We start from the raw sequence: 70,762 nt of genomic DNA on the forward strand, positions 1-70,762 counted from the left end.
ATATGCTTAAACAAATGTTATGTAAATAATGTGAAAGTATTGAGATAATAATTTTCAAAACTTTCAAAGGGGGGAAATATTATAGATCTGCTAATAAGTTAGAATTAATTGACTTTATTTGATTTTATAAAATCATTTGGAAAAAGAAATATATTTTAATGAAACTTGTACTTGCACAGCAAAAGCTGCTATGAAATCCTCTGTACAACCCTGTACCAAGGCCAGAAGAATGGGCTAGAATCATTGTTTAAAACTTAGGTAACAAATTTGGGATTTTACAGATTTCTTTGTATTTGACTAGTCTTCTGTACGTAGAAAGTGTATTGAAATGTCAGAATATAGAATTAATGGGAACTGGGGAGAGTCGACTGGAACAACTCGTAGCTACCTGCCAAGAAATCGTGAACTTTAGTAAAAGGTAATTCCGGCAGGGGGAGATTGCGACCACCGACCCAAATACCACCTACCCAAATTGTACCCCAGACCCATTTCTGGACCTTTCTAACCTTTACTGCGCAGAATCGGATATGGGAGGAGGGTATCTTAATGATTTCGGGAAATATTATGATTATGTATGAATACTTAATGAATATGTATGAATAAGTTCTATATAGGGTGCATGATTTTGAAACTTGGCGTGCGTTGATCGTGAGAGGACTCACTCATGCACCCGGCTGTCAATAAAGAAGTGTCTGCTTATCTGCATCACACTGGTGTTGATAAGTTCTTCATTCCGAGATTTTGGTAACAGTTTAACCCCAGCCAGCAACCAAGCACCACGCAGCCGCTCACTCTCCCACTTGGAGGGGTGGGAAGGAGAATCAGAAAGGAATGTAAAACTCAAGGGTTGAGAGAACAATTTAATAATTTAAACAGAATAAAAAAGTAAGAACAATAATAATAATAATAGTTATAATGGAAAGGTGGGGAAAAGGATAAAATCCAAAGGGAAAGGGAGAAAGGAAAACAAGTGATGCACAATACAGCTGCTCACCACCTGCTGACCAATGCCCAACCAGTCCCCGAGCAGCTATCAGCGGACCCTGCCCAACTCCCCCCAGTATATCAATACTGAGCATGATGTTCTGTGGTATGGAATATCCCTTTAGCTAGTTCAGGTCAGCTGTTCTGGCTCTGCTCCCTCCCAGCTTCTTGTATACCTGCTCACGGGCAGAGCATGGAAAACTGAAAAATGTTCCTGATTTAGAGTAAGCACTACTTAGCAACAACTAAAACATCAGTGTGTTATCAACATTATTCTCATACTAAATCCAAAACACAGCACTGTACCAGCTACTAAGAAAATTAACTCTATCCTAGCCAAAATCAGGACAAAGGGGCTCTACAGAAATGTTTTTCTCTTGCGTAATAGCACACATCTGGCTTGCTCTAGGCATGACAGTAAAGTCCTTTCATGGACAGAACAAGTCATTGTGTAATGTGACATGTTGAGTCTTCTGATACAGAGTTTTACTGCAAATGATTGTACCATTACAGTAATGAGCAATTGATTTCATAAGACTTTTTTTAATAGATGAGACCAGAAAAGGCCACGTTGTAGCTATCTGAATTCTGCACCTCCCTGGGTGAATGAATCATTTGGTCATAATGCAGGACAGTGTGGTGGGAGATCTGGCTGTGTGAGTGCACTAAGCAGCTTTCAAACCTATTTGGCGAGCCAGACAGAACTCTCCAGCAAGCTGGGTGTAGGTCACAGGCTGCTAGGTGGATAGCCTTGTGATAGATAAGCTAATGGTCCCTTTTGTCCTTCATTTATAATCTGAATCAACTGCTTTTCGAAAATAGTTATCTACTCAATTCTGCACATAAGCATGGCTTCTGAATTTTTGGGTTTACATCTGCAGTTTATTAATTCCTTCATTTCTTCAGACAAGATGGGTTTTTTTTAAAGAAGGGAAATGTATGATTCACACTTTTCTATGATTAGTTTGGTATTCATTTTTGTCTGTTTGCTACTTCACAGCTCTCCCTGGGAGAGGCAACCAACACTCAGTCTGGCTGGATGTTCTCTGCCTTCTTCAACACTGCCATGAGAAGCTCAGAACTGGAGGAGAACATCTATGCTTTAATATTATTCCCAAACTCATCTGCATGTCGTGTTCAGAAGGCTTATCAGGTTGTCTTAATTAATACAGATTTCTCCAGAGTGTCATTGAGGTGATTCTGGAAAAAGAAAAAAAACATAGGAAATTTTTAGTCATAGAAATGGCTAATAAAGATTAAACTAGAGATATGGATAAAAATAATTTGAATGTTTGGTTAACATTTTTTTCCCTAATATAAATAAAATGCACTATAAACCAGCTTATTTTGAGACTTACAACTACATTGTATTGTTTTGTAACATAACTCTCAGAAGTCCTAGAGGTAGGAGGAAATCCTGGAGGAAAAGGAGAACCTGAAAAGTTTGGAATTAATTTTTGCTTGGTATCCAGTCAGTCAGCAAAATAGAAATTATAAAGGTGTGCTAGTCCACCCAGCACCCAAACTTGTGCAACTTTGTATTAAAGGCAATATCTCTTATTCTTAGACTTTTTCTTTGATTTTGCACACTGGGTAACAAAGTCACTTTTGAGACAAGGTAGTGCTCAGCTGTTTTCTTCAGCTGTGGGGACTTGAAGCTACAGGAGCAGGGCTGGGCACCATGGAAAGGAACGCTTAGACTTGCTGAGTAGTATTTCAGTGCAGTTTTTGACAACCCTTAAGAATAATCATTTCAAGTACCACTCAATTTAAATTATAAAAGAAAAACAACACAGCGTGCATGCACCGCATATAAGAATGATTATGTAATGGAAGGAGGTTGGTTCAGTGAGGGGAGCTGAAGAGAATCATGTGTATTGATTCATGCTGGTAAGGGCTGGGGTTGTAAGCACTCCCAGGCCTCCCCACTAGTCAGGCTTCCAAAATATTTTGGCAGATCACATTAGTCACTTGCACAAAATACTTTCCAATATAACTTGCACAATATAACTTTCCAAAGCACATCTAGAAGAAGAAACATGCATTTTCCTTCAGCAATCAGAACGTACCCATGTATTTGTTTGTTTTGATCTCACAGTTGTGCAATTTGGTATACTAATACAGAACTTGTTTAGCATAACTTGCTTAGCATTAGTAGCTAAATTTGCTGAAGCTTTAGGCTGCAAGCTGTGAACTTTCACCTAGTCAGCAAAAGAAGGCCCCAGAGCTGGTTTAAGCTGGAAGATAAGGAAGCTACATTCATTAACAGAAGCTGCAACCTTAGAAAAAAAAAAATAGCCCGCCTAGAGACAATGAAAAGACCCAACGAAGAACAGGGAGACCCCAGACCCTAATATTACTACTGATCCAAACTGTCACGAGGGGCAGGGAATTTAGATTGTAAGGGTATAATTGCCTCTTTGTTCAAGGTCCCTCTTCAGAGGCACCCAGCTCAAGCTGTAGTGCTATTAATAAAAAGGACTTTATAGAAGAATCTCTTTTCAGCTTATTGATTCAGCAGAAACCCTGTTATGATTGCTGGCATGTGTAATTTCCATAACACAGCAAGGGCTGTCAAACATTGCTAGCACTTTGTTACAACGGTAATTTGCAGACTTACTGATTCATTCATGAAAGCGGTGAACACACAGACTTGAGGTCTGGGAAAACGGACGGTGTTTCAACTTATCCTAATAGTAAATTTAATTGTATTTTTCTTTCATATTCAGAAAGCAGCCGTACCCCTCCCAGGGGCGGAACAGCCAAAGTCACCTCCCCACCACACCGCCCTCCGGCGGAGCGTCAGGCGGCACCCAGAATGCACCGAGAAGTCGAACCACGCCCCGCGCCACCTGCGCACCCTGTCATGTGAAAGGTGACTCTGCCATCATTTCCGCCGCGTAGTGCAGGCCGGGAATGCGAGTCGCGATTGGCCGGCGCCTGCCTCGTTTTTCAGCGTGCTGGGGAGCAGGAAGCGGTAACGACAGAAGGAGCGCGGTAGGGTGAGGGGCTCCTTACGGTGAGTACCTAGCAGAACCGTCTCCCCACTCGGCGGAGTGGCGTGCCGCTGGGGCGCGACCTGGCCGGGAATTGAAAAGGGATCGATTTAATGCGCGCTTTGATGACGTAACAACGACTAACGAGGCGGTGGTGCCGCTAAACGCGTGGCTCGGGCCGGTACCGGTCTGGTCCTCTCCTCGGAGGCGCCCCTGTAGGATACCCGCGCCTGCTGGCGGTCGCCCGCGCCGCTCTCAGAGCGCCTGTTCCCAGCTGGTATTCGGCGTTGGCTAGGCCTTCCGCCTTCTCCTGCTTCTGGGACTCGGTGGACGCTCATTGGTTCCTCTGCCTAGGGTGGGCTATGATGCCGCCTTACGATTGGTGGGGATCGCGCTGACTGCCATCAGCACCTGCTAATGGGGCTCTGGCTGGAGTGCGGGAGGCTGCGGCTAACCATGGGGTGCGCGGGCTGAAGTTCGGAGGTGGCGCGTGCGGCTGCAAGGGCCTTCGGCGGGCCTCGCCTCCAAGAGTTCTGCAGAGCCTCGGGCCGGCGGGAACTGCAAGAAATATCGATGCCATGTCGTGGTGCTGTATCGCAGTCGCTATGGGCAGCGTGAGGCCTCTCCTGTCCCTTGGCAGTGCGACGCTCGCGTGTGCCCTGCTTGGCTCGGTAGGGTGTAGGTGCCTAGGTCGCCTCTGCCTCAGCGGTAGGCCTCGGTCTGTGGCTGAGAGGGGACCGAGGGCCTGGCTCGCATCCATGCTTTGCGGTTGTTATTTTTGAAAAAAAAAGAAATGTATAGTGGAGTTCACAAGAAGTTCTCGTTTCTGTGTTATCGTGAAGCAACCACTGCTGTTACCCACCAAGTACCCTTCATTCTCTTTTCTGGAGATGGCAGTGGCTTGGCCAGTGTGCAGTCTGCTGATCCATGTTGTCTGAATTGCCATAACTCTGCTTTGCCTGCCTGTGTTTGTGTATGATCCATATAGGCAAAGAAAACAAATGTCTAGTGCCTAAAATAAGAGGAGTTCCTGCTGAAGTCCAGGATTATGGAAATAATGAGGTGGCTTCATTGAGGTAGATTTATATGAACAGATCTGTAAATTGCATGCATATCATGTGAGATGCATCTAGTGTCAGAAGTTGATGAGGTTAAGTCAGTGGTCAACTGAGTCTCCCAAGAAAATGCAAGTAAATAACTGAATTAATCCAGTTTCCATCACTCATCTATGAGCCTGCATGTAAGCATCAACTTGGATTGCTTCCGTCTGCCTGCCTTGGCTTCTTGTTTTTTCTCTGAGGACTCTTGCTCCAAAGTAGGTATTGAACATATGCTGTTCTGTTGGGCTTTCTTCTGCAATGTCACTGAGTTTAAAATGAGAATACTCAATGCTGCAGCTGTATTTAGATATGTGATAAATTCATGTGTTTTTATTAGCTTTGTGTTAATTTAGGACACTAAATTACTTATCGTTAGTTGTTTTCTTATTCTTACTTTTCAGTGTTCTGAAAAATACTTGAACTTTAAAATTTCTTAGATTGGGGGGGTGGTTAGAAGATCTTCCTATAAACATGCAATTTGGAAATTTGGATAGGTGGAAATCTTGATTTCGGAGTCAAAATTTTGTTTGGTTTAACTTTTAGGGAATTATGCTTTTAGCTGCAAGTCATCTATACTTGTACAATGTGTCAAAAATGGGCAAGAAGAATTAAATGATGAAGTAAGTGGCTGATAACTTCCCATGTGAGACTTTATGTGGAATACCAGATAACAGAAGAAAGCCTGGAGCTGTTGATCATCTGTCTTAGACCCATTGTTACAGATGAGGTGAAGTGAAGGCAGCAGCGTTCTCTTCCTTCAACCTCACCTTCCCCCTTGTGCCCTCACAAGATCCTAATGTGTATTTCAGCATCTGCTTGGGAAAGTAGTGATAGCAGATAGAACTAGACTTCCATAAGCAGTTGCTTCTGCTCATCTTTTTCATACTTTTGGCAAAATGACTTCTCCATTGGACAGTTTATCTGAGATGCAAGAAAGAGTGTGTTTTGTGGTAAAAATAGGAAATCCACAATTCCCTTTATTTGATGTTAGTCAGTCATAAGAAAACTTTGCTTTTAGCGTAACCAGGTAGTGCTGCTCCTCTACTTCTATTGAACCTCATATACCAGTATGTGTGTTTGTTGGGAGCGAGGTAGAATTTATGCAGCTGCACGGGAGAGTTAGCAAGCATGGTCGCATCAGCTCAGATGTGGTTAGTACACGTAAGGAACAGGTTTGTGCTCGGGACTTTCCAATTCTAGTTGCACACAAAATCTGCACCAGAAGTTAGGGACCACCTGTTATCTAGTTTCTCCTAGCACTCTGAAGATAATTCCCCAGAATTTTCTGTCTCTTTTGTTTGCAAACAAAAACCTTCAGAGTTGTGTGCCCAAGCTCAAAATGAATGTTTGGTTTGATACTAACTGCTCACCTGACTTTCTTCCTTCTGTTCATACTAAGTATAACAATAATGGAATTTGAGACATACCTTCACTCATTCAAGCCTAATCACTGTCTTCTCTCAGAAACAATGCTCTTTAAAGTGAGTTACTGTGAAATGAAACAAAGTTTCTATGTTAACGTGACTTTGAAATGTCTCTGCTTTTTCTGTGGCATTCTCAGCATGAGAGTCATGTGAATGTGGGAGTTGAAGATGAGTGCTGCTGCACAGAACTGAAGTCATTTTGCTTGGAGTTAATTTGTGAAATGGTTTAATTGAAGCGCTTGGCCTCTCTCCAGAGATTCTGCTGCATAAGCAGCAGACTAACATCTGTGTCTAATCCACAGGCACAGAATTCTGCTAAACCTCTTCAGGTTTGAGAACCTCTGCAACTCCTACCCCCAGCTATGTTTGCTGTATAAGTGAGGAAGGGCCATCAGGTTACAAGCCTACATGTCTCTTTCAAAAGGTTGGCAAAGAATATTTCACCTTGCAGGGGGAGAAGCATAAGAATGCTGGGTGAATAAGAAGCTCTTTGCTCTTGAGCATGACAACGCATTAAATCCCTGGCAACTCCTATGTAGTCAGAAGCTGAAAAGTGCTGCTTTATTACATCCTTATTTAAAGGAAGTAAACATCTTCTGTTCACTAGATACAAAATGTGACTTAAGTATGAAAATTTTCAGAACCGTTCTTCCACCAAATGGATTGGTAGAATTGCAAGAAGTAACTTTAAAGATTCTGATGTTATGCTGCTGAGATGTTGTAGAATAGCTAGCTATGGAGATACTAAATCCCTGCAGTACTTGCTTTGAGGGAGGTGGGCCCTTGTTGAATCTGTAGAATAAAGAAATGCACTTACCCACTTTGTTTTTTCATGTGTATAAATAAGGCCATACTCTAATTCATTAACCTTAATGTTTCCTACCTGTCAGGTAAACCTGTTACCAAGGCAGTTTGGTGGTTTTTTTCAGGGACTAAAAAACCAGTAAAGTGCTAGTTAGTTCATGTTTGTATACTAACCTGACTGTGCATAGTATTTACTGAGTGGCGCGGTATTTTTACTGTCCTACCACATCTTTTGCAGGCTAGTCCTTTTGCCACGGAAGCTGAAGAAATGATGGAATGTATCCAGGAATTCCCTGAACACTATAAAGTTATTTTGGATAGACTGAATGAACAACGTGAGCAGGACCAGTTTACAGATATAACTCTGATTGTTGATGGTATGTACAGGCCTGAGAACCAGTTGGTATACAGAGAATTTTGATAAGCTGTGCTAGGAAGCTGTTTGGTTTGTCACAGGTCAACTGGGCTGCTAACAAATTCTTGGTTCTATATTGGTGTGCAAATTGCTTGCAGAGTTTCATTTAAAATCTTGGGCTGAACAATCTCTCCAGCAGTGATTAATAATTTTGCTTCTGCTTTTCCAAACAAGGGGCTAAATATTTTCAGATAGAAGCCCACTTTGAAACTGCTGTACTACATTTAATGTATTGTCTAAGGATTTCCAAAACACTGTAAAAATATCTTTTCCTAACTTGAGCTGACTGTTTGGATTCGGAGAACTTATACATATATTGATATTTTTTAAAAAAATTAATATTAAACACAACCCAGAAAAACGAACAAGCAAAAAACCAGCATAAAATAGGATTGCCTTCTTGCTTCTCTGGTATCTGCCTACTCTTTTAATATATAGTTAAAATAGGGTAGAACAACTCTCTTTTTTTCTATGTGTTCTAAAGATACTAGTATTGGTTTCAAAGGAAGATGAAGATATAAATGCTTATTATCTCATTAGAAAAGGAGGTGTCTGATAGATCACCTAAGACTGCTTCTTATCCCAAACGTGTCTTAGAATGGATGAGCACTTCAAGAAAGATAGGCAGTGTCCACTAGGACAGAACTAGCTAAAGGAGTACCACTTGATCCTTAAAACGATAGCAAGAACTCACTTAAAGGAAAAGGGTCCTACAGAGCCTAGATTAGAAAAAAGTAAGCAAATGAAGAAAAAAATTACTCTTCTGGAATCACCATAGTTTCACTGGCATTTGCATAAAATCCTGAATGTTTGTTCCTTCTCTAGTATTACCAAATCCACATGTTGAGCTCAAAACTGTTTTCTTGTGTAGCTGTGTAGTTCTAATCCATGTTGCTTCTCTTACCTCTGTCCATGGAGCCTTATGAATGTTCATGCCTGCACCAGGGAGAAGGCAACACAGTGATGGGGAATACACAGCCTGGAAAACAGGAGGAACAGAGCAGAACTATTCTGCAGGGGTCTTTATGCTGGCAGAAGTGATGATAAAATACATCCGTATGTAAGAGCAGTAAAAACAAAGGAGAGCCTGGATAAAACCTGAGAGCTGAGCCCAAGACATACAGGAGAAAGTTTGCACAGGAACTTCCCATAACCTAAATATCTGAAAAGAGAAATGCTCTGGAGTGAGTCCTCCAGTTGACTGAGTTGCCTCTGCAACTTCAGCAAAGGTCTGTGATGTCAGCAAGGGTCTGCATGAGATAGGACAGGCTAGCTGCAGTAGTATCCCATGTTACAAGGAGACATACTAAGTGACTATATGCTGCTGGAATAGATTTGTAGACTGTGTGGTCTCTGTTTTGCATCTGCACTTATTTGGCACTATGAGTGAGGAAAGATGTTATCCTAAACCAGAATTTTTGTCTCTCTTTGTAGGTCACCATTTCAAAGCCCATAAGGCTGTTCTTGCTGCCTGTAGCCAGTTCTTCTACAAATTCTTCCAAGATTTCACTCAGGAGCCCTTGGTGGAGATTGAAGGTAGTCCAATTCATGCAAATAAAAACCTTCAGAGTTGTGTGCCCAAGCTCAAAATGAATGTAGTATCCTTGGTATGGGCTTAAATGCGTGCTTAGTCATATCGATTAGCTTTCTAGATCTCAGCTCTTGGGTTGTTCTGAGGTAGTATTGTGGTTTAACCCTGGCTGGCAACTAAGCACCATGCTAGCCAGGCTTGCTCATTCCCCTCCAGTAGGATGGGGGGGGAAGAGTGGGGGAAGAGTCAGAAGGGTAAAAGTGAGAAACAAACTCATGGATTGAGATAACAATTTAATAATTAAAAAATAATATATTTTTTAAATGGTAAGGAAAAGAGAAAAAATAAGAGAAGAAAATAAAACTCAAGAAAGACAAGTGACACAAATGAAAACAATTGCTTGCCACTAACTGACTGATGCCCAGCTAGTCACCGAGCAGTGGTCCCTCTGCCTGCCCCCCCCCAGTTCTATTGATGTGTCCCCTCCTAACTTCTTGCGCACCCCCAGCCTGCTCACTGATAGGGTGGTGTTAGGAGCAGAAAAGGCCTTGACTCTATAAGCACCTCTCAGCAGTAACTAAAACATCCCTGTGTTATCAGCACTGTTTTCAGCACAAAGCCAAAGCATAGCCCCATACTAGTTACTATGAAGAAATTTAACTCTGTCCCAGCCAAAACCAGTACAGATAACTATTGCCACTAGAAAAAACTTCCCCTGAAGAAAAATTAAAAAGATACCTTGGCTGGGGTGCAGGAACAGGATAGATATAGAACAATGCTTGCCTGGTAGGCAAGGAGTAATTTCTTAGAGCAATACTTCAGCTTCTAGTAACTTGCTGCTCAGAGGTCTTTTGAGAGAGCTATCATATTTTTATGTTTAAATTTATACATTTTTATTATTCTATACAAACAGCTTTTTGTCTATCTTATCCTTCCTTTTATCTTTGTCATGGCATGACTTTAGTTATTCCAGATTCACATGCTTCTGACTTCTTATTCCAACGTGAGGCTTTCAAGGGCGGCATCTTCATGAAACTGGCTGTCAAAGTACTGTAAGCAAAATGGTGAGCAGGCAAGTGTGCAAAACTGAGGAATTGCTGAAAGAGGCTGTTTGTCTTGCTTGTAAACAGGTGTAAGTAACATGGCATTTCGTCACCTAATTGAGTTCACCTATACAGCAAAACTAATGGTCCAAGGTGAGGAAGAAGCAAATGATGTTTGGAAAGCAGCTGAGTATCTACAGATGTTAGAAGCAATCAAAGCACTTGAAATCAGGTAAACACATAAGCCTATTTTTTTTCCCACCACTGAAATGTTGAGTCTTAAGAATCCTTTTATGAGAACTGGCTGCCAGTGTTTTGGAGTGCTGTTCTTTATCCTGGAACCTCCTAAACTTGTGTGGGACCATATACTCTACTGTAAAATATGGGTCAGAATTATAAAGGCTAAAAAATGAATGTCATGTTCTTTGGGCTGAAACTTGATGACAAGTGATATAGCTGGTAAATGTTGCAGACATTGTAGGGCTATGAGTTGGTGGTAATTAATACCAGGTCTCTGTGGTATCTGACTGCCCACACCTGATTGAGAGCTGGATGTACAGTGATGATGTCTCTCAGGTAATTAGACCATATTAACAAGCTTGTGCTGGTGTTCTGATTTCATGTAGCTTTCTGCTTTTGAGAGAATAGGCAGTGATTTTAAAACTTCTTGGTGCAAAATTAATCTCTCAAACTTTTTGAACAAATGTAATTTTTATAATCTGTTTTATATGGGATCAGTACTTAATCAAACATTGCTGTGGCACCTTTTATCCAGTATGAGGAACTGTACTCCATTACCGAACTCCAACTTGAAAAAAGCAGGTGCCATTCCCATCATGCTGTTTTCCTTCCCCTTCCTTCCCTTTCACAAAGTGCTGTCATGTTCTCATTCCTTCTGTATGCTGCACCATTCTTCTGTCATGAAGCAGAGGGAAGGGCAATAAATACCTCCTGACATTACAGTTAGCCTTGCTTTCTCTTCTAGACCTGCTGGAAGGTTTTTGCATTCAGGCTAAGGAAAGACTGTTGCTGCTTCTTTATCTCCCCATAGACATGCTAGCTAAGGAGAGTGGCATTGGCCTCGAGTTTCTCTAGTAGCTAAACAAACAAAACCTCCATTGCATGGTACACTGGGAACTTGGTTTTCAACATTAGCGTTGATTTTTATTTTTTTTTAATCAATTTCTGTGGATTGGTAGCAGAGCTGAATAAGTGTGTGTGTGTATATATATATATTTTTAATAGGAAAGATGGGATTGTGCATTTCTAGTCTTACCCTCCCACCCCACCAACACCTTTTTTTTTGACATTATTAAGATTAAGCATGGTAACACCAAAAGAACTTTTTTTTTTCATTCAGGAAAAAAGCAGACCTTTGCTGTATTCTTAAGAAAATTAAGACATTTGAAACTGAAAAAGTATGTTCTAATTGGTATCACTTTGAATCTGTGTACACTGGTAAAGCTGTTGAACCAGGACTCAGATCAGTCAATCAAACTTAACTGTCCAGCCTTCAATTATTTCCCACTATTGTATAATGTTATGCAATTTGTTGGTTATGCATCACTAGTAAATGCTGTAATTCTTATGTTACAAGGAAACAAATGTTTTGCTTAACAAGCACACATGTAAGCCAGTCTATTCTTAAAGTTATTACCATTGTTCATAGGTTTTGAAAAAAATAGTGAGGGTTTTTTTGGTTAGAAAACCAAATTTGAGTACCATTGTCAGTCTGGTTTTCCCCTCCACAGTAAGAGGGGGAAGAATTGCAGTACAGTGCCTCTGTCTGAGCTTTAACTGAAAGGTGTAAGCTTCAGAAAGTTCAGCTAAAGTAGAGATTATTATAGAACCATTTGTGTAAGGTATCAGAGTTGCACATCACATAATCTAGACTAAAAAGAAAACAACCAGCTGTTATTCCTTGAAGTACAGTGTTGTATGTGTGTACCCCATTCAAAGTTTCACACCTGAGCCACACAATGTGCTCAAGGACGGTAGCCGCCTCTTTGCTGAGCGGATTATTATTTTGGTACGTGATTCTAGAGCTACTTGCAGTAATGTGCAATGTAACTGTCACCTACTAGACATCAGGAATCTAGGCTAGGTGAAACTTACAGTTTAGCTGCTCTGTCTTCCTGTATCTGAATATAGTAAGGTGCAATTTAATAAGCTGTATCCTGCATTAGATCAGTAGCCATACATCTCTGCCATATGACATACAGATAGTGGAGAAAAACCTTATCTCTCCTATTACTAGAAAACTTGAAAGTAATAGGGAACAGGTTACATAAAAGGATTCATAAGGCTGCAAAGGAAGGTAAAAGCACAAATTACTTTTGTCAGTCTGATTTGAGGGGAAGATAGCCAGTCATTTTTGAAACCAATAATCAGTAGTAAAACCTCCAGCATGTAAGGATCGTGGATAGTCATGAGGGTGTGACTTGAAAGCATTGGCCCACTCAGCTCTGTCTGTGTTTGAGATGGCATGCTGTCCCTGACATCTTGGAGGAAGGGGGTTGTGTGTTTATGGTGCAAGGAGAAGAGGAATGGAGCTGGGGGTTGTGTTTAAGCCCAGAAAATTAAACTAGAATATTCTTTCCACATCCTGGTGGCTTTTTTTTACCTCTGCTGTTAGCTGTGTGCTTTCCTGAAGTACAAGATGTTATAATAATCATTGTGTGAAGTCACAGCTGCAGTGTTTTCTAATAAACTGTAAGTGCAGCAGGCAGTTGCATGCACTCCAGAGCTTAAGAGGTGAATAGCATAGGAAGGACTTGAATCTTATTTCTGAGTAGGCAGGCCAAAGAACTTCCTTTGGGGAAGTTTTCAAGTACAGAATTTCACAAGTTTCTTAGATAAACCTATGTCATTATGTTGGAAGAAGGGTTCGCCGGAGTCAAGAAGACGCTCAATATGAGTTATGCATCTTGCTCAACTTTATTAGTTTCTAATACTACTTATATAGAACCGATACACATGCATATTCGTAAAGCAGAAATATAATTGGTTAGTAGTCTCTAAACGCGCGCGGTTCTCACACCCCTAATAATCATGACTAAAATAAGCATTCTATCCATGTAGCTAATTGTGTTGCTGTGCTTCAGCCTTGTAGTTTGTTACTCCCTATTTTCCCATACCGCTCCCTATCTTTCTTGGCCCTGCACCTGCTTTTCCAGCAGCTGTAGCTTGTTACAGCCACAGCCTGTTGGCACAACATAATTACTTGGTCTCAGGATTCAAGAATAGCTCAAGGCTACCTTTCTTGTTAACTTCAGCACAGCAACTTCAGTACAATTCTGATTACAGGCCTATTCTAATACCAGGCCTGCATTGTGCAGATCTTCAGAGATTCTAAGGCCGCACTTCTGCAGCCATTCTTCTACATTATTAGGCTAACTGGCCTCTCTTCTTGATAAGTGTCATGTATTGTTCAAGCGGAGCTATTTAAAACACTTTAGTAACCCTATGTCAAAGGCTCTGCAGCTTTAACCATGCTATTCTACAGCTCTAAGGGGTATAGGTTAAGGACAAATTAACTTCTGAAATGCATGCAGGTTATGTCGTTGTTAATCATTCAGCTTTGAGAAATAGCGAGTGTTTAATGCAGAAGCTCAGTAGCAGGTAGGAATTGTTATGTAAGTGCTTATGGATCTTAACTTTATGCAAATGCTTTGCAGGAACAAAGAAAATTCATCACCCTTGGAATCAAATCAAATGCAAGGTAAAAATAAACCCAAAAAGAGGAAGATAGCTGAAACCTCTAATGTTATCACAGAAACACTGCCATCTGCAGAATCAGAGCCTGTTGAAATTGAGGTTGAGATTGCTGAGGGGACAATTGAAGTGGAAGATGACAGCATTGAAACACTTGAATTAGCTTCTGCAGAGCAACGTATAAAGTACATACAGACAACGGGTACATCGGATGAATCTGCCTTGGCTCTTTTGGCAGATATCACCAGTAAGTATCGTCAGGGAGAGACAAAATGCCAGATCCAAGGAGAAGGTGATAGTGCAACTGATCCCTCGTGCAAACAGGTAGAAGGTATTGAAATTGTGGAACTTCAGCTGTCACATGTGAAGAATTTATTCCACTGTGAGAAATGTAACCGTTCATTTAAATTGTTATACCATTTTAAGGAACACATGAAAACACACTCTACTGAGAGTTACAAGTGTGACACGTGCAATAAAAGGTACCTACGAGAGAGTGCTTTGAAACAGCACCTCACCTGTTACCACATTGATGAAGGTGGTGCCAGCAAGAAGCAAAGACCTGGCAAAAAAATACATATATGCCAGTACTGTGATAAGCAGTTTGACCACTTTGGACATTTTAAAGAACACCTCCGGAAGCACACAGGTAAGAGCACTGCTACGGCCCTGTATTTGTGGCTTTGGCTCTAGCATTTTGGGGTTTTGCATGTTTGGGGGAAATAGAGAATATGTTGAAGAAAACACGTGAGTCCGGAGTGCTAGAAATACTTGGCTTCTAGTTATAACTAAAATGTTCTTTTGGTTTTGGGTTTTGTTTTGTTGGGGGTTTTTTGTTTCTATTTATATAAAATTTGAGGGATTGATGTGGTTAAAAATAGGTACCCAAAACCAGCTAAAAAGTGCTAATGAAGCTTCTCTCTCAAGTCTATTAAATCTTAAAGATTTTTTTTCAAAATCACTTCTTAAAGCACGTGTTCTTCTTCAAAAGTACCAAACTGAGGAGATACTCTCTTATTTTCCTTTTCTTATTTATTATGTTAGTAAATGTTTCTGTTGAAATATCATCCGAACTGTGAGCTTCTTGATGGAATAAACCATTTAAAGGGTTTCTTTAACTAACAGAACTTCTGAGCAAATGCTTATTAATGCATTAGGCATAAAATACTTCCCTAACAACTCTCTCTTGTACCACCTTGTTTGAAAGTTTCATCCTTGCTCTTGACATCTCACGTACGATTTCATTTTCTTTGTTAATTAACGCAGCAAAACATTTCTAGTGACTATAGTAGACTTTATAATAGTTATATATATAATATTATAATAGTTACTGTAAAATCTTCCTCTCTGAAATCTGGATAGCATCTTTTGGGTACAAAATTACTTGTGCTCCTTCTTCTGTATAATATGGGAGGTTAAGATGTTATTTTTTAATCTCGCTGAAAAGTCTGTACTATCTGAATAGGTACTGAGCATCATATATAGATAGCTCTCTGAATGTAAAATATATGTTGTCCTGACCTTTCAAATGCTTTTGTTTAATATGTCAGTCATGAGTCATCAGTAAGAATTTAATGGAGGGTAGCAGTCCTATTTCTTTCATGGCTTGTTGTTGCTAAAGCCTTTAAATTAGAATTTCTTTGTATCTGTGTATGAGACTGCTGGGTATTGATATATGATACTCTAGCCTACTCCCAATAGTCCCTTAAAAGTTGCATTTTATAAAAAGTCTTTGATAAATCTTTATCCCCTATGAAGTAGGGAGTGTTTCTCCATTATGACCAAGCCAAATACAAGCTACTTAACAAGTCCTTTCAGAGAAAAGTTTGTGGTGGATTTAACAGAGGTAACCCAAATATCAGTGTGGTGGTTGCTGTTGTAATGAAGGATTTTAGGGATGAAGCAACTTTTAGCGTATCACAGGAGATGCAGAGTACTTTTGAAATATTTTTTGATACAAGTATAACATATGGAATCTAATTAGTTTCAGTTCAGCATTTTGAAAGCCTTAAGCTTAAAATTCAACTAGATACTGCTGTTTAACTGTGGTCTCCTAAGGTCAGTGGAAAAACTCCCATTGAGCCAAAGGCTTTTGAAGTTCTTAATTCTGTATAGCACTGGTTGAATACAAAAAATTAAAAGGCATGGGAGAAAATGGCCTACAAAGTATTTGATACTGTTGCTGCTTAATTGCACCAGCAGCAATAACATGAAAGTAGCAATTGGAGCAGAAATAGATACCTTATCAGGGTTAGTAATTCTTCTTGATGTTGGAATTTGACATTACCAATGGCTATTATCTTTGTCTCAATAAAAGAAAGGAAGGAGAAATATGGCGTTTTTCTCATGCATGTGTACAGTGCCTTAAGCAGTTTCTGAATCTCGGGGGAAAAAAAACCTCAAAATTGTCTTGTATGTCATGTAATAGAAACATATTAATATAGTCATCTCCAGAACTTACAGAGAGGGAAGCTTTTTGGCCTGATCTAATGATTTTTATTTTTTTTCCCTTAATGAGAATGAATGAAACTTAGCAATCATAAGTAATTCATAAGACAGAAATTCTGCAAGGCTGCATTGATAATAATGTATATCTGCTGAGTTCAATAGCTCTAACTTGTCTTATACAAGAAAAGCAATTTTTTCATACAGAAATCAATCTTAGAATTAAGCTAGATCTAATCCTAATATTTTGCAAAGTTTATATCCCCTAGCAGACACTGAATAGCTTTGTTTCCCTCTGACTTTATTGGGAGTTTTGACTGCTGAATATTTCTCAAAGTTAGGCCTTCCTGATTATATTTTTCTTTTTATGGAGAATGTGTGTGTGCTTATGTGAGCAAAGGTGGAATGAAGGAGTTGTGATGCATTCCAAGCAGCTAAATTAATCTGACCTTGTCTGAAAACCCTGTAACTGAAGTAATTTGTACACAGATTATACAAACTTCTTGGGAAAAATTATTCAAGGTCTTTGCCATTCTTCATAAATCTAAAATACATTTTACAGGTGGTGTACTTCGAACTGCAAATAACATCTTCAATTAGAGTGAATAAACCGACTCTATTTACATACCTTGAATAAATGATCCCAAGAAGTTAATTTGATAAATGCCTGCCTTTGTGGTGGTGATGGGGGAAACCAACCAAAACCCCCCAACTAGGCTTACTATTTCTTTCTAAACCCAATCTAAATAATGATATGGCAGCTTTATGGTTATGGTTTAATTTCCTGGTATTTTTTACATATTAGGTAAATAAAAGTCACTGTGGTGTTATGAATGTCTTTGGGTTAAAAGAAAATCCACCACTTATTTTGGGCAGTCTCCTTCCTGTGGCTGTAGGATTATAAAGGACCAGTGCAATATTGGACTGTCTTAGGTCAGAATTTCTGTCCTGTGAGTTAGTTAAGACTGGCAAGTGAAATCTCACCTGTTCTCACAAATGGAAAAAAGATAATTATAAAGGAGGGTTCCGGCCTGATTAACAAAAATCTCACTTAGATGAGACTGAACTTGTAGTTGGATGACACCTTGGGGAAGAGAAGCAAGTTGTCACCTTTAGCAGAGTTGTTTATCCCCCAGTTCGCCAGTGTTTCTTAAGCTGGAGGCAGGCTGACATGCTCTCTGTATTTTCCATTGCTGCTGTGACCAGCGCAGCTGAGGTAGCAGCATTGATTTACACTGTGCAGGAAGTCACACAATGTCTTTTGGCCTTTGGATATCACCACTGTTGTCTTTGAATTGTCACTTTCAGATACTTTTGGCAGAATGCATTGAAGATTATTGAAGAATTTGAGTAAGACTAAAATAAATCTGTCCTTGACTGGGTGGTGCCTTGCTCCAAGTAACTCTTTAAATGTGACCAGATTGTAGGGTAGGTGAAGATCTGTGGTGTTTTGTTCTGTAGTATCCTCTTGGCTGACCAATATATTTGGTTGCTCATGCAAAATCTATGATTTTTGATCTGTAAGACTGGTGGCAGTTCAGCATCCTCTGTGTTACCTGTACTACAGTCTCAAAAAACAGCCTTTTATAACCATCAAGGGGAATATTCCCACCATTTAACACTTTTCTGTGGCCTTTAGGTATATAAGTGAGAATTATAGGCTACTTGGGTATTTCTTTTGAAAAGTTAGTTAGGCACTTCTGAATATCTTTTTATTTCTGAAAATACAGGTTTATTGGCTTTCCATCTCAGTAGTCAATAACTACTGCGCTTCTGAAAATGCATGCTTTTAAACTTAATCATCTAGAATAGATTATTACATTTTCACTGAAATGTCTCGGCCTCTTTTAGAGTTCATTAAGCAGTTTGTTTCAGTAATGTTTGTATCAGTACCTCCACAGATTAATTATCAGACTTTCAGAAGAAACACACTGTTCCTAATTTTTTTTAACGTTAATTTCCTTGAATTTCATTGTGTTTGTGTATGATAAAATTAGTAAACAGACACCAGTTCTTTGTTACTACTTGATGATGGTAATAACAATGTACAACTTTGGATGAAAGTTTCGGTTTTTGTTTTCTGTGTTTTAATACTGATGCATTGTTACTTCATGGTCATTCTGTGCCAGCTTCTTTTTCTGGAGCTCAGTTTCAGCTCTCAAGCATAAGCTATTATTCTTGAAAATAAAACTTTGTATTATTTATATATGACTTCTTTAATGTGTCAGTATACACAAATTCTGAGTCTTTAACTGTTAATATTATCAGGTAAAAAGAGAGAAATAGCTGCTATTTTTTTAAGATATTTCATCAGAATAATAATTAACTTACATAAAAACCTAAGTATACCTTAAATAGCACTGGGAATTATGTTGGGGTGGGTTTTTTTGTGGATGGGTTTTTTGTTGTTGTGTTATTTTTTAAATAAATGAGAGCTATGACTTGATAGGGTTTTGCCTTTTATTTATATTTTAAAAGTTTATCTAGAACATCTTTCACTTCTGCAGAATAATCTGGTTAAACATGCTGTAAAGACATGGCCATCAACCTACACAAAAGGGAGAGGGGAAGAAGGGAGAACTGACCAATAACTGGCTGGTTTTATACACTTACAAATCCCTGCGTCTGTCTTAACAGGTGAAAAGCCATTTGAATGTCCAAACTGCCATGAACGTTTTGCTAGGAATAGCACGCTCAAATGTCACCTGACGGCTTGTCAGTCTGGAGCTGGAGCTAAAAAGGGAAGAAAGAAGCTGTATGAATGTCAGGTGGGCAATAGAAGTAGCAGAATCTGAGGCTAGATAACCTTCCTGTCCTGAGGGAGTGTGGAAGTACTGAGCAGGAAAGGCAACAAGAGTGGGCTTATGTCTCCAAGAACTACTTTTAGTAAAATAAATTATAAAGATTGCATTCAACCACAACATGAGGGTAAATTCTTATATCTAAGTAGTTCTATTTAAAATATGGAACTACTGATGCGGAGCTTCATAATACTTTGTTAATCAGAGAGATTCTTGTGAGTAGGTAAGTGTTCACCTGCATCTTGCTGATCTTTCTGCTTCCTTTTTAAGGTTCTTGATGCACTGACCTAGACCTTTCCTGCTTGTGAGCATGCTTCACTAAAGTCCAAAATATAAAGTACTATTTTGTTTCCTATTGTATTATTCCATTTAATACCAATATATTGACTTTGTTTGGAAAGTCATTACAGATTGTCATCATAAGTTGGAATGTTTTAAGCAAATATAAATGCTGTAAATGGATAGCTATGGTATTTGGTCGCTGTACGTAGCTGACATTTGAAAAGCTGTTCAGAAGGATGTTACTTAACTTTTAAAAGTTGATTTTGAAAAGCTATAAAATATGAGAGCTGAGGTTGGTTGTAGCATTGTTATTTGCTATTTTGCTGCTCCACTGCTGTGACAGTCTCAACCCCCCTGTTAAGGCTCACAGAATGGCTGTGGTTTGAGGTTAAATTGGGTTGTGTAGTAAACAAAACTGCTGGATGTTAGCTTTATTTGTTCCAAAAAACCAGTGATCTTATTCACAGAAAGCAGTGAATACTGCAGGAGATGAATGAATTGTGTGTTACTAATCAAATAATCAGAAGTTTCACTGATGCTGTTGCATCGTTTAGTTGTTATGCTAGTCTGAAGTTTATACTTGGGAATATGTGTTTGTCTTAAAGATAAGTTTGTTTGAACATGAAAACGACTGTATAACACAAAATTGTACATAGTAGCTTCAATGAAGCTACTGTTTTGTATTTGTGACCCTTTGGTTTAATTGCGTTCTCTGATACAGATATTGTGAATACGGGTTAGTATTATTTCAGCCTGCAGCAACTATGGCAATTCTTGGATATTTTTTTTCTTTTCCTCTTTAGAACTAAATTTGAATAGTGTTCAATAAATTAAATCTTGGCTCACTGAACAAAGAGGAGAGAACAAAATTGCGCTTGCTTGATAAGCGCTTTTGGTGCTCTTCATTGTATGCCTTGAATACTGAATTAGGCTCAACATGGCAAGAACGGTAATTACGTGCTTGGGCATTACCAATAGTCATTACCTTTATGATTAAGTAATTTTGAGTACTTATCTATAAGGTTAGTATTTTTAGTGTGTGTGCAGCTTCTTTCTAAAGCATGAGCCGAGGGACGGACACACACAAGAAAGCACTGGCATTGCAAACATGGTTTTAAGATCTCAACAGCAAAATGGGGATATTCAGCTCTATTACATAGACCTGTTTCTTGAGTTAATCCCTCTCAGATACTCCATCATCCTTCTGTGTTGCTGAAAATTGAGAAGGAACATTCTGTTTCAAAAATTTGCTAAGTGACACACATGTTCTTTGCTTCTTTCTGCAGCCAAGAACACTTGCATGGACAAAGACCCCTGAGCCTGTTTCTTTACTCTGAGCCTGACTCTACCCCACTCTTCTCTCTCTTCTACCCTGGCATCTCATTCATTTCTGCAGTCTCTGTGTTGTTTTCAGGTTACTTAACTCAGTGCCAGCTGAAGGGAAGGAAGTGTGCTCAAGTGCTTTGTGAAAATACTATGTCTGCAGTCAGAGCAGTACTTTTAGCTGGAAGAGACTTAAAGGGATGGAGTTTTGAGAGATTTTTATCTGCTGAATTCAATCAAGTTTTTTTTTTTTTATGGCAAAATGGGAGAGTTTAGTCTAGCTGGGTAAATCTTACAGTGCCGTGAACAAATGAAAGCTGATAAGAAAAGTTGGCTAATAGTACTGCATCTAGAACTTCAGTAAAAGGACAGTTTGTATTACGCTTTAATCATATAATATTATTACATAAATGGCTTTCCACCCAAAATTCTAGCACCAGACATTTACTGGGGTGTGAATCTGTATGTGAATTTCACATAAGGTTAAAATAAGAAAACTTTCAAATGCTGTACTGACTCATAAATTTTGTAGGTATCCTGTGTATGCACAACTCAAAATGGCACACAGTTTCTTAAAAATAAATATGCCAGGTCTTATGTTCATCTGAAACTGACTTCTCAGCTTTTAACTCTAATGTACGTGTGGGTAGGTGGTTTTTTTTTTTTAATCCAAGTAGCAAGCTACACTGTGTGAAGCTATGATCTCAAATAGGCACTATATTTAGTCATATTTTTGTTGGCACTGTTTAACATACTGTATCTTTTTTTTTCAGGTTTGTAACAGTGTGTTTAACAGCTGGGATCAATTTAAAGATCACTTGGTAATACACACCGGTGACAAACCCAACCACTGTACCTTATGTGATTTGTGGTTTATGCAAGGCAGTGAGCTGAGAAGGCATCTCAAAGAAATGCACAATATTTCAGAACGAATAGTAACAGAAGAGGTTCTCCCAGTGGAAGCTGAACCAGTAACATCAATGACTATAATAGAACAAGTGGAACAAGTCCATGTCCTACCAGTAATTCAGGTACAAGTGGATCCTGCACAAGTAACTGTGGAACAGATGCACCAGGATCTCGTACAGGACGATCAAGTGAAAGGCACACAGATGGATGAACTGCAAGAACAGGTGCAAATCAGTTACTTGGAAGTTGAACGCATTCAGACTGAACAAGGTGCTGAAGTTCATGTGGAGCAGTTACATGTTGAGCATGTAAATCAAATACAGATGGAAGTACTGGCAGAACTTATAGATGGAACAGACCTGGAACAAGTAGAATATGAAAGCATTGATCAAGGAGAAGCAGAAGAAAAGGAAACTAGTCAAGTAGATGATAAGAAAAATCATGAACAAGCTGAAGACTTAAAAACTCCACAACTAGTGGACACGCAGAATGAAAAGATGGATGACTAGGACAACCACACCATGCAGGTTTAGGAATGAAATACTCAATTATTTTTGTTAGCTTTTACATTGGTTTTTGAACCATCAGTGGTCATCTTTCCAATATGCTGTCCTTGGGAAGCTGGACAAGTGGACTGAAGTTAACTTTCTTCATGTGCAACTAAACTTCTCTCATATGTGAAAAATAACTTTCCCATTCATGTAATACCATGGAACAGAAACTACCGCAGGCATGGACAGCTTTGTGAGGATTTTAATAATGAATAGCTTGTATCACTGTTACACCATCCCTGAGTATATGTAAGAGTAACTTCACCTCTTTTCCTCTTGTCATAGAACCAAGCTCTTGTTATAGATTTGCAGGGTGTCTGTGGCAGAAGAATCGGTAAAATCTGGTGGGTTCTATTGTAAGTGGCCAATTGGATACATGTGAATTTTCTGGACATATCATTTGCTGTTTCCTAGTAGTGGTCCCTAACTTTCAGGCTGGGGAGAAATCATTGTTGCTGGAGGTCTTGGAGAACAAAAATCCTGTGCCTTTTCAATACTTTTTAAAGTTCCTAGAGTGTTCAAGAACCTAGTTTAGTAAAAGGCAATGTAGGTAATGTTATAGTGCTTTATATTTTTGCTTATAATTGGCAGCTACTGATATTTTAATTTTTTTCCCCATTAAATTGAGGGGGAGGGAGGAAACAAATTTCACATGGAGGCAGCAGGACACTCTAAAAGGGATGCTTTAAATTAGGAAAAGCTCAGTAGAATCTGTGGTAAACATGAGATAGAAGACAGCTACCAGAAGACTCTTCTTCTATAAATCATTTATGAAAATGAATATTTTTAAACATAAGTATAGAGAAGACTTGTCTATATGGTATCAAGTTCCAGTTTTTTTGAAATTAAATTCTGACACTTGACACAAAGATGTTGTACTAAAAGTAAAAGCCATAGGTATGAGTGCTAAAATGTGGACTGAAAATTAGAAGCGTAAATATTTTAATCAATATTAGACAATAAAACAATACCAGCCATGAAATATTGCATTATTTTCTTAATCTAATAAATTGGGAGCAACTGAGTGACTGGCAATTACAGTGCCAGCTCCCAGTGACAAGACTTGATCTTATTTTAATAAGATTAATAGCTCATTACTATAAAGTTACATTTGTTTAGAAAATATTTGTCTAGCTCTGTTTAAGGATGCGAAGGACTTCTAATTCTCAATTATTGCCTTGAGATTGGAGGTGCCTCCATACTTCCGAAAACCTTTCTTTTTGAAGCCTTAGCTGAAGGGAAGAATTTTTGCAAGGGCGTTCCCTTTTGGTAATCCTGTAGTTCTTAGTTAGAATCAAGCTTTTCTATTCAGTCTTCTCCAAATGCAGAGTTATTTCCTGAGATTTGTGCTTTCATTTAGTCTCATTCAAAATTATTCTTGTGTTTCATTGTAGCATAGCCTTCTAGAAACTATTGCAAAACCAACATGGATCTCAATTAAAATTTCAATTTGATTAATGTAACTTGCATTTTTTTTTGTGTTTTCTGAGATACAAATAATATGTGATGAGAATTCTGTGCAGAGGGAAGAATGTGGCCCAATGTTAATCATGAAAGTTGGCTGTTGTATTTATGCCTGACTTCTGATAAGAAGCCTATCTTTTGACAACACAGAGGGGACAGGCCTGCTTGCTTAGCTGCGTAATTCTTAATTGTTTAGGTATTTGTACATATAGCCACAAGGTCTGTATCCGTGGAATTAAAGGAACAATCTGCCTGTGTATCTAACCAATTAAACTAACTTTTAGGTAATTTAAGGTCCAATGTAAATTAAGAAGGTACATGGTACTGGTAACAGGGCCATGGTTTGGTAAGCACAATTGGGCTATGTTTTTGTTCCGTTTGATCTCCCCTTTTCAACAAAAGCTTGCAAATTTAGTAGGAGAGAAACTGCTCTGTGCCCAATGCTACCTCCGTCCAGACTCCTGCTGAGTCTAGATGGGAGTGCAGTGGGGGCAATGAGTAATCCCCTTCTCACCCTGAGGGACAGGGTGAAAGGATCTCCTCAAGTAATAACTCCACTGGAAAGCATTTCTGTTTGCAACCTCCTCTTCCCTAGAATTTCCTTTCCAAATGTCTAAAGACCAAACTGCTTCCACTGGTGGAGTCCCCCATGTCTCCTTACTGCAACAGATGATACTAGGAGAGGGACAATTGACTTGGAGAGTGAGAAGTTCTGGCTGCTCTCTGTAACAGCCACCTTTTCATCCTCTTTCTGCCCCAAATGTCTGTATAGACACACAGACATCTCCAAACTTATATACCTATGCATTGCTGGAGGAGTTCTTCCCTCTAAATAAATATATACTGCTGGTCCCCCAAATGCCCTGTGTTATACAGGTCTGTAGCTTGCAATGGGGCAGCATGTGGCTGCAGTTGTTGTCTGGAGCCTGTGGTGGTGACATGGGATGAATGCTTGAATTTATGCTAAATGAAACTAATCAGCTAAAGCAGTGGAGTCTAGGCAGTGACAAATTGAAAAGTGGGAATGAACAAAAACCTGTGAGGTGTGTCTGGATACAAAATAAAGTGAGTATTAAATTGAGGCTTGAGGTTGGGGTAGATTTGTAGACTTAGCTTGTAGCCTCTCATGAATATTATATTTCTGAAAGATGGACAGGGAGGGAGAAGGGAGCTGATCAATAGTTTGAGAGCTGCTGAATTACTGAGACAATATAAGAAAAACAGTTGCCAAAGTGTGTTTCACCTGCAGGTTTAGGATGAAATCAGATATCAGTCCTGTGTGAAACTCGCTAGAGGATTGTGCAGCCTCTGCTTTGTTTCATGTCTGCAGTGAAACTTTTAATTAGCTAATGGTGCAGAATAGGGTCCTCTCATGCAAATTCTGTAACTTGGTATTATTTCGAATGAGAAAACATTTAAATAGATGTTTAATTTGGTTGCTTATTTTTAAGGACTGAAGTGTCTCTTCTGTAGGGACTATTGTGAAAATATAACATGCAGTTAGATTTTTTTGTTATTTCTAACAACTTTGTTCTTAAACTGTAGTGTTTGCTGCTAGCAAATAATTTAAAAACTAAAGCAACCTGTTAATAATGAAAATACAAATAATTTGTAGCTTGTCAAACACTTGGCAGCTCAAGCAGGTACAGCAGAAGCTGGTCATCGGCTCAGATCTAGTTCAGCTTCAGCCACAGCTGGACTCAACTTTGGGAGCATGCCTGTATTTGGATCATTGCCATGGCTCTGTGTCCATTGTGAGAAATGATATTTTCTGTCTGCTAGGTTTTTTTCCCTAACTGGAACCTTGACGTCTATAAATGTCTCTGCTGGGGCTTGTGAGGTCCCAGGGGTCCTCAAACTTTTTAACCAGGGGGCTGGCGCGGATGAAGTGGCAGGCAGTCATCTGTGACTGCTTGGTTCCCCCCCCCCCCAACCCTCGGCGGGGGGGGTCTGTAAATACCGGGGGCCGGATTGAGGACCCTGGGGGGCCGTATCCAGCCCGCGGGACGTAGTTGGAGGACCCCTGGGCTTGTCTTTCAGATTCCTTTAAATGAGGGCTGGTGGCCTTATGAGGAAATAATTTGTACCGTTAAAAGAACTGAAACTGTGAAGGGGAGGGGGGTGGAGTGGGGTGTGTGCAGCCTGTAGCTCCTAGGGTGCGGGTCTCAAACGTGGGGGCACGAGGACCTGGAGGGTGTAAGTGAGGTGCGGGGGGCTGGGCTTGGCAGGTGACAACCGGTAGCAGGATTGCAGCCCACCGTCGCAGGAGCTGTCCGAGGTTTTGCAGCAAAGGCGATGGCCTCTCAGCCGGGGGGTCGGGGGTCGGGAGCCGCGCAGGCCCCCCGCCTCCTCTGAGGGTAGACGGCGGGCGGGATGAGGCAGGGAGGCCCGTCCTTGCCGCGAAAGGGGAGGAGTGAGACGGGCAAATGGTGGGCTGCCTGACGGCAGCAAATGGCGGCTGGTTGGCAGGGGCTGTGGCGGTGCTGAGGCCCGCGATCAGGGGCGGGCCGCCTCTGCCTGGGGTTGGTATGCTGGGAGGCGGGAATGGGTGGCGAGACCCAGTGGAGCTGGGGCTGGAGGCGGCGGGAGGGAGCCGGTTTCAGCTACGGCGGTGGGAGCGCGGCTCCAGTGGCAGCTAGTATCACCCGGATGTCCGGTCCCCGACGGTGGTACTGCCTCAACCGAGCACCCTGGGGTGCTCCTCGCTGGATTCCACTGGCCGATCGCCGCAGGAAGCAGAGGCTGAGCTGCTGTGCGTCACCAGTGTGCTACAAACATGCGTGGACTCCCCGCACCCGCGAGTGCTGAGTTTTATAATTCTGTCTCCCCTTCAGTGCAGCTATGTCTTACAGCCTTTGCCAAGGTGTAATGGGTTGACCAAGGCTGGACACCAGGTGCCCACCGAAGCCACTCTATTACTCCTCAGCTGGATAGGAGGAGAAAAAATATAATGAAAGGCTCGTGGGTCAAAATAATGACAGGGAGTTCACTCGGCAATTAACATCACAGGCAAAACAGACTTGACTTGGAGAAATTAGTTTATTACTATTCAAATCATAGTAGGATAATGAAAAAAAACCAACAAACACATCTTAATAACAGCTTTCCCCCACCCCTTCCTTCTTTCCAGGATTAACTTCACTCCCGACTTTTCTCTACCTCCTTCCCCACAAGCGGTGCAGGGGAATGGGGGTTGCATTTGGCTTATCACAAGTCTCTGCTGCTTCTTCCTCCTCGCACTCTTCCCCTGCTCCCGCATGGGGTCCCTCCCACAAGAGACAATCCTCCATGAACTTTTCCAACATGAGTCCTTCCTACAGGCTGCAGTTCCTCACACACTGCTCCAGTGTGGGTCCCTCCCACGGGGTGCAGTCCTTCAGGAACAGACTGCTCCAGCATGGGTCCCCCACTGGGTCACAAGTCCTGCCAAAAAACTTGCTCCAGTGCAGGCTCTCTATGAGGTCACAATCTCCTTCAGGCACACCTAGCTGCTCTGGTGTGGGGTCCTCCATGGGCTGCAGGTGAATATGTTTTCTACCCTTAACCTCCACGGGCTGCAGGGTGACAGCCTGCCTCACCATGGTCTTCCCCATGGGCTGCCAGGGAATCTCTGCTCCAGCAACTGGAGCACCTCCTCCCCCTCCTTCTTCTCTGACCTTGTCTGCAGAGTTGTTGCTCTCACATATTCTCACTCCTCTCTTCTGCTGCAATTCTGTTGTGCAGATATTTTTTTTCCCCTTCTTACATATGCTATCGCAGAGGCACTACTACTATCACTGATTGTCTCAGTTTTGGCCAGCAGTGGGTCTGTCTTGGAGCTGGCTGGCATTGGCTTCACCAGACATAGGGGAAGCTTCTCACAGAAGCCACCCCTGTAGCCCCTTTGCTACCAGAACCTTGCCATGCAAACCCAATGCACAAGGAGCCTAAGTATGCATTCCTGTGGCATCTGTGGGGCTGTAGGAAGACTCCCACTGATGTTAAGGAGCCTTGCCTCGAGCCTGTGCTTATGCCACTGGAGGACTTTTAATAATTTCAATAAAATTTTGTCTCTGCTGTTTTAATTTGTATGTTAATTTGCCTAGAGAAAGTACACTGGCTAAAGAAATTCTTTTTCTCAGTAAAGTTACTGGTATAAGATCCCACATTTTTCTAATGCTGACTTTTCTTTAAAATATTCTAAACAAAAAAATGTGTTTCCAATTGCTCCCTCCAGCTAGAGCTGTAACTGTTTATGATATACTTTGATGGGGCTGTAATCTGATTCACGCAAATGCTTTTACATCCTGGTGCCTTGCTCTGAAAAAAGAACAGAGAAACCCACTTGCTTTCAGGGGCCATGCTGCAAGAGTGGTGCTTCACGGGCAGACTCACCTGGGGGGCTCACAGATGAATTACACAGAGGTGAGGGGAGAAGAGGGATTTTCCATGTTAAAATTGAGTAGATGAGACACAGTGCCACTGTGGGTGTTTTTTAATTGTTATTTAAATGCAGATTATTTGAAAGATACGTATTTTATCTGATACCTTCCTCTTATGCTAGAGCTAATTGGAGCCTAAAGCCAAAATATTTTCAGTCTAAGAAATCCCATACTGTGTTTAACATAAGAAGCACGTGAATAATTTCATGAAAGAAGACAGGATATATTTCAGTATTTTCTGGATTAGGGTATTATTCCTTAGATAGTATAATCTGTTCATATAGCTTCAGGATGGCTGGCACAATTATCGGTAAATAGAACAGCATGTGTCACAAGAAATTTGTCGTTTCAGGGCTTTCTTCTTTAAGGATGTAGACTGATGTTTCAGTTGATTCATACCAAATAGGTTTGTTGAAGTCATGGGTGCATATATGATAGAGTGTGTTTAGATTGTCCCTTTCCACAGTTAAGGAGAAAAATAAACTAAACTAAAAACCAGTACTCATTTTCAGGGAGAGAAGGGTGTTTGTGTATGTGTGTGTAAAAGAACAGAATTTAAAAAGTATCATTCTGTCAAAAAAAAGGGTCCTAAACTATATATATAGCCATGTCTTTATTCCCTATTGCATATCTGTTACTAACATTACTAGAGAGAGATAGATTAATTTTTTCTATTTTTTCTTGCACTAGGTAATTTCTTTTAAAATATTTTCTCAGATCTAAAACAGTTCCAGGGGCTGAACAACCCCCATTGCTGTAAATGACAGGGTATAATTTGGTTGAGTTTATTTTTCCTGACCACTTAAATATTATCATTCATCTTCTAGTGCATTTATTTCAACTGATACATCTTTTCTAAAAAGTATCTTATCCCACAAATAGATGCAAGGACTTAAGGATTTTAGTTCTAGACAGTTGGTCTGTTTGGGAATCAGGAACTAAATATACCTGAATATGCTGGGTTTACTATTCTTACAGTTGCTTGTTTGGGATCTTCTGAGATTGTTGTTTTAAAACTTGCAGCTTCTAGATTTTTTTTTTAATGTTGTCCATTTGTGGAGTCCTTAGCTTTGTCCTATGAAAATACTCAAAATTATTTTGTAAACTAACACAGGGCCTGCACTATTGCCTCAAAAATGAGGCAGCTTGCAGGCGTCCAAGCTGCTGAGAACTCAGTGGTGGGGGTGCATGATCTATTGCAAGCGGTTAATGTAGATTTATTACTAGGGCAAGCAGATCATAGCACCAACGCTGCACAAGCTAGAATTTGCCAGGTGGGTTTGCAGCAAGTAAAACAATTGGCACTAGGTGCTTTGAAAACTGTCCCTGAAGTAGGTAAACAGAGGCAGCCTTTTGTCAAAATTAAACAAGAAGCAAATGAACCATTTATGAAATTTTTGGACAGACTTAATGAGGCTTTGGAAAAGCAGATTGATAATGAGAAAGCATGTGAATATATTTTTAAACAACTTGCTATTGAAAATGCCACCCCTGACTGTCAGAAAGTATTACAACCTTTAAAGAATCCTAGCATTGATGATATGTTGAATGCTTGTATGAATATTTGGTCTAGACAGCATGATTTGTCTCTGATTGTGGAAGCATTTGCAGTGCTATGAGTTAAATCACAGCAATGCTTTTCATGTGGTCAGTATGGCCATCTACGAAAGAACTGTCTGAAAGTAAAAGTAAATAATAAAGGGGGTCCACCTGTAATCTGTCTATGGTGTCGTAAAGGGCGTCATTATGCCAATCAATGCCAATCAAAATTTGACCGGGGAGCACCATGAGGGGTTGTGCTATGTCAACAAATCACCTCTCCGACTGGCCCCCCCTGCGGAACTGCAGCAGTCTGTGCACCAGCACAAGTGGCAGCGTCAGAGTGGACCTGGCCACCTCAGCAGAAACAATAATTCAAGACACCTCAGTTGTGCTTATTCCAACAGGCACATATGGTCCACTCAATAATGGAAAGGCAGCATTATTAATTGGATGATCCTCTACAACATTAAGAGGCCTTTTTGTGCTGCCAGGAGTCATAGACGCTAATTATGAGGGAGAAATTAAAATAATGGTGTGGACTCCAGTGCCACCATGCACTATACCAGCAGGAAGCCAAATTGCACAATTGATATATTTTATACCCCAATCACAGAATGCTGCATGTGTAACACGGGGTTCAGGCTGTTTTGGATCTACAGGGGTGCCAGAAATTTACTGGACTCAGCAATTAACTATGGATCGACCTCAGTTGTCCTGTACTTTGCAATTGGGGAAGATAAGAATTGCTATGCAAGGAATTGTTGATAGTGGAGCAGATGTTACAGTCATTTCTGCTTCACAATGCCCCAGTCACTGGCCTTTAATAGACACTCATGCTTCCCTATTGGGAATTGGTGGTCAAACTTCTCCAAAACAGAGTAAAGCATTTGTTGTTATTATGGGACCAGAAGGGAGATCTGCTTTGATCAGGCCTTACGTGTTGCCTGGATCTCCTACCCTTCGGGGCAAAGACTGTTTAAGCCAATGGGGTATGCATTTAAGCACGGATTTTTTCTAGGGGCCACTATCCTGCAGCAGGTCCCACCATTAACCTGGAAAACAAATGAGCCCGTGTGGGTAGATCAGTGGCCCATCCCAAAAGAAAAAACTGCTGCAGCTACATAAATTGGTGAATGAACAGCTAAAAGCTGGTCACATAGTCCCCACAACTAGCCCATGGAACACACCTGTCTTTGTGATTCAGAAGAAAAGTAATTCTTGGAGGCTTTTACATGATCTAAGAAAAATAAATGAGGTCGTTGAAGATATGGGAGCTTTACAGCCTGGGCTCCCCTTGCCGACAATGTTACCGCAAACGTGGACTCTCATAGTTATTGATTTAAAAGACTGGTTTTTTACAATATCTCTTGCTCTGCAAGATGCACCACAATTTGCCTTTTCTGTGCCTTCTATTAATGCTGCAGAGCCACATAAAAGATACCATTGGAAAGTGTTGCCGCAAGGCATGAAAAACAGTCCTATGCTATGCCAGCAATTTATAGTGTCAGTTTTAAGCCCAGTATAAGAATGTTTTGAAAATGTTTTAATCTACCATTATATGGATGACATCTTAATTGCTGCAGAATCAAAACAGACAGCCCAAGAAGTGAAACAGCAAATAGTCCAAGCAGTCTCAACAGCGGGACTCAAATTTGCAGAAGAAAAAATACAAGAAACACCACCTTGGTGTTATTTAGGATGGAAAATATCAGAACAAAACATCCAACCTCAATGTATCACCTTGAAAACAGAAATAAGGACTCTGAATGATTTACAAAAACTGTTAGGAACCATAAATTTGGTTCGTCCTCTCTTAGGGATATCTACTGAAGAACTCCATCCTCTCTTTAAACTATTGGAAGGAGATCCAGACTTGATGTCTCCTCAAATGCTTACCCTCTCTGCAAAAACTGCTCTTGATAAAGTGGTTGTAAAATTAGCATGTCAAGTCGCTCATAGGTGAAAAATGGACTACCCTATTAGCCTTTTCATTTTTTATTCAACTTTTCAACCCTATGGTCTCTTAGCACAGTGGATTCCACAAGACATATATCCTTTGATTTTTCTGGAATGGATATTTTTACCACATAAGTTTGGAAAAACAGTTACCACAGCTATTGAAACGATAGCTATGGTAATTCAGAAAGGAAGCGAGTGTTTATTAACTTTAGATGGTGTTGAACCTAATGTTATGTATTTGCCTCTAGATACAAAACAGCTAACTTTTTAAACTCACCATTCTTTTGTTATTCAGTGTGCTCTAGCAAATTTTACAGGACAGATAAGTATTCATTTCCCAGGAAACAAAGTTATACAATCCCTGCACTCTTTCTCTTTTACCTGCTGCACATTTAGCTATCACACCAATAGTTGATGCCCCTACAGTATTCACTGATGGGTCTGGTAACACAGGTCGAGCAGTGATAGTTTGGAGAGATGATGAAGGAAACTGGAAAAGCAACATACATATTGTCACAGGATCGCCTCAGGTAGTAGAACTCTCTGCAGTAGTCTGTAGGACAAGGCCTCAAGGACAAGAGTCCAAGTACTGATAGCCTGATGAATAGAGACTTGTTAGAACTTGTAGGGCACAAGCCCTGGGAACAAAGGAACAAGCTAACTGCAGACCCCTGAGCCGTTACAGTTGAGGAGGCAACCAGACAGACAGAGAAACAAGTAGCCAGATAAGGGAACGGATGGTGCCGATATGTAATCAAGAAAGCCGCGTAGAAAGAAACTCCCTAACCTTGGAATAGAAATTATTGCTAGGTCAAGATAAACTAGTAAGTTCCTATTGTTCTAACGGTGTGCCTTAAATATCAACCAATCAGTGTTTTTTACGCTTAAGATTTAACCAATCAGTGTGTAATATGTAGAAGGTAGAAACGTATATAATTGTAAGAAAATCACTAATAAAGGGACAACTTGCTTGCATCAAGCTGAGTCCCGTCTCTTCATTCGCCGCAAATTGGTGACCCCGACGTGATCCGTTTAAGGATCTAACGTGAAGGGCTCTCGAATCGCCTAACTGAGCGACATGCAGCGAATCCCACAGAACTTTGAATGATCTGCTGAAAGGAAGCAGGAGCCGGCCATAAATCCCTCCGGAGTTGAGAGGTGAGCTGTGGGAAATCCGTAACGGGGAATCAGGCTTCGTCCCCAGAAAGATACGTATATGGACTCATAAAGGGTCTTCTAGTCAGATCAGGGAGTCCGTGCCTCAGTCTCCTCAAATGGTGACCCCTATGGTGGTGTTCCGAAGCCTTGGAAGAATAAGGACGGAAAAAAGACAGCTCGTGGGAGAGGGCTGCGTTCCAGAGGAGACGGCTTGGCTGAACGATCGTCTTGCTGTCTGGACCAGACGGACAACCTAAACCCCAAGGATAACGCCTGTATGCATTGAGACAGGTGAGCAGCCAAGAAACCTTAGAGATTTTAAATATTTGAAGAAATTTTAAGAAGCTTTAGAAACCCGTACTCATTGAGACAGGCGAGCAGTCAAGAAACTTTAGAGACTTTGAAAGAAATTAAAGCGGTCAGCAGACAATTGTATGATGCTGCTGCGGAGGGGGACTCTGCGTCGGGAATGCATTTAGCACCTTGGTGGCAAATTCTGACTACTCTTTGCCAAGTGTGGACTAATTCTACTAACAGTGCTAAACCAGAGGAAGCTGTAAATTCCACCGACAGCGCGATTCTTCTCAAGACACCGTCAGCGATGGCAATTCCGTCCACACCTCCTCTGCCCCCAAAGCTTCTGTCACTGACTGCAGCGACCCTCACAACACAGGACCAAGCACAGGAACAGGACAACTCGGACAATGATTCCATTGACACTGATAAACCTTTTGATCCAGGTCCTATAGATCTGGAAAAGGAGCTAGACCTTTCCCCCACCCCCTTGTCTCTCCTGATGCATTGATTGTATTTTGGGGGAGGGTGAAAGGGGGTCTGAGGGATTGGTGGCAGGAATGCAAGTGGGAAACACTTAAGTGATGGGTTTTGGGAGTCGCTATGGCATGTTCAGTATTTTGTCAGACAAACCAACCTGCAGAGTGGCAGCCTGTGCAATACGAGGCTGTTAAAGAGTTAAGCAAAGCAGTGCGGGAAGGGAGGATTTATAATACATTTGCTATGTCCCTTCTTGAAGTGATGGCAGAGCCTTATACACTCACACTGCATGATTGGAAGTTATTGCTTTGTATGGTACTAACTGATACAGTATATGATGTGGTTGTTTGATTTTTGTGAGCTATGTGTAGTGGCCTTGACTGAAAACCTTAATCGGGGAATTGCTGTTAACTATGGCAAATGAATGAGATGGCTATTAAGGCAGTCAGGATGCGGGAGTCTTGCCACAGTCTTGCAGGGTCCTAGAGAGTCACTAACTTTAATACTAACTTGATTGATTGGCTTCAGAATATTTTGCAACAAGTCAAACATAAGGAAGCTCAAGGGTTGCTTTTAAAACAACTAGCTGTGATAATGTCAATGAAAATTGTAAACGGGCAACTTTCACAATCGCAACCCCAACATGTGTCAAATGATTGTAACGCAGAACTCACAGCAGACTGTAATTCTCAGGCTGAGTTCTGGAATGCAGCATAACAGATTTTTGCTTCTCTAATCTCTTCTGTAAGAATAGTACACGCTCTTAACTTGCTTAGTAAATTAGGCTGCTAGCTTGCTAAGCAAAGTAATACTACAAATGCTATTTTTTTTTCTGGCTTATTAACAGATGTTGATTCTGTCCAACATATGTTGCTACAGAACCGAGTTGCTATTGATTTTTATTATTAGCACAGGGACACAAGTGTGAAGACTTTGATAGGATGTGTTACGTGAATCTGAGTGACCACTGTGAATTAATTTACAAAAGTATACAAAACTCAAAAGCCTTAAAACAAAGATCTGCAACAGAGCCAGGGGCGGGATGCCTTTGGTCTCTTCTCACGGCTGGGAAACTTTGGGCCATGACTCAAAAGTATTACAGGATTTATTATAATTATCTTTAACCACCTTATTGATGTTTGCCTTATGTGTCCCATGCTTTTTTTTTTCTGTATTCAGTGTTTAGTTGATTGTAACTTAAAGCAGGTCATGGTCACCCAGCTACACACACCCTTTGCCTCCTCACAATTAACAAGCAAAAAAGGGGAGGATAGAGAATGTCTGAAGAGAGAGATAGGAGAGGAAACTGGAGAATTATTTGACCTAACAAGAGATGAGAGAACAACTGGGTATTGTGAAGGAGACTAGGAAAGATAAACACGGTTATCTAGTGTTTAATAGGTGTCTGCATGCTTGTAGAGATATATAGCTATGTAACTACATGAATGATTTCTGCCCTGAGCCTGGTGGCGCATACAGCTTCGGTTTGTGTCCGGGCTCAGAGATGTAAATAGGGGCTTCTCTGTTATGGTAAAAGTGTTTCTCTTTGCATAAAAAAGAGAGGGAATGAAGGGAATGACCCCGAGGTATGTTCAGAGAAGGCATGCTATGTTTCGAACTTTTTGACTGAACCAGTTCTTGTTTGGTGTGCCCTTCCATCCATGTATAATGTTAATCCAAAAGAAGCTGATATTCTTTACACTTTGAATGTCAATAATTGTCTTTCTGTAGATGCTAATGTAGTAGGAGGCTATGATGGGAACGTGTCGCAGCGGTTCTTCTCTTATCCAGAGTAACAGCAGGGAAAGCATTAAAGAGTTAAATCACCTTGTTTGGTAGGCAGTTAAGAATGTGAGTCAAAATTGCCACTGCTTTTTGTTGTTGGTTCAAGGACACGACACGGCTGTGAGGATTTTGATGGTATGTGCTGCGTGGATTTTAGGCGCCCCATTGCAGCAACATATTATCAAAATCTGAGAAAATTTCAGCCTTTTTTGGCATCCATTCACTCAATTGGCAGTATTGTTTGTTTGCTATTACCTTGGTTGCTGTCATGTTTGCAAGGGCCCTGCAGAACATGGCAAACCTGGTACTAGCTGTTCAAAAACAAAAAGGGGAAATTGTAAAATTGTACGGAACAAAGACAGTGGGTTATTTTGACATTGATAATATGTCTTAGTTGGTTTTTTATTTGTTCTATTACTTGTGCCTTGTTTTTGCTCGATTTCAGGGGTTCTTTTTGTGCAACAGGAAGGGGGAGATGTAGGACAAGGCCTCAAGGACAAGAGTCCAAGTACTGATAGCCTGATGAATAGAGACTTGTTAGAACTTGTAGGGCACAAGCCCTGGGAACAAAGGAACAAGCTAACTGCAGACCCCTGAGCCGTTACAGTTGAGGAGGCAACCAGACAGACAGAGAAACAAGTAGCCAGATAAGGGAACGGATGGCGCCAATATGTAATCAAGAAAGCTGCGTAGAAAGAAACTCCCTAACCTTGGAATAGAAATTATTGCTAGGTCAAGATAAACTAGTAAGTTCCTATTGTTCTAACAGTGTGCCTTAAATATCAACCAATCAGTGTTTTTTACGCTTAAGATTTAACCAATCAGTGTGTAATATGTAGAAGGTAGAAACGTATATAATTGTAAGAAAATCACTAATAAAGGGACAACTTGCTTGCATCAAGCTGCGTCCCGTCTCTTCATTCGCCGCAAATTGGTGACCCCGACGTGATCCGTTTAAGGATCTAACGTGAAGAGCTCTCGAATCGCCTAACTGAGCGACATGCAGCGAATCCCACAGAACTTTGAATGATCTGCTGAAAGGAAGCAGGAGCCGGCCAGCCATAAATCCCTCCGGAGTTGAGAGGTGAGCTGTGGGAAATCCGTAACGGGGAATCAGGCTTCGTCCCCAGAAAGATACGTATATGGACTCATAAAGGGTCTTCTAGTCAGATCAGGGAGTCCTTGCCTCAATCTCCTCAGTAGTCTGTGTTTTCAAATTATGGACTACCTCAATAAACATTACCACAGATTCTGCCTACGTGGCAGACCTTGTTTCTAGGCTAGAACACTCCTTTTTGAAGGAAGTCTCACACGAAGCCTTATTTGCTTTTTTCTGGGAGTTCAAGTGGCTCCTAGATCGATGGGCGCATCCATATTTTATACAACACGTACGCTCACATACCTCCCTACCCAGCCCCATAAGTGAGGGAAACGCACAAGCAGACGGGCTGGCAGGTACCATGCAGGTCTTACCTAAAATTTTTGCACAGGCTCGTTTATCTCGTGAATTTTATCATCAGAATGCAAAAGCACTGCAACACACATTTCAACTGACTCAAGACCAAGCAAGACAAATTATACAATTGTGTCCCGGTTGTCAGCAAGTTTTGCCTGCACCGTCAATCGGAACTAATCCTCGAGGTCTTTCATCATTTGAAATTTGGCAGACAGATGTTACTCATATACCAGAGTTTGGCAAGTACAAATATGTACACGTCTCTATTGACACCTTTTCATCTTGCATTTATGCATCAGTACACTCAGGTGAAAAAGCAAAAGATGTTTGCAGACACTTTATTATGGCCTTTGCCACCCTGGGAGTTCCAAAAACTATAAAAACAGATAATGCCCCAGGCTATATAGCACATAAAACACCGACATTTTTTCAACAATGGGGAATTCAGCATATTACAGGCATTCCACATTCTCCCACAGGCCAGGCCATTATCGAACGCACATGTAGCACTCTTAAATCTATGTTGCAAAAACAAAAAAAGGGGGAGTCTAGGGTTAACCCCACAGGAGCATATAGCTAAAGCTTGTTATGTTTTGAATTTTTTAAATCGTTGGACGGAGAAGTACCTCCTATACAATGCCATTTTTGCTTACACAATGCTTCAAAATCTAATGAGAAAGCACAAATTTCAGTAAAAAAATTACAGACAAATCAATGGTAGGGTCTTTTTCCGTTAATAACTTGGGGTAGAGGGTATGCTTGTGTTTCCACAGGTTCACCCAAGATGGGTACCAGCTTGATGGATCAAGCCATCGTTATCTCAGTCATCACCATCGTCTGTGCCATGACGTCAACTGCATCAATATGGATCCTGCCTCAACCCCAAACCAACATCTGGGTAACCTTGGCTAATCACACGGGACAGGACACACTATGTCTGTCAACTGCTTCTCCAGAAAATCCTTTTACAACATGTCTGGTTGGACAACCTGTTGATGATTGGCCCGTTCCCTCAGATAAACGGATCATAATTCAGGGGTTTGGTGATGTGGTCAACAATTGGGATGGTTTGGTTCCATATTTAGCATATGGTGGGATTGAACCACAGGAACTGGACTTATTAGGATCTGTAAAAATGGATTATTGTGTATGCTTCAACTACACAGGCAAAGATGATATAAAAAACAATTAAATGGTTAAATGCTACCATACCTGTGTATAGAAAAGCTAGTGCTTGGTGTAATTATATTTCTCCTAATATATCAAGGTCTAGCAATCATCCACTTAAACTGCCCACAGGATTATTTCTAATTTGTGGTGATCGCGTGTGGCCTGGCATTCCCTCCCATGTGAAAGGAGGACCATGTAGCATTGGAAGGTTGACCTTGTTAACACCCAGTACATCCATGATTATAATTCATAAGTTACGCCACCACAAATGTGCTACACATGCCTTTAAAACTGACTGCAAAGATAATATAGAATTTTGGAGCCCTGGTGGAATTATAGCAGCATCTATATTTGCTTCAGGAATAGGAACAGCACAAGCATTAACCACCTTGAATAAGCTTGGCTGTTGGCTTGCAAAACAAACTAATGCAACTTCATTAGCCCTGAGTGGACTATTGCTAGATGTTGATTCAATAAGACACGTTACAATGCCAAATAGAGCTGCAATAGATATTTTATTGTTAGCTCAAGGTCATGGTTGTCAGGATTTTCATGGACTTTGTTGTATGAATCTGTCTGATCATTCTGAATCTATTCACAAAAGTATTGAAAACTTGCAAGGAGGAGTACAGTAGCTACAACAAAGTGATGGTTTTAACGTTTTTGGAAATCTTTTTAGTAGATTAGGTTTAACTGCATGGATAAAGATTTTATCACAAATAGGTGTAGGATGCTTATTCATTTTTATATGTATTCTGATCTGTATTCCGTGTATGTTAAAATGTGTGCAAACTTTAATAGAGCATTGAAACAAATCTTTTTTATACATAAAGAAGGGGGAGATGTGGGTATGTCCAAGCTAGCTCAATGGCGTCAGTGAGTGAAAACCAACCTTACAAGAGAGACACAGTTATGCATGTTGGAAGGAAGCCATATGGGAGCAAAAAGAGAAACTTTAAGATACAAAGTAGTCTGCAGAGCTTGCGGCCTTGTAGATAAAGGGAGTTGCTAAGTTGCTGTGTCTGCAATAGAAAAAAGAGCTAAGAGTGGAAAATTACTGAGCATAGTTACAAGCTGACATGTCAGCCCCCTGTAAAGGTATAAAAGGCTTGCTTGATTTTAATAAAGTGTCTTTGAGTGTCTTCGTGCCTTCAATCCTCTCCCAGAGTCCGTGCATTGTAGAGGAATGAAGCTGGGCTAATTGATAAGATACAGCTGTGGGCTAGCTTCAGGGGTGGCATATTGGCTGATGTAGATAAGGTGCAGGTGTGGCTGCTTCTGTTAAGAGGTTGGGCAGCCAATAAAGAGGGAGCAGCCAAGAAAGAGAGGAGGGAAAAGCAGAGAGAACATGTACACTGGGTGAGGAGAGACAAGGAGAAGGTAGTAGAGGGACTGGCATGAGGAGTATGTTGGTATGAGATGGTAAAAAACCCTTGTTATAACTGGCTAGTCTGGAGAGTGCTGTGATAGTTGGTGCCCTGTGTGAGGCTCTTCAGATTATGAGACTGAGTGTAATGAGTGGTGGCAGCAGTGGTGGCTGTGCTGGGGGATGTTTGAGGTTTTAAACAGTAATGGCAGTGCCCAATGTAGTGGAGGCAGGTGGGGATAGCCTGTGATACAGATCATGTTGAGATAGGTGGGAAGAGCCTGGGGATCTGAATCAGACACTGGTAAAGGTGAGCCATTGGGATTAAAGAGAAAGAAGCCTGACTGCTGTGGAGTTAACAGACTGAGGGTAATGGGCCATAGCGGGGGAGTACATGGCCAGATGTGGCAGCAGCCTGCAATGATGGGGAGTCCAGAGCGGGTCCAGTTAGACAGTGGTGATGGCTTTGCAGGGGGAAGGTGTGGGAGCAGTGTCGGGCTGTGGGTAGCTCCCACGATTGCTGCTGCAGCTGCTGCTGCTTGGCCTGGTGCTATTCTTGCTGGCAGTTATGTGCTCGTTGAAGGTGTCTCCGCTTGTAGAAGAAATAGGCGACTACAAAGATGTTAAGAAGCTTTTCAGGACACAGAATGATGTGTTAGTGTTGTATTCTAGATATGCTGCTGCTGAAAGCTCACTCAGCTTACAAACCAGTGTGACTCAAGAGGTGAAAGGACAAGGCACTAAAAGTTCATTGAAACCGCCCTCTGAAGAAAACAAAATCCCAGATGCTAAAAAAGTAGATAAAAAGAAAGGTGATCAATGTGCAGAAGATAAAAAAGCCCAAGAAAAAAGTGAAAAAGGAATTCAGGAACATGTTGCCTGGACTGTACGAAAATGTTCTTTGTCAAAGGGTTGTGACGATAGTTAAATACGTAACGTATGAACTGCGGCGAAGAAGAGGGGAAAAAAAAACAAAAGAAAAAAAAAGAAAAAAAAAAAAAAACTCAAGAGCGCAGGGAAAAGTTTTCCAGAGCAGATGGAAAAAATTACTTACTTATTTGTAAAAGGTTACAATGATTGACTGTTAAACAAATAAGGCAAGGCATGGTAAGAAGAAAGAAAGAGAAAAAAAAGAAAAACAACAAGAAGGAGGGGAAAAAAAAAAAAAAAAGGCAGACGAGATGAGGTAAAAGTGGTCCAGAGCGGATGGGAAAACTTACCTACTTACTTATTTGTGAAAGGTTGCGATGATTGACCGTTCAATACATAAGGCATGGCATGGAAAGAAAGGAAGAGAGAAAGAGAGAGAGAAAGGAAAAGAAGAGGAAAGGAAGAAGAACAGAAGGAAAAAAAAAAAAAAAAGGATCCCAGAGCTCAGGGGCAAGTTGTCCAGAGCGGATGGAAAAACTTACTCGCGCACTTTATATGGAAAAGGTTGCGATGATTGACTGTTCAATACATAAGGCATGGCATGGAAAGAAAGGAAGAGAGAAAGACAGAGAGAAAGGAAAAGAAGAGGAAAGGAAGAAGAACAGAAGGAAAAAAAAGAAAAAAAGGAGCCCAGAGCTCAGGGGCAAGTTGTCCAGAGCGGACGGAAAAACGTGCTCGCCTACTTTATGTGGAAAAGGTTGCGATGATTGACTGTTCAATACATAAGGCATGGCATGGAATGAAAGGAAGAGAGAAAGACAGAGAGAAAGGAAAAGAAGAGGAAAGAAAGAAGAACAGAAGGAAAAAAAAGAAAAAAAGGAGCCCAGAGCTCAGGGGCAAGTTGTCCAGAGAGGATGGAAAAACTTACTCGCGCACTTTATATGGAAAAGGTTGCGATGATTGACGGTTCAATACATAAGGCAGGGCGTGGAAACAAAGGAAGAGAGTAAGAGAGAGAGAAAGGAAAAGAAGAGAAAAGAAAGATCAACAGAAGGAAAAAAAGAAAAAAAGGAGTCCAGAGCAGATGGAAAAACTTACTCACGCACTTTATGTGGAAAAGCTTACGATGATTGACGGTTCAATACATAAGGCATGGCGTGGAAAGAAAGGAAGAGAGAAAGAGTGAGAGAGAAAGGAAAAGAAGAGGAAAGAAAGAAGAACAGAAGGAAAAAAAAGAAAAAAAGGAGCCCAGAGCTCAGGGACAAATTGTCCAGAGCGGATGGAAAAACTTACTCACGCACTTTATGTGGAAAAGCTTGCGATGATTGACTGTTATTTACATAAGGCATGGCGTGGAAAGAAAGAAAGAGAGAAAGAGAGAAAGAGAAAGGAAAAGAAAAGGAAAGAAAAAAGAACAGAAGAAAAAAAAAGAAAAAAAGGAGCCCAGTGCTCAGGGTCAAGTTGTCCAGAGCGGATGGAAAAACTTACTCACGCACTTCATGTGGTAAAGGTTGCGATGATTGATCGTTCAATACATAAGGCATGGCGTGGAAAGAATAGAAGAGAGAAAGGGAAAGAAGAGGAAAGAAGGAAGAACAGAAGGAAAAAAAAGAAAAAAAGGAGCCCAGTGCTCGGGGGCAAGTTGTCCAGAGCGGACGGAAAAACGTCCTCGCCTACCTTAAGTGGAAAAGGTTGCGATGATTGACTGTTCAATACATAAGGCATGGCGTGGAAAGAAAGGAAGAGAGAAAGGAGGAGAGAAAGAGAGAGAGAAAGGAAAAGAAGAGGAAAGGAAGAAGAACAGAAGGAAAAAAAAGAAAAAAAGGAGCCCAGAGCTCAGGGGCAAGTTGTTCAGAGCAGATGGAAAAACGTCCTCGCGTACTTTATGTGGAAAAGGTTGCGATGATTGACCGTTATTTACATAAGGTATGGCGTGGAATGAAAGGAAGAGAGAAAGAGAGAGAGAAAGGGAAAGAAGAGGAAAGAAGGAAGAACAGAAGGAAAAAAAAGAAAAAAAGGAGCCCAGAGCTCAGGGGCAAGTTGTCCAGAGCGGACGGAAAAACTTACTCGCGCACTTTATGTGGAAAAGGTTGCGGTGATTGACCGTTCAATACATAAGGCATGGCGTGGAAAGAAAGGAAGAGAGAAAGGGAAAGAATAGGAAAGAAAGAAGAACAGAAGGAAAAAGAAGAAAAAAAGGAGCCCAGAGCTCAGGGGCAAGTTGTCCAGAGCGGACGGAAAAACGTCCTCGCCTACTTTATGTGGAAAAGGTTGCGATGATTGACCGTTCAATACATAAGGCATGGCATGGAAAGAAAGGAAGAGAGAAAGAGAGAGAGAAAGGAAAAGAAGAGGAAAGAAAGAAGAACAGAAGGAAAAAAAAAGAAGAAAAGGAGCCCAGAGCTCAGGGGCAAGTTGTCCAGTGCGGGTGGAAAAACTTACTCGCACACTTTATGTGGAAAAGGTTGCGATGATTGACTGTTCTTTACATAAGGCATGGTGTGGAAAGAAAGGAAGAGAGAAAGAGAGAAAGAGAAAGGAAAAGAAGAGGAAAGAAAGAAGAACAGAAGGAAAAAAAAGAAAAAAAGGAGCCCAGAGCTCAGGGACAAGTTGTCCAGAGCGGATGGAAAAATTTACTCACGCACTTTATTTGGAAAAGCTTGCGATGATTGAGTGTTCAATACATAAGGCATGGCGTGGAAAGAAAGGAAGAGAGAAAGAGAGAGAGCAAGGAAAAGAAGAGGAAAGGAAGAAGAACAGAAGGAAAAAGAAGAAAAAAAGGAGCCCAGAGCTCAGGAGCAAGTTGTCCAGAGCGGACGGAAAAACGTCCTCGCCTACTTTAAGTGGAAAAGCTTGTGATGATTGACCGTTCAATACATATGGCATGGCGTGGAAAGAAAGAAAGAGAGAAAGAGAGAAAGAGAAAGGAAAAGAAAAGAAAAGAAAGAAGAACAGAAAGAAAAAAAAGAAAAAAAGGGGCCCAGTGCTCAGAGACAAGTGGTCCAGAGCGCATGGAAAAAGTTACTCGCGCACTTTATGTGGAAAAGGTTGCGATGATTGACCGTTCAATACATAAGGCATGGCATGGAAAGAAAAGAAGAGAGTAAGAGAGAGAGAAAGGAAAAGAAGAGGAAAGAAAGAAGAACAGAAGGAAAAAAAAGAAAAAAAGGAGCCCAGAGCTCAGGGGCAAGTTGTCCAGAGCAGATGGAAAAAGTTACTCGCGCACTTTATGTGGAAAAGCTTGCGATGATTGACCGTTATTTACATAAGGCATGGCGTAGAGAGAAAGGAAGAGAGAAAGAGAGAGAGAAAGGAAAATAAGAGGAAAGGAAGAAGAACAGAAGGAAAAAAAAGGAGCCCAGAGCTCAGGGGCAAGTTGTCCAGAGCAGAAGGAAAAACGTGCTCGCCTACGTTATGTGGAAAAGCTTGCGATGATTGACTGTTCAATACATAAGGCATGGCGTGGAAAGAAAGGAAGACAGAAAGAGAGAGAGCAAGGAAAAGAAGAGGAAAGGAAGAAGAACAGAAGGAAAAAAAAGAAAAAAAGGAGCCCAGAGCTCAGGGGCAAGTTGTCCAGAGCAGATGGAAAAAGTTACTCGCGCACTTTATGTGGAAAAGCTTGCGATGATTGACCGTTCAATACATATGGCATGGCGTGGAAAGAAAGAAAGAGAGAAAGAGAGAAAGAGAACAGAAAAGAAAAGGAAAGAAAGAAGAACAGAAGAAAAAAAAAGAAAAAAAGGAGCCCAGTGCTCAGGGTCAAGTTGTCCAGAGCGGATGGAAAAACTTACTCACGCATTTTATGTGGAAAAGCTTGTGATGATTGACGGTTCAATACTTAAGGCATGGCGTGGAAAGAAAGGAAGAGAGAAAGGGAAAGAAGAGGAAAGAAGGAAGAACAGAAGGAAAAAAAAGAAAATAAGGAGCCCAGTGCTCGGGGGCAAGTTGTCCAGAGCGGACGGAAAAACGTCCTCGCCTACCTTAAGTGGAAAAGGTTGCGATGATTGACTGTTCAATACATAAGGCATGGCGTGGAAAGAAAGGAAGAGAGAAAGGAGGAGAGAAAGAGAGAGAGAAAGGAAAAGAAGAGGAAAGGAAGAAGAACAGAAGGAAAAAAAAGAAAAAAAGGAGCCCAGAGCTCAGGGGCAAGTTGTTCAGAGCAGATGGAAAAACGTCCTCGCGTACTTTATGTGGAAAAGGTTGCGATGATTGACCGTTATTTACATAAGGTATGGCGTGGAATGAAAGGAAGAGAGAAAGAGAGAGAGAAAGGAAAAGAAGAGGAAAGAAGGAAGAACAGAAGGAAAAAAAAGAAAAAAAGGAGCCCAGAGCTCAGGGGCAAGTTGTTCAGAGCGGACGGAAAAACTTACTCGCGCACTTTATGTGGAAAAGGTTGCGGTGATTGACCGTTCAATACATAAGGCATGGGGTGGAAAGAGAGAAAGAGAGAAAGAGAGAAAGAGAAAGGAAAAGAAGAGGAAAGAAAGAAGAACAGAAGGAAAAAAAAGAAAAAAAGGAGCCCAGAGCTCAGGGACAAGTTGTCCAGAGCGGACGGAAAACGTGTTCGCCTACTTTATATAGAAAAGGTTGCGATGATTGACCGTTCAATACATAAGGCATGGCGTGGAAAGAAAGGAAGAGAGAAAGGGAAAGAATAGGAAAGAAAGAAGAACAGAAGGAAAAAGAAGAAAAAAAGGAGCCCAGAGCTCAGGGGCAAGTTGTCCAGAGCGGACGGAAAAACGTCCTCGCCTACTTTATGTGGAAAAGGTTGCGATGATTGACGGTTCAATACATAAGGCATGGCGTGGAAAGAAAGGAAGAGAGAAAGAGTGAGAGAGAAAGGAAAAGAAAAGGAAAGAAAGAAAAACAGAAGGAAAAAAAAGAAAAAAAGGAGCCCAGAGCTCAGGGTCAAGTTGTCCAGAGCGGATGGAAAAACTTACTCGCGCACTTTATATGGAAAAGGTTGAGATGATTGACGGTTCAATACATAAGGCATGGCGTGGAAAGAAAGGAAGAGAGAAAGGGAAAGAAGAGGAAAAAAAGAAGAACAGAAGGAAAAAAAAGAAAAAAAGGAGCCCAGAGCTCAGGGACAAGTTTTCCAGAGCGAATGGAAAAATTTACTCACGCACTTTATTTGGAAAAGCTTGCGATGATTGAGTGTTCAATACATAAGGCATGGCGTGGAAAGAAAGGAAGAGAGAAAGAGAGAGAGCAAGGAAAAGAAGAGGAAAGGAAGAAGAACAGAAGCAAAAAGAAGAAAAAAAGGAGCCCAGAGCTCAGGAGCAAGTTGTCCAGAGCGGACGGAAAAACGTCCTCGCCTACTTTAAGTGAAAAGCTTGTGATGATTGACCGTTCAATACATATGGCATGGCGTGGAAAGAAAGAAAAAGAGAAAGAGAGAAAGAGAAAGGAAAAGAAAAGAAAAGAAAGAAGAACAGAAAGAAAAAAAAGAAAAAAAGGGGCCCAGAGCTCAGGGGCAAGTTGTCCAGAGCGGATGGAAAAAGTTACTCGCGCACTTTATGTGGAAAAGGCTGCGATGATTGACGGTTCAATACATAAGGCATGGCGTGGAAAGAAAGGAAGAGAGAAAGGGAAAGAAGAGGAAAGAAAAAAGAACAGAAGGAAAAAAAAGAAAAAAAGGAGCCCAGAGCTCAGGGACAAGTTGTCCAGAGCGGATGGAAAAACTTACTCGCCTACTTCAGTGGAAAAGCTTGCGATGATTGACTGTTCAATACATAAGGCATGGCGTGGAAAGAAAGGAAGAGAGAAAGAGAGAGAGCAAGGAAAAGAAGAGGAAAGGAAGAAGAACAGAAGGAAAAAGAAGAAAACAAGGAGCCCAGAGCTCAGGGGCAAGTTGTCCAGAGCGGACGGAAAAACGTCCTCGCCTACTTTATGTGGAAAAGCTTGCGATGATTGACTGTTCAATACATATGGCATGGCGTGGAAAGAAAGAAAGAGAGAAAGAGAGAAAGAGAAAGGAAAAGAAAAGGAAAGAAAGAAGAAAAGAAGGAAAAAAAAAGAAAAAAAGTAGCCCAGTGCTCCGGGACAAGTTGTCCAGAGCGGATGGAAAAACATACACGCGCACTTTAGGTGGAAAAGGTTGCGATGATTGACCGTTCAATACATAAGGCATGGCATGGAAAGAAAGGAAGAGAGAAAGAGAGATAGAGAAAGGAAAAGAAGAGGAAATAAAGAAGAATTGAAGGAAAAAAAAGAAAAAACGGAGACCCGAGCTCAGGGACAATCGTCCAGAGCAGATGGAAAAACTTACTCGCGCACTTTATGTGGAAAAGGTTGCGATGATTGACCGTTCAAGACGTAAGGCATGGCATGGAAAGAAAGGAAGAGAGAAAGAGAGAGAGAGAAAGGAAAAGAAGAGGAAAGAAAGAACAAAAGAAGGAAAAAAAAGAAAAAAAGGAGCCCAGAGCTCAGGGACAAGTTGTCCAGAGCGGATGGAAAAACGTGCTCGCATACTTTATGTGGAAAAGGTTGCGATGGTTGACCGTTCTATACGTAAGGAGTGGCTTGGAAAGAAAGGAAGAGAGAAAGGAAAAGAAGAGGAAAGAAAGAAGACCAGAAGGAAAAAATAGAAAAAAGCAGTCCAGTGCTCAGGGAGAAGTTCTCCGGAGCAGATGGAAAAACTTACTCGCCTACTTCAGTGGAAAAGGTTGCGATGATTGACCGTTCAAGACGTAAGGCATGGCATGGAAAGAAATGAAGAGAGAAAGAGAGAGGGAGAAAAGAAAAGAAGAGGAAAGAAAGAACAACAGAAGGAAAAAAAAGAAAAAAGGAGACCAGAGCACAGGGACAACTTGCCCAGAGCGGATGGAAAAACGTGCTCGCAGTATTTATGTGGAAAAGGTTGCGATGGTTGACCGTTTTATACGTAAGGAATGGCATGGAAAGAAAGGAAGAGAGAAAGAGAGAGAGAGAAAGGAAAAGAAGAGGAAAGAAAGAAGAACAGAAGGAAAAAATAGAGAAAAGCAGCCCAGTGCTCAGGGAGAAGTTCTCCAGAGCAGATGGAAAAACTTACTCGCCTACTTATGTGGAAAAGGTTGCGATGATTGACCGTTCAAGACGTAAGGCATGGCATGGAAAGAAAGGAAGAGAGAAAGAGTGAGAGAGAAAGGAAAAGAAGAGGAAAGAAAGAAGAACAGAAGGAAAAAAAAGAAAAAAAGGAGCCCAGTGCTCAGGGGCAAGTTGTCCAGAGCGGATGGAAAAACTTACTCACGCACTTTATGAGGAAAAGGTTGCGATGATTGACTGTTCAATACATAAGGCATGGCGTGGAAAGAAAGGAAGAGAGAAAGAGAGAGAGAAAGGAAAAGAAAAGGAAAGAAAGAAAAACAGAAGGAAAAAAAAGAAAAAAAGGAGCCCAGAGCTCAGGGTCAAGTTGTCCAGAGCGGATGGAAAAACTTACTCGCGCACTTTATATGGAAAAGGTTGAGATGATTGACGGTTCAATACATAAGGCATGGCGTGGAAAGAAAGGAAGAGAGAAAGGGAAAGAAGAGGAAAAAAAGAAGAACAGAAGGAAAAAAAAGAAAAAAAGGAGCCCAGAGCTCAGGGACAAGTTTTCCAGAGCGAATGGAAAAATTTACTCACGCACTTTATTTGGAAAAGCTTGCGATGATTGAGTGTTCAATACATAAGGCATGGCGTGGAAAGAAAGGAAGAGAGAAAGAGAGAGAGCAAGGAAAAGAAGAGGAAAGGAAGAAGAACAGAAGCAAAAAGAAGAAAAAAAGGAGCCCAGAGCTCAGGAGCAAGTTGTCCAGAGCGGACGGAAAAACGTCCTCGCCTACTTTAAGTGAAAAGCTTGTGATGATTGACCGTTCAATACATATGGCATGGCGTGGAAAGAAAGAAAAAGAGAAAGAGAGAAAGAGAAAGGAAAAGAAAAGAAAAGAAAGAAGAACAGAAAGAAAAAAAAGAAAAAAAGGGGCCCAGTGCTCAGGGACAAGTGGTCCAGAGCGGATGGAAAAAGTTACTCGCGCACTTTATGTGGAAAAGGCTGCGATGATTGACCGTTCAATACATAAGGCATGGCGTGGAAAGAAAGGAAGAGAGAAAGGGAGAGAGAAAGGAAAAGAAGAAGAAAGAAAGAAGAACAGAAGGAAAAAGAAGAAAAAAAGGAGCCCAGAGCTCAGGGGCAAGTTGTCCAGAGCGGACGGAAAAACGTCCTCGCCTACTTTATGTGGAAAAGGTTGCGATGATTGACGGTTCAATACATAAGGCATGGCGTGGAAAGAAAGGAAGAGAGAAAGGGAAAGAAGAGGAACGAAAGAAGAACAGAAGGAAAAAGAAGAAAAAAAGGAGCCCAGAGCTCAGGGGCAAGTTGTCCAGAGCGGATGGAAAAACTTACTCGCGCACTTTATATGGAAAAGGTTGAGATGATTGACGGTTCAATACATAAGGCATGGCGTGGAAAGAAAGGAAGAGAGAAAGGGAAAGAAGAGGAAAGAAAAAAGAACAGAAGGAAAAAAAAGAAAAAAAGGAGCCCAGAGCTCAGGGACAAGTTGTCCAGAGCGGATGGAAAAACTTACTCGCCTACTTCAGTGGAAAAGCTTGCGATGATTGACTGTTCAATACATAAGGCATGGCGTGGAAAGAAAGGAAGAGAGAAAGAGAGAGAGCAAGGAAAAGAAGAGGAAAGGAAGAAGAACAGAAGGAAAAAGAAGAAAACAAGGAGCCCAGAGCTCAGGGGCAAGTTGTCCAGAGCGGACGGAAAAACGTCCTCGCCTACTTTATGTGGAAAAGCTTGCGATGATTGACTGTTCAATACATATGGCATGGCGTGGAAAGAAAGAAAGAGAGAAAGAGAGAAAGAGAAAGGAAAAGAAAAGGAAAGAAAGAAGAAAAGAAGGAAAAAAAAAGAAAAAAAGTAGCCCAGTGCTCCGGGACAAGTTGTCCAGAGCGGATGGAAAAACATACACGCGCACTTTAGGTGGCAAAGGTTGCGATGATTGACCGTTCAATACATAAGGCATGGCATGGAAAGAAAGGAAGAGAGAAAGAGAGATAGAGAAAGGAAAAGAAGAGGAAATAAAGAAGAATTGAAGGAAAAAAAAGAAAAAACGGAGACCCGAGCTCAGGGACAATCGTCCAGAGCAGATGGAAAAACTTACTCGCGCACTTTATGTGGAAAAGGTTGCGATGATTGACCGTTCAAGACGTAAGGCATGGCATGGAAAGAAAGGAAGAGAGAAAGAGAGAGAGAGAAAGGAAAAGAAGAGGAAAGAAAGAACAAAAGAAGGAAAAAAAAGAAAAAAAGGAGCCCAGAGCTCAGGGACAAGTTGTCCAGAGCGGATGGAAAAACGTGCTCGCATACTTTATGTGGAAAAGGTTGCGATGGTTGACCGTTCTATACGTAAGGAGTGGCTTGGAAAGAAAGGAAGAGAGAAAGGAAAAGAAGAGGAAAGAAAGAAGACCAGAAGGAAAAAATAGAAAAAAGCAGTCCAGTGCTCAGGGAGAAGTTCTCCGGAGCAGATGGAAAAACTTACTCGCCTACTTCAGTGGAAAAGGTTGCGATGATTGACCGTTCAAGACGTAAGGCATGGCATGGAAAGAAATGAAGAGAGAAAGAGAGAGGGAGAAAAGAAAAGAAGAGGAAAGAAAGAACAACAGAAGGAAAAAAAAGAAAAAAGGAGACCAGAGCACAGGGACAACTTGCCCAGAGCGGATGGAAAAACGTGCTCGCAGTATTTATGTGGAAAAGGTTGCGATGGTTGACCGTTTTATACGTAAGGAATGGCATGGAAAGAAAGGAAGAGAGAAAGAGAGAGAGAGAAAGGAAAAGAAGAGGAAAGAAAGAAGAACAGAAGGAAAAAATAGAGAAAAGCAGCCCAGTGCTCAGGGAGAAGTTCTCCAGAGCAGATGGAAAAACTTACTCGCCTACTTATGTGGAAAAGGTTGCGATGATTGACCGTTCAAGACGTAAGGCATGGCATGGAAAGAAAGGAAGAGAGAAAGAGTGAGAGAGAAAGGAAAAGAAGAGGAAAGAAAGAAGAACAGAAGGAAAAAAAAGAAAAAAAGGAGCCCAGTGCTCAGGGGCAAGTTGTCCAGAGCGGATGGAAAAACTTACTCACGCACTTTATGAGGAAAAGGTTGCGATGATTGACTGTTCAATACATAAGGCATGGCGTGGAAAGAAAGGAAGAGAGAAAGAGAGAGAGAAAGGAAAAGAAGAGGAAAGGAAGAAGAACAGAAGGAAAAAAAAGAAAAAAAGGAGCCCAGAGCTCAGGGGCAAGTTGTCCAGAGCAGATGGAAAAACGTCCTCGCGTACTTTATGTGGAAAAGGTTGCGATGGTTGACCGTTCAACACATAAGGCATGGGATGGAAAGAAAGGAAGAGAGAACGAGAGAGAGAAAGGAAAAGAAGAGGAAAGAAAGAAGAACAGAAGGAAAAAAAAGATAAAAAGGAGCCCAGAGCTCAGGGGCAAGTTGTCCAGAGCAGATGGAAAAAGTTACTCGCGCACTTTATGTGGAAAAGCTTGCGATGATTGACCGTTATTTACATAAGGCATGGCGTAGAGAGAAAGGAAGAGAGAAAGAGAGAGAGAAAGGAAAAGAAGAGGAAAGGAAGAAGAACAGAAGGAAAAAAAAGAAAAAAAGGAGCCCAGAGCTCAGGGACAAATTGTCCAGAGCGGACGGAAAAACGTCCTCGCCTACTTTATGTGGAAAAGCTTGCGATGATTGACCGTTCAATACATATGGCATGGCGTGGAAAGAAAGTAAGAGAGAAAGAGAGAAAGAGAAAGGAAAAGAAAAGGAAAGAAAGAAGAACAGAAGAAAAAAAAAGAAAAAAAGGAGCCCAGTGCTCAGGGTCAAGTTGTCCAGAGCGGATGGAAAAACTTACTCACGCACTTCATGTGGTAAAGGTTGCGATGATTGATCGTTCAATACATAAGGCATGGCGTGGAAAGAAAGGAAGAGAGAAAGGGAAAGAAGAGGAAAGAAAGAAGAACAGAAGGAAAAAAAAGAAAAAGAGTAGCCTAGAGCTCAGGGACAAGTTGTCCAGAGCGGATGGAAAAACACACTCACGCACTTTATGTGGAAAAGCTTGTGATGATTGACGGTTCAATACTTAAGGCATGGCGTGGAAAGAAAGGAAGAGAGAAAGGGAAAGAAGAGGAAAGAAGAAAGAACAGAAGGAAAAAAAAGAAAAAAAGGAGCCCAGTGCTCGGGGGCAAGTTGTCCAGAGCGGACGGAAAAACGTCCTCGCCTACCTTAAGTGGAAAAGGTTGCGATGATTGACTGTTCAATACATAAGGCATGGCTTGGAAAGAAAGGAAGAGAGAAAGGAGGAGAGAAAGAGAGAGAGAAAGGAAAAGAAGAGGAAAGGAAGAAGAACAGAAGGAAAAAAAAGAAAAAAAGGAGCCCAGAGCTCAGGGGCAAGTTGTTCAGAGCAGATGGAAAAACGTCCTCGCGTACTTTATGTGGAAAAGGTTGCGATGATTGACCGTTATTTACATAAGGTATGGCGTGGAATGAAAGGAAGAGAGAAAGAGAGAGAGAAAGGAAAAGAAGAGGAAAGAAGGAAGAACAGAAGGAAAAAAAAGAAAAAAAGGAGCCCAGAGCTCAGGGGCAAGTTGTCCAGAGCGGACGGAAAAACTTACTCGCGCACTTTATGTGGAAAAGGTTGCGGTGATTGACGGTTCAATACATAAGGCATGGCGTGGAAAGAAAGAAAGAGAGAAAGAGAGAAAGAGAAAGGAAAAGAAAAGAAAAGAAAGAAGAACAGAAAGAAAAAAAAGAAAAAAAGGGGCCCAGTGCTCAGGGACAAGTGGTCCAGAGCGGATGGAAAAAGTTACTCGCGCACTTTATGTGGAAAAGGTTGCGATGATTGACCGTTCAATACATAAGGCATGGCATGGAAAGAAAGGAAGAGAGAAAGAGAGAGAGAAAGGAAAAGAAGAGGAAAGAAAGAAGAACAGAAGGAAAAAAAAAGAAGAAAAGGAGCCCAGAGCTCAGGGGCAAGTTGTCCAGTGCGGGTGGAAAAACTTACTCGCGCACTTTATGTGGAAAAGCTCGCGATGATTGACTGTTCTTTACATAAGGCATGGTGTGGAAAGAAAGGAAGAGAGAAAGAGAGAAAGAGAAAGGAAAAGAAGAGGAAAGAAAGAAGAACAGAAGGAAAAAAAAGAAAAAAAGGAGCCCAGAGCTCAGGGACAAGTTGTCCAGAGCGGATGGAAAAATTTACTCACGCACTTTATTTGGAAAAGCTTGCGATGATTGAGTGTTCAATACATAAGGCATGGCGTGGAAAGAAAGGAAGAGAGAAAGAGAGAGAGCAAGGAAAAGAAGAGGAAAGGAAGAAGAACAGAAGGAAAAAGAAGAAAAAAAGGAGCCCAGAGCTCAGGAGCAAGTTGTCCAGAGCGGACGGAAAAACGTCCTCGCCTACTTTAAGTGGAAAAGCTTGTGATGATTGACCGTTCAATACATATGGCATGGCGTGGAAAGAAAGAAAGAGAGAAAGAGAGAAAGAGAAAGGAAAAGAAAAGAAAAGAAAGAAGAACAGAAAGAAAAAAAAGAAAAAAAGGGGCCCAGTGCTCAGAGACAAGTGGTCCAGAGCGCATGGAAAAACTTACTCGCGCACTTTATGTGGAAAAGGTTGCGATGATTGACCGTTCAATACATAAGGCATGGCATGGAAAGAAAGGAAGAGAGAAAGAGAGAGAGAAAGGAAAAGAAGAGGAAAGAAAGAAGAACAGAAGGAAAAAAAAAAAAAAAGTAGCCCAGAGCTCAGGGACAAGTTGTCCAGAGCTGATGGAAAAACTTACTCACGCACTTTATGTGGAAAAGGCTGCGATGATTGACCGTTCAATACATAAGGCATGGCGTGGAAAGAAAGGAAGAGAGAAAGAGAGAGAGAAAGGAAAAGAAGAGGAAAGAAAGAAGAACAGAAGGAAAAAGAAGAAAAAAAGGAGCCCAGAGCTCAGGGACAAGTGGTCCAGAGCGGACGGAAAAAGTTACTCGCGCACTTTATGTGGAAAAGGTTGCGATGATTGACCGTTCAATACATAAGGCATGGCATGGAAAGAAAAGAAGAGAGTAAGAGAGAGAGAAAGGAAAAGAAGAGAAAAGAAAGAACAACAGAAGGAAAAAAAGAAAAAAAGGAGTCCAGAGCAGATGGAAAAACGTCCTCGCGTACTTTATGTGGAAAAGGTTGCGATGATTGACCGTTCAACACATAAGGCATGGCGTGGAAAGAAAGGAAGAGAGAACGAGAGAGAGAAAGGAAAAGAAGAGGAAAGAAAGAAGAACAGAAGGAAAAAAAAGAAAAAAAGGAGCCCAGAGCTCAGGGGCAAGTTGTCCAGAGCAGATGGAAAAAGTTACTCGCGCACTTTATGTGGAAAAGCTTGCGATGATTGACCGTTATTTACATAAGGCATGGCGTAGAGAGAAAGGAAGAGAGAAAGAGAGAGAGAAAGGAAAATAAGAGGAAAGGAAGAAGAACAGAAGGAAAAAAAAGGAGCCCAGAGCTCAGGGGCAAGTTGTCCAGAGCAGAAGGAAAAACGTGCTCGCCTACGTTATGTGGAAAAGCTTGCGATGATTGACTGTTCAATACATAAGGCATGGCGTGGAAAGAAAGGAAGACAGAAAGAGAGAGAGCAAGGAAAAGAAGAGGAAAGGAAGAAGAACAGAAGGAAAAAAAAGAAAAAAAGGAGCCCAGAGCTCAGGGACAAATTGTCCAGAGCGGACGGAAAAACGTCCTCGCCTACTTTATGTGGAAAAGCTTGCGATGATTGACCGTTCAATACATATGGCATGGCGTGGAAAGAAAGAAAGAGAGAAAGAGAGAAAGAGAAAGAGAAAGGAAAAGAAAAGGAAAGAAAGAAGAACAGAAGAAAAAAAAAGAAAAAAAGGAGCCCAGTGCTCAGGGTCAAGTTGTCCAGAGCGGATGGAAAAACTTACTCACGCATTTTATGTGGAAAAGCTTGTGATGATTGACGGTTCAATACTTAAGGCATGGCGTGGAAAGAAAGGAAGAGAGAAAGGGAAAGAAGAGGAAAGAAAGAAGAACAGAAGGAAAAAAAAGAAAAAAAGGAGCCCAGTGCTCGGGGGCAAGTTGTCCAGAGCGGACGGAAAAACGTCCTCGCCTACCTTAAGTGGAAAAGGTTGCGATGATTGACTGTTCAATACATAAGGCATGGCGTGGAAAGAAAGGAAGAGAGAAAGGAGGAGAGAAAGAGAGAGAGAAAGGAAAAGAAGAGGAAAGGAAGAAGAACAGAAGGAAAAAAAAGAAAAAAAGGAGCCCAGAGCTCAGGGGCAAGTTGATGGAAAAACGTCCTCGCGTACTTTATGTGGAAAAGGTTGCGATGATTGACCGTTATTTACATAAGGTATGGCGTGGAATGAAAGGAAGAGAGAAAGAGAGAGAGAAAGGAAAAGAAGAGGAAAGAAGGAAGAACAGAAGGAAAAAAAAGAAAAAAAGGAGCCCAGAGCTCAGGGGCAAGTTGTCCAGAGCGGACGGAAAAACTTACTCGCGCACTTTATGTGGAAAAGGTTGCGGTGATTGACCGTTCAATACATAAGGCATGGGGTGGAAAGAGAGAAAGAGAGAAAGAGAAAGGAAAAGAAGAGGAAAGAAAGAAGAACAGAAGGAAAAAAAAGAAAAAAAGGAGCCCAGAGCTCAGGGACAAGTTGTCCAGAGCGGACGGAAAACGTGTTCGCCTACTTTATATAGAAAAGGTTGCGATGATTGACCGTTCAATACATAAGGCATGGCGTGGAAAGAAAGGAAGAGAGAAAGGGAAAGAATAGGAAAGAAAGAAGAACAGAAGGAAAAAGAAGAAAAAAAGGAGCCCAGAGCTCAGGGGCAAGTTGTCCAGAGCGGACGGAAAAACGTCCTCGCCTACTTTATGTGGAAAAGGTTGCGATGATTGACGGTTCAATACATAAGGCATGGCGTGGAAAGAATGAAAGAGAGAAAGAGAGAAAGAGAAAGGAAAAGAAAAGAAAAGAAAGAAGAACAGAAAGAAAAAAAAGAAGAAAAGGGGCCCAGTGCTCAGGGACAAGTGGTCCAGAGCGGATGGAAAAAGTTACTCGCGCACTTTATGTGGAAAAGGTTGCGATGATTGACCGTTCAATACATAAGGCATGGCATGGAAAGAAAGGAAGAGAGAAAGAGAGAGAGAAAGGAAAAGCAGAGGAAAGAAAGAAGAACAGAAGGAAAAAAAAGAAAAAAAGGAGCCCAGAGCTCAGGGGCAAGTTGTCCAGTGCGGATGGAAAAACTTACTCGCGCACTTTATGTGGAAAAGCTCGCGATGATTGACTGTTCTTTACATAAGGCATGGTGTGGAAAGAAAGAAAGAGAGAAAGAGAGAAAGAGAAAGGAAAAGAAGAGGAAAGAAAGAAGAACAGAAGGAAAAAAAAAAGAAAAAAAGTAGCTCAGAGCTCAGGGAAAAGTTGTCCAGAGCGGATGGAAAAACTTACTCGCGCACTTTATGTGGAAAAGCTTGCGATGATTGACCGTTCAATACATAAGGCATGGCGTGGAAAGAAAGGAAGAGAGAAAGAGTGAGAGAGAAAGGAAAAGAAGAGGAAAGAAAGAAAAACAGAAGGAAAAAAAAGAAAAAAAGGAGCCCAGAGCTCAGGGTCAAGTTGTCCAGAGCGGATGGAAAAACTTACTCGCGCACTTTATATGGAAAAGGTTGAGATGATTGACGGTTCAATACATAAGGCATGGCGTGGAAAGAAAGGAAGAGAGAAAGGGAAAGAAGAGGAAAAAAAGAAGAACAGAAGGAAAAAAAAGAAAAAAAGGAGCCCAGAGCTCAGGAGCAAGTTGTCCAGAGCGGACGGAAAAACGTCCTCGCCTACTTTAAGTGAAAAGCTTGTGATGATTGACCGTTCAATACATATGGCATGGCGTGGAAAGAAAGAAAGAGAGAAAGAGAGAAAGAGAAAGGAAAAGAAAAGAAAAGAAAGAAGAACAGAAAGAAAAAAAAGAAAAAAAGGGGCCCAGTGCTCAGGGACAAGTGGTCCAGAGCGGATGGAAAAAGTTACTCGCGCACTTTATGTGGAAAAGGCTGCGATGATTGACCGTTCAATACATAAGGCATGGCGTGGAAAGAAAGGAAGAGAGAAAGGGAGAGAGAAAGGAAAAGAAGAAGAAAGAAAGAAGAACAGAAGGAAAAAGAAGAAAAAAAGGAGCCCAGAGCTCAGGGGCAAGTTGTCCAGAGCGGACGGAAAAACGTCCTCGCCTACTTTATGTGGAAAAGGTTGCGATGATTGACGGTTCAATACATAAGGCATGGCGTGGAAAGAAAGGAAGAGAGAAAGGGAAAGAAGAGGAACGAAAGAAGAACAGAAGGAAAAAGAAGAAAAAAAGGAGCCCAGAGCTCAGGGGCAAGTTGTCCAGAGCGGATGGAAAAACTTACTCGCGCACTTTATATGGAAAAGGTTGAGATGATTGACGGTTCAATACATAAGGCATGGCGTGGAAAGAAAGGAAGAGAGAAAGGGAAAGAAGAGGAAAGAAAAAAGAACAGAAGGAAAAAAAAGAAAAAAAGGAGCCCAGAGCTCAGGGACAAGTTGTCCAGAGCGGATGGAAAAACTTACTCGCCTACTTCAGTGGAAAAGCTTGCGATGATTGACTGTTCAATACATAAGGCATGGCGTGGAAAGAAAGGAAGAGAGAAAGAGAGAGAGCAAGGAAAAGAAGAGGAAAGGAAGAAGAACAGAAGGAAAAAGAAGAAAACAAGGAGCCCAGAGCTCAGGGGCAAGTTGTCCAGAGCGGACGGAAAAACGTCCTCGCCTACTTTATGTGGAAAAGCTTGCGATGATTGACTGTTCAATACATATGGCATGGCGTGGAAAGAAAGAAAGAGAGAAAGAGAGAAAGAGAAAGGAAAAGAAAAGGAAAGAAAGAAGAAAAGAAGGAAAAAAAAAGAAAAAAAGTAGCCCAGTGCTCCGGGACAAGTTGTCCAGAGCGGATGGAAAAACATACACGCGCACTTTAGGTGGCAAAGGTTGCGATGATTGACCGTTCAATACATAAGGCATGGCATGGAAAGAAAGGAAGAGAGAAAGAGAGAGAGAGAAAGGAAAAGAAGAGGAAATAAAGAAGAATTGAAGGAAAAAAAAGAAAAAACGGAGACCCGAGCTCAGGGACAAGTTGTCCAGAGCGGATGGAAAAACGTGCTCACCTACTTTATGTGGAACGTGTTGCGATGATTGACCGTTCAAGACGTAAGGCATGTGTTGGGGCTCTTGCTGTACTGAATGATTATACTGAACTCTGAAGCAAGTGGAAAAATACTGAAGAGATAAGACGAGGTTACGACCAGAACAGTGGGATGAAGAAAAAGGAGCAAATTGCAGATGTTGGCACAAAACCAAGGCCAACGGGACGTGATAAGAGGAGCTGGGAAACCGCAGAAAAGAGCCTGCGTGCCAGAACAAGCAGAAACAGAAATCTTCCCAGTAAACAATTGTTAACCAATCATATTATTATACGCTTGTAAAATAGCCAACCACATTATTGCACGCTTATAGAATGCCTTATAAAAGTCTACCTGGTTTGTACAATAAACGGATCAGATCTTGAACTCTGTGAGTATTTGAATCTGACTCCCGCTCGCCCGAAATGCCCGCAGCATCTGGTGACCCCCGACGTGATCCGATGAGGGTCGACAGGATCGGTTAAAAGGTCAGGAGGATTCATTAAGGATCGTGTTACGAGCTGCGGAGCCGGCGAGGATCCTGCTGCCAGCGGAGAGCGAGCTGGGCGCCCGAAGAAAGGCGGAACGTGCACGGCTGACCGGTGAGTCAGGAAATTTAAGCAGGATGGGAATCACTGCATCAGTGGTGGAAAAAGCAATCGTAGACAGTTTGATGAAACTGGCAGAAAAAACTGAAACGCCAGTCTCACGGCAGGCAGTAGTTGATCTGCTATGTTGGAGTCGCCGCCGTGGTTACCTTGCTTCTACGCAAGATGTATATAATAATGAAACATGGAAGAAAGTAGGAGAGGACTTATGGGAATCTGTGCAAGTTGGGACTAAGGGGGTAAAGACTTTGGCTCGCACGTATCGAGCTGTACGGGGTATGGTCGCGCAATTACCACCCTGGTGTCCTGAAAAGGAACAAGCGGCGAGCGGCGGCGTGCGGCCCGGCAGGCCCCGTCCCGGTCGCGGTTTCTCTCCAAGGTGGCACCCCCCCCCTCCACCCCCCCCCCCTCCGATCGGCGCCATGGCGATGCAAGCGGCCAAGCGAGCTAACATCTGGCTGCCCCCAGAGGTCAATGGGATCCTTTATATTCGGAACCTGCCGTATAAAATCACAGCGGAGGAAATGTATGATATCTTTGGGAAATACGGACCTATTCGACAAATCAGAGTTGGAAACTCTCCTGAAACAAGAGGAACAGCTTAAGCTTCTCAAGGAAAAATACGGACTTGATTACAAACCCGCCCCCCCAAAAAAAAAAAACAAAGAAAGAAAAAAGAAAAAAAAAAGAAAGAAAAAAAAGAAAGAAAAAAGAAAAAAAAAAGAAAAAAGAAAAAAAAAGAAAGAAAAAAAAAGAAAAAAAAAGAAAAAAAGAAAGAAAAAAGAAAAAAAAAGAAAAAAAAAAAGAAAAAAAAAGAAAGAAAAAAAAAGAAAAAAGAAAGAAAAAAAAGAAAGAAAAAAAAGGAAAAAAAAAGAAAAAAGAAAAAAAAGAAAGAAAAAAAAAGAAAAAAAAAAGAAAAAAAAAAGGAAAAAAAAAAGAAAAAAAAAAAGGTGCTTCAGATGTCACCTACAAGAAATGTGTTTCTGCTTTGAACTAGCTTTTGAGCCTTTGGGAGTAAACTATACGGCTATAAATCGATCATATTGGGGTTCGTTAGATAAGAAGTATAATGACACGAATTTTGGCTTTAGTGATAACTGTACCTGGTGGAATACTACACTTGTTAAAAATACTTATTTTTTGCAACAGTTGATTTACCGTTTAAATGTATCAATTTATTTACCTCAACAAGAATTGAGGGTGGTGGAGGGATTTATTGAAACAAGGTCTGTCTATATTGTTGTTTGTTATTCTTTTGTTACTTTTAGTGCCTTGCCTTTTACAATGTTTTCAGAGCTGTGTGGAACGCAGTATTAATGCTGTATTTAAAAAGAAAGGGGGAGGTGTTGGGGCTCTTGCTGTATTGAATGATTATACTGAACTCTGAAGCAAGTGGAAAAATACTGAAGAAATAAGACGAGGTTACGGCCAGAACAGTGGGATGAAGAAAAAGGAGCAAATTGCAGATGTTTGCTCAAAACCAAGGCCAACGGGACGTGATAAGAGGAGCTGGGAAACCGCAGAAAGGAGCCTACATGCCAGAACAAGCAGAAACAGAAATCTTCCCAGTAAACAATTGTTAACCAATCATATTATTATACGCTTGTAAAATAGCCAACCACATTATTGCACGCTTATAGAATGCCTTATAAAAGTCTACCTGGTTTGTACAATAAACGGATCAGATCTTGAACTCTGTGAGTATTTGAATCTGACTCCCGCTCGCCCGAAATGCCCGCAGCATCTGGTGACCCCCGACGTGATCCGATGAGGGTCGACAGGATCGGTTAAAAGGTCAGGAGGATTCATTAAGGATCGTGTTACGAGCTGCGGAGCCGGCGAGGATCCTGCTGCCAGCGGAGAGCGAGCTGGGCGCCCGAAGAAAGGCGGAACGTGCACGGCTGACCGGTGAGTCAGGAAATTTAAGCAGGATGGGAATCACTGCATCAGTGGTGGAAAAAGCAATCGTAGACAGTTTGATGAAACTGGCAGAAAAAACTGAAACGCCAGTCTCACGGCAGGCAGTAGTTGATCTGCTATGTTGGAGTCGCCGCCGTGGTTACCTTGCTTCTACGCAAGATGTATATAATAATGAAACATGGAAGAAAGTAGGAGAGGACTTATGGGAATCTGTGCAAGTTGGGACTAAGGGGGTAAAGACTTTGGCTCGCACGTATCGAGCTGTACGGGGTATGGTCGCGCAATTACCACCCTGGTGTCCTGAAAAGGAACAAGCGGCGAGCGGCGGCGTGCGGCCCGGCAGGCCCCGTCCCGGTCGCGGTTTCTCTCCAAGGTGGCACCCCCCCCCTCCACCCCCCCCCCCTCCGATCGGCGCCATGGCGATGCAAGCGGCCAAGCGAGCTAACATCTGGCTGCCCCCAGAGGTCAATGGGATCCTTTATATTCGGAACCTGCCGTATAAAATCACAGCGGAGGAAATGTATGATATCTTTGGGAAATACGGACCTATTCGACAAATCAGAGTTGGAAACTCTCCTGAAACAAGAGGAACAGCTTAAGCTTCTCAAGGAAAAATACGGACTTGATTACAAACCCGCCCCCCCCAAAAAAAAAAACAAAGAAAGAAAAAAGAAAAAAAAAGAAAGAAAAAAAAGAAAGAAAAAAGAAAAAAAAAAGAAAAAAGAAAAAAAAAGAAAGAAAAAAAAAGAAAAAAAGAAAGAAAAAAGAAAAAAAAGAAAAAAAAAAGAAAAAAAAAAGAAAGAAAAAAAAAGAAAAAAGAAAGAAAAAAAAGAAAGAAAAAAAAGGAAAAAAAAAGAAAAAAGAAAAAAAAGAAAGAAAAAAAAAAGAAAAAAAAAGAAAAAAAAAGAAAGAAAAAAGAAAAAAAAGAAAAAAAGAAAGATAAAAAGAAAGAAAAAAAAGGAAAAAAAAGAAAAAAGAAAAAAAAAGAAAGAAAAAAAAAGAAAAAAAAAGAAAAAAAAAAGAAAAAAAAAAAAAGGAAAAAAAAAAGAAAAAAAAAAAGGTGCTTCAGATGTCACCTACAAGAAATGTGTTTTTGCTTTGAACTAGCTTTTGAGCCTTTGGGAGTAAACTATACGGCTATAAATCGATCATATTGGGGTTGGTTAGATAAGAAGTATAATGACACGAATTTTGGCTTTAGTGATAACTGTACCTGGTGGAATACTACACTTGTTAAAAATACGTATTTTTTGCAACAGTTGATTTACCGTTTAAATGTATCAATTTATTTACCTCAACAAGAATTGAGGGTGGTTGAGGGATTTATTGAAACAAGGTCTGTCTATATTGTTGTTTGTTATTCTTTTGTTACTTTTAGTGCCTTGCCTTTTACAATGTTTTCAGAGCTGTGTGGAACGCAGTATTAATGCTGTATTTAAAAAGAAAGGGGGAGGTGTTGGGGCTCTTGCTGTATTGAATGATTATACTGAACTCTGAAGCAAGTGGAAAAATACTGAAGAAATAAGACGAGGTTACGGCCAGAACAGTGGGATGAAGAAAAAGGAGCAAATTGCAGATGTTTGCTCAAAACCAAGGCCAACGGGACGTGATAAGAGGAGCTGGGAAACCGCAGAAAGGAGCCTACATGCCAGAACAAGCAGAAACAGAAATCTTCCCAGTAAACAATTGTTAACCAATCATATTATTATACGCTTGTAAAATAGCCAACCACATTATTGCACGCTTATAGAATGCCTTATAAAAGTCTACCTGGTTTGTACAATAAACGGATCAGATCTTGAACTCTGTGAGTATTTGAATCTGACTCCCGCTCGCCCGAAATGCCCGCAGCACCAGAGCACAGGGAAGAGTTGTCCAGAGCAGATGGAAAAAATTACTCGTGCACTTTATGTGGAAAAGGATGCGATGATTGACCGTTCAATACATAAAGCATGGCGTGGAAAGAAAAGTAGAGAGAAAGAGAGAGAGAGAAAGGAAAAGAAGAGGAAAGAAAGAAGAACAGAAAGAAAAAAAAAGAAAAAACGGAGACCAGAGCTCAGTGACAAGTCGTCCAGAGCGGATGGAGAAACTTATTCGCGCACTTTATATGGAAAAGGTTGCGATGATTGACCGTTCAAAACGTAATGCATGGCATTTAAAGAAAGGAAGAGAGAAAGAGAGAGAGAGAAAGGAAAAGAAGAGGAAAGAACGATGAACAGAAGGAAATAAAAGAAAAAAAGGAGCCCAGAGCTCAGGGACAAGTTGTTCAGAGCGTATGGATAAACGTGCTCGCCTACTTTATGTGGAAAAGGTTGTGATGATTGACCGTTCAAGACGTAAGGCATGGCGTGGAAAGAAAGGAAGAGAGAAAGAGAGAGAGAAAGGAAAAGAAGAGGAAAGAAAGTAAAACAGAAGGCAAAAAAAGAAAAAAAGGAGCCCAGAGCTCAGGGACAAGTCGTCCAGAGCGGATGGAAAAACTTACTCGCCTACTTATGTGGAAAAAGTTGCGATGATTGACCGTTCGATATGTAAAGGCATGGCGTGGAAAGAAATGAAGAGAGAAAGAGAGAGAGAGAAAGGAAAAGAAGAGGAAAGAAAGAAGAACAGAAGGAAAAAAGAGAAAAAAAGGAGCCCAGAGCTCAGGGACAAGTTGTCCAGAGCGGATGGAAAAACGTGCTCACCTACTTTATGTGGAAAAGGTTGCGATGAATGACCGTTCAATACATATGGCATGGCATGGAAAGAAAGGAAGAGAGAAAGAGAGAGAGGAAGGAAAAGAAGAGGAAAGAAAGAAGTACAGAAGGAAAAAAAAGAAAAAACGGAGACCAGAGCTCAGGGACAAGTGGTCCAGAGCGGACGGGAAAACGTACTCGCGCACTTTATTTGGAAAATGTTGCTATGATTGACCGTTCAAGACGTAAGGCATGGCATGGAAAGAAAGGAAGAGAGAAAGAGAGAGAGAGAAAGGAAAAGAAGAGGAAAGAAAGAACAACAGAAGGAAAAAAAAAAGAAGAAAGGGGCCCAGAGCTCAGGGACAAGTTCTCTAGAGCGGATGGAAAAACTTACTAGCCTACTTATGTGGAAAAGGTTGCGATGATTGACCGTTCAATACATAAAGCATGGCGTGGAAAGAAAGGTAGAGAGAAAGAGAGAGAGAGAAAGGAAAAGAAGAGGAAAGAAAGAAGAACAGAAGGAAAAAAAGGAAAAAAAGGAGCCCAGAGCTCAGGGACAAGTTGTCCAGAGTGGATGGAAAAACGTTCTCGCGCACTAAAAATGGAAAGGGTTGCTATGATTGACCGTTCAAGACGTAAGGCATGGCGTGGAAAGAAAGGAAGAGAAAAAGAGAGAGAGAAAGGAAAAGAAGAGGAAAGAAAGAACAACAGAAGGAAAAAAAAAGAAAAAAAAGAGCCCAGAGCTCAGGGACAAGTTGTCCAAAGAAGATGGAAAAACTTACTCGCGTACTTATGTGGAAAATGTTGCGATGATTGACCGTTCAAGACATAAGGCATGGCATGGAGAGAAAGGAAGAGAGAAAGAGAGAGAGAGAAAGGAAAAGAAGAGGAAAGAAAGAAAAAAAAAGGGAAAAAAAAGAAAAAAAAGGAGCCCAGAGCTCAGGGACAAGTTGTCCAGAGCGGATGGAAAAACGTGCTCGCCTACTTTATGTGGAAAAGGTTGCGATGAATGACCGTTCAAGACGTAAGGCATAGCATGGAAAGAAAGGAAGAGAGAAAGAGAGAGAGAGAAAGGAAAAGAAGAGGAAAGAAAGAAGAACAGAAGGAAAAAAAAGAAAAAAGCGGCCCAGAGCTCAGGGAGAAGTTCTCCGGAGCGGATGGAAAAACTTACTCGCCTACTTATGTGGAAAAGGTCGTGATGATTGACCGTTCAATACATTAAGCATGGCGTGGAAAGAAAGGAAGAGAGAAAGAGAGAGAGAAAGGAAAAGAAGAGGGAAGAAAGAATAAGAGAAGGAAAAAAAAGAAAAAAAGGAGCCCAGAGATCAGGGTGAAGTTGTCCAGAGCGGATGGAAAAACTTACTCGCGCACTTTATGTGGAAAAGGCTGCGATGATTGACCGTTCAAGACGTAAGGCATGGCATGGAAAGAAAGGAAGAGAGAAAGAGAGAGAGAAAGGAGAAGAAGGGGAAAGAAAGAAGAACAGAAGGAAAAAAAAAAGGTTAAAAAGGAGCCCAGAGCTCAGAACAAGTCGTCCAGAGCGGATGGAAAAACTTACTCGCGCACTTTATGTGGAAAAGGTTGCGATGATTGACCGTTCAATACATAAGGCATGGCGTGGAAAGAAAGGAAGAGAGAAAGAGAGAGAGAAAGGAAAAGAAGAGGGAAGAAAGAACAAGAGAAAGAAAAAAAAGAAAAAAAGGAGCCCAGAGCTCAGGGACAAGTTGTCCAGAGCGGATGGAAAAACTTACTCGCACACTTTATGTGGAAAAGGTTGCGATGATTGACCGTTCAAGACGTAAGTCATGGCATGGAAGGAAAGGAAGAGAGAAAGAGGGAGAGAGAAAGGAAACGAAGAGGAAAGAAAGAAGAACAGAAGGAAAAAAAAAGAAAAAAAGGAGCCCAGAGCTCAGGGACAAGTCGTCCAGAGCAGATGGAAAAGCTTAGTCGTGCACTTTTTTTGCAAAAGGTTGCGATGATTGAACGTTCCATACGTAAGGCATGGCGTGGAAAGAAAGGAAGAGAGAAAGAGAGAGAGAAAGGAAAAGAAGAGGAAAGAAAGAAAAACAGAAGGAAAAAAAAGAAAAAAAGGAGCCCAGAACTCAGGGACAAGTTGTCCAGAGCGGATGGAAAAACGTGCTCGCGCACTAAAAGTGGAAAGGGTTGCTATGATTGACCGTTCAAGACGTAAGGCATGGCGTGGAAAGAAAGGAAGAGAGAAAGAGAGAGAGAAAGGAAAAGAAGAGGAAAGAAAGAACAACAGAAGGAAAAAAAAGAAAAAAAGGAGACCAGAGTGTTGGGGCTCTTGCTGTATTGAATGATTATACTGAACTCTGAAGCAAGTGGAAAAATACTGAAGAAATAAGACGAGGTTACGGCCAGAACAGTGGGATGAAGAAAAAGGAGCAAATTGCAGATGTTTGCTCAAAACCAAGGCCAACGGGACGTGATAAGAGGAGCTGGGAAACCGCAGAAAGGAGCCTACATGCCAGAACAAGCAGAAACAGAAATCTTCCCAGTAAACAATTGTTAACCAATCATATTATTATACGCTTGTAAAATAGCCAACCACATTATTGCACGCTTATAGAATGCCTTATAAAAGTCTACCTGGTTTGTACAATAAACGGATCAGATCTTGAACTCTGTGAGTATTTGAATCTGACTCCCACTCGCCCGAAATGCCTGCAGCATCTGGTGACCCCGACGTGATCCGATGAGGGTCGACAGGATCGGTTAAAAGGTCAGGAGGATTCATTAAGGATCGTGTTACGAGCTGCGGAGCCGGCGAGGATCCTGCTGCCAGCGGAGAGCGAGCTGGGCGCCCGAAGAAAGGCGGAACGTGCACGGCTGACCGGTGAGTCAGGAAATTTAAGCAGGATGGGAATCACTGCATCAGTGGTGGAAAAAGCAATCGTAGACAGTTTGATGAAACTGGCAGAAAAAACTGAAACGCCAGTCTCACGGCAGGCAGTAGTTGATCTGCTATGTTGGAGTCGCCGCCGTGGTTACCTTGCTTCTACGCAAGATGTATATAATAATGAAACATGGAAGAAAGTAGGAGAGGACTTATGGGAATCTGTGCAAGTTGGGACTAAGGGGGTAAAGACTTTGGCTCGCACGTATCGAGCTGTACGGGGTATGGTCGTGCAATTACCACCCTGGTGTCCTGAAAAGGAACAAGCGGCGAGCGGCGGCGTGCGGCCCGGCAGGCCCCGTCCCGGTCGCGGTTTCTCTCCAAGGTGGCACCCCCCCCTCCACCCCCCCCCCTCCGATCGGCGCCATGGCGATGCAAGCGGCCAAGCGAGCTAACATCTGGCTGCCCCCAGAGGTCAATGGGATCCTTTATATTCGGAACCTGCCGTATAAAATCACAGCGGAGGAAATGTATGATATCTTTGGGAAATACGGACCTATTCGACAAATCAGAGTTGGAAACTCTCCTGAAACAAGAGGAACAGCTTAAGCTTCTCAAGGAAAAATACGGACTTGATTACAAACCCGCCCCAAAAAAAAAAAAAAAAAGAAAGAAAAAAGAAAAAAAAAAGAAAGAAAAAAAAGAAAGAAAAAAAAAAAAAAAAAGAAAAAAGAAAAAAAAAAGAAAGAAAAAAAAGAAAGAAAAAAGAAAAAAAAAAGAAAAAAAAAAAAAAAAGAAAAAAAAAAGAAAAAAGAAAAAAAAAGAAAAAAAAAGAAAGAAAAAAAAAGAAAAAAAGAAAGTAAAAAGAAAAAAAAAAAGAAAAAAAAGAAAGAAAAAAAAAAAAGAAAAAAAGAAAGAAAAAAAAGAAAGAAAAAAAAGGAAAAAAAAAAGAAAAAAGAAAAAAAAAAGAAAGAAAAAAAAAGAAAAAAAAGAAAAAAAAAAAGAAAAAAAAAAAAGGAAAAAAAAAAGAAAAAAAAAAAAGGTGCTTCAGATGTCACCTACAAGAAATGTGTTTCTGCTTTGAACTAGCTTTTGAGCCTTTGGGAGTAAACTATACGGCTATAAATCAATCATATTGGGGTTGGTTAGATAAGAAGTATAATGACACGAATTTTGGCTTTAGTGATAACTGTACCTGGTGGAATACTACACTTGTTAAAAATACGTATTTTTTGCAACAGTTGATTTACCGTTTAAATGTATCAATTTATTTACCTCAACAAGAATTGAGGGTGGTTGAGGGATTTATTGAAACAAGGTCTGTCTATATTGTTGTTTGTTATTCTTTTGTTACTTTTAGTGCCTTGCCTTTTACAATGTTTTCAGAGCTGTGTGGAACGCAGTATTAATGCTGTATTTAAAAAGAAAGGGGGAGGTGTTGGGGCTCTTGCTGTATTGAATGATTATACTGAACTCTGAAGCAAGTGGAAAAATACTGAAGAAATAAGACGAGGTTACGGCCAGAACAGTGGGATGAAGAAAAAGGAGCAAATTGCAGATGTTTGCTCAAAACCAAGGCCAACGGGACGTGATAAGAGGAGCTGGGAAACCGCAGAAAGGAGCCTACATGCCAGAACAAGCAGAAACAGAAATCTTCCCAGTAAACAATTGTTAACCAATCATATTATTATACGCTTGTAAAATAGCCAACCACATTATTGCACGCTTATAGAATGCCTTATAAAAGTCTACCTGGTTTGTACAATAAACGGATCAGATCTTGAACTCTGTGAGTATTTGAATCTGACTCCCGCTCGCCCGAAATGCCCGCAGCACCAGAGCACAGGGAAGAGGTGTCCAGAGCGGATGGAAAAAATTACTCGTGCACTTTATGTGGAAAAGGTTGCGATGATTGACCGTTGAAGACGTAAGGCATGGCATGGAAAGAAAGGAAGAGAGAAAGAGAGAGAGAGAAAGGAAAAGAAGAGGAAAGAAAGAAGAACAGAAGGAAAAAAAAAAGAGAAAAAGGAGCCCAGAGCTCAGGGACAAGTTGTCCTGAGCGGATGGAAAAACGTGCTCGCGCACTTTATGTGGAAAATGTTGCGATGATTGACCGTTCAAAACATAAAGCATGGCATGTAAGAAAGGAAGAGAGAAAGAGAGAGAGAAAGGAAAAGAAGAGGAAAGAAAGAACAACAGAAGAAAAAAAAAGAAAAAAAAGGGGCCCAGAGCTCAGGGACAAGTCGTCCAGAGCGGATGGAAAAACTTACTCGCGCACTTTATGTGGAAAAGGTTGCGATGATTGGCTGTTCAAGACGTAAGGCATGGCGTGGAAAGAAAGCAAGAGAGAAAGAGAGAGAGAAAGGAAAAGCAGAGGAAAGAAAGAAGAACAGAAGGAAAAAAAAGAGATAAAGGATCCCAGAGCTCAGGTAGAAGTTGTCCAGAGTGGATGGAAAAACGTACTCGCCTACTTTATGTGGGAAAGGTTGCGATGATTGACCGTTCAAGACATAATGCATGGCATGGAAAGAAAGGAAGTGAGAAAGAGAGAGAGAAAGGAAAAGAAGAGGAAAGAAAGAAAAACAGAAGGAAAAAAAAGAAAAAAAGGAGCCCAGAGCTCAGGGACAAGTTGTCCAGAGCGGACGGAAAAACGTGCTCGTCTACTTTATGTGGAAAAGCTTGCGATGATTGACCGTTCAATACATAAGGCATGGCGTGGAAAGAAAGGAAGAGAGAAAGGAAGAGAGAAAGAGAGAGAGAAAGGAAAAGAAGCGGAAAGGAAGAAGAACAGAAGGAAAAAAAAGGATCCCAGAGCTCAGGGACAAGTTGTCCAGAGCGGACGGAAAAACGTGCTCGCCTACTTTATGTGGAAAAGGTTGCGATGATTGACTGTTCAATACATAAGGCATGGCGTGGAAAGAAAGGAAGAGAGAAAGAGAGAGAGAAAGGAAAAGAAGAGGAAACAAAGAAGAATAGAAGGAAAAAAAAGAAAAAAAGGAGCCCAGAGCTCAGGGAAAAGTTGTCCAGAGCGGATGGAAAAACGTCCTCGCGCACTTTATGTGGAAAATGTTGCGATGATTGACCGTTCAATACATAAAGAATAGCATGTAAGAAAGGAAGAGAGAAAGAGAGAGAGAAAGGAAAAGAAGAGGAAAGAAAGAACAACAGAAAAAAAAAAAAGAAAAAAAAAGGGGCCCAGAGCTCAGGGACAAGTCGTCCAGAGCGGATGGAAAAACTTACTCGCGCACTTTATGTGGAAAAGGTTGCGATGATTGACCGTTCAATACATAAAGCATGGCATGGAAAGAAAGGAAGAGAGAAAGAGAGAGAGAAAGGAAAAGAAGAGGAAAGAAAGAAAAACAGAAGGAAAAAAAAAGGATCCCAGTGCTCAGGGACAAGTTGTCCAGAGCGGACGGGAAAAACGTGTTCGCCTACTTTATGTGGAAAAGCTTGCGATGATTGACCGTTCAATACATAAGGCATGGCGTGGAAAGAAAGGAAGAGAGAAAGGAAGAGAGAAAGAGAGAGAGAAAGGAAAAGAAGAGGAAAGGAAGAAGAACAGAAGGAAAAAAAAAGGATCCCAGTGCTCAGGGACAAGTTGTCCAGAGCGGACGGAAAAACGTGCTCACCTACTTTATGTGGAAAAGGTTGCGATGATTGACTGTTCAAAACGTAAAGCATGGCATGGAAAGAAAGGAAGTGAGAAAGAGAGAGAGAAAGGAAAAGAAGAGGAAAGAAAGAACAACAGAAGAAAAAAAAAGAAAAAAAAGGGGCCCAGAGATCAGGGGCAAGTCGTCCAGAGCGGATGGAAAAACTTACTCGCGCACTTTATGTGGAAAAGGTTGCGATGATTGGCCGTTCAAGACGTAAGGCATGGCGTGGAAAGAAAGCAAGAGAGAAAGAGAGAGAGAAAGGAAAAGAAGAGGAAAGAAAGAAGAACAGAAGGAAAAAAAAGAGATAAAGGATCCCAGAGCTCAGGGAGAAGTTGTCCGGAGTGGATGGAAAAACGTACTCGCCTACTTTATGTGGGAAAGGTTGAGATGATTGACCGTTCAAGTCATAATGCATGGCATGGAAAGAAAGGAAGTGAGAAAGAGAGAGAGAAAGGAAAAGAAGAGGAAAGAAAGAAAAACAGAAGGAAAAAAAAGAAAAAAAGGAGCCCAGAGCTCAGGGACAAGTTGTCCAGAGCGGATGGAAAATATTACCCGCCTACTTATGTGGAAAAGGTTGCGGTGATTGACCGTTGAAGACGAAAGGCACGGCATGGAAAGAAAGGAAGAGAGAAAGAGAGAGAGAAAGGAAAAGAAGCGGAAAGGAAGAAGAACCGAAGGAAAAAAAAGGATCCCAGAGCTCAGGGACAAGTTGTCCAGAGCGGATGGAAAAAACTACTAGCGCACTTTATGTGGAAAAGGTTGCGATGATTGACCGGTCAAGACGTAAGGCATGGCGTGGAAAGAAAGCAAGAGAGAAAGAGAGAGAGAAAGGAAAAGAAGAGGAAAGAAAGAAGAACAGAAGGAAAAAAAAGAAAAAAAGGAGCCCAGAGCTCAGGGACAAGTTGTCCAGAGTGGACGGAAAATCGTGCTCGCCTACTTTATGTGGAAAAGCTTGCGATGATTGACCGTTCAATACATAAAGCATGGCATGGAAAGAAAGGAAGAAATAGAGAGAGAAAGGAAAAGAAGAGGAAAGAAAGAAGAACAGAAGGAAAAAAAAGGAGCCCAGAGCTCAGGGACAAGTTGTCCAGAGCGCACGGAAAAACGTGCTCGCCTACTTTATGTGGAAAAGCTTGCGATGATTGACCGTTCAATACATAAGGCATGGCGTGGAAAGAAAGGAAGAGAGAAAGGAAGAGAAAAAGAGAGAGAGAAAGGAAAAGAAGCGGAAAGGAAGAAGAACAGAAGGAAAAAAAAAGGATCCCAGTGCTCAGGGACAAGTTGTCCAGAGCGGACGGAAAAACGTGCTCGCCTACTTTATGTGGAAAAGGTTGCGATGATTGACTGTTCAATACATAAGGCATGGCGTGGAAAGAAAGGAAGAGGAAAGAGAGAGAGAAAGGAAAAGAAGAGGAAAGAAAGAAAAACAGAAGGAAAAAAAAGAAAAAAAGGAGCCCAGAGCTCAGGGACAAGTTGTCCTGAGCGGATGGAAAAAACGTGCTCGCGCACTTTATGTGTAAAATGTTGCGATGATTGACCGTTCAATACATAAAGCATGGCATGTAAGAAAGGAAGAGAGAAAGAGAGAGAGAAAGGAAAAGAA

General features: G+C 41.3%; 1 protein-coding gene and 1 long non-coding RNA gene across 8 annotated transcripts; one reads left to right on the forward strand and one right to left on the reverse strand.

Annotated features, from left to right (window-relative positions):
• Positions 1–840: 840 nt before the first annotated feature.
• LOC129783038 (uncharacterized) lies at positions 841–4,272 on the reverse strand. Its single transcript, XR_008745058.1, has 3 exons — positions 4,166–4,272; positions 3,845–4,063; positions 841–2,184 (listed from the first exon to the last, which is right to left on the reverse strand). It is a non-coding gene; the product is annotated as an uncharacterized LOC129783038 (long non-coding RNA).
• On the forward strand, positions 3,879–23,785 carry LOC129783031 (zinc finger protein 131-like). Of its 7 annotated transcripts, none has more exons than XM_055792693.1 (8): positions 3,922–4,003; positions 6,807–6,928; positions 7,547–7,685; positions 9,158–9,259; positions 10,385–10,529; positions 13,975–14,660; positions 19,094–19,224; positions 21,636–23,785. In XM_055792693.1, exons 3-8 carry the CDS (start codon positions 7,577–7,579, stop codon positions 22,278–22,280), a joined length of 1,818 nt encoding a protein of 605 aa, XP_055648668.1. In that variant the 5' UTR covers positions 3,922–4,003; positions 6,807–6,928; positions 7,547–7,576; the 3' UTR covers positions 22,281–23,785. The 7 variants fall into 7 exon arrangements, with proteins under 7 accessions (XP_055648667.1, XP_055648668.1, XP_055648670.1 ...); XM_055792694.1 differs by lacking the exon at positions 3,922–4,003 and adding an exon at positions 4,379–5,295; XM_055792692.1 differs by lacking the exon at positions 6,807–6,928 and having other exon boundaries at positions 3,879–4,003.
• Positions 23,786–70,762: the final 46,977 nt, after the last annotated feature.

Source organism: Falco peregrinus, chromosome W (assembly GCF_023634155.1).
Source record: "Falco peregrinus isolate bFalPer1 chromosome W, bFalPer1.pri, whole genome shotgun sequence".
NCBI lineage: Eukaryota > Metazoa > Chordata > Aves > Falconiformes > Falconidae > Falco > Falco peregrinus.

Excerpts from the sequence above, each read along its gene's own strand:
- LOC129783031 (XM_055792690.1), top strand. The coding sequence starts at position 5,209 with ATGAGCCTGCATGTAAGCATCAACTTGGATTGCTTCCGTCTGCCTGCC. Across the intron at positions 14,661-19,093 it reads ACACCTCCGGAAGCACACAG|GTGAAAAGCCATTTGAATGT; the intron begins GTAAGAGCACTG and ends CTGTCTTAACAG. Across the intron at positions 19,225-21,635 it reads AGAAGCTGTATGAATGTCAG|GTTTGTAACAGTGTGTTTAA; the intron begins GTGGGCAATAGA and ends TTTTTTTTTCAG.